The 72,089-nt window shown below is 42.4% G+C and overlaps 1 protein-coding gene across 1 annotated transcript; it reads right to left on the reverse strand.

Moving 5' to 3' along the window:
* Positions 1–6,098: 6,098 nt before the first annotated feature.
* LOC139580655 (heparan sulfate glucosamine 3-O-sulfotransferase 3A1) lies at positions 6,099–57,038 on the reverse strand. Its single transcript, XM_071409538.1, has 2 exons — positions 55,942–57,038; positions 6,099–8,143 (listed from the first exon to the last, which is right to left on the reverse strand). Exons 1-2 carry the CDS (start codon positions 56,586–56,588, stop codon positions 7,522–7,524), a joined length of 1,269 nt encoding a protein of 422 aa, XP_071265639.1. The 5' UTR covers positions 56,589–57,038; the 3' UTR covers positions 6,099–7,521.
* Positions 57,039–72,089: the final 15,051 nt, after the last annotated feature.

A 72,089-nucleotide genomic window follows, 5' to 3' on the forward strand; every position in this document is an offset into this window, starting at 1 on the left:
AATGTCGCCAACAAAACAACAAAACAATGACACAACCGTGAAGCTTAACATAGGCTATGATGCCTCTAACAAAGTTAACTTCCCACAAAGACAGGTGGGAAAAAGGGCTACTTAAGTATGGTTCTCAATCAGAGACAACGATAGACAGCTGTCCCTGATTGAGAACCCTACCCGGCCAAAACATAGAAATACAAATAATAGAACTAAAGAACGTAGAATACTCACCCCAAATCACACCCTGACCAAACCAAATAGAGACATAAAAAGGCTCTCTAAGGTCAGGGCGTGACACTATAGGCATATTTATTAAATCTTATTGAAATACATTTCATGTTCAATCATTTGAGATCTATTTTGCTACTTGTAGGCTACTCTCTGTAATTTGTCTCAATACATTTCATGATGTGTAGCCAAACATGTGCGCAATGATGCGCCAAATCCGTGATTTAGTGCATTTTTATTGGGTAAGCATTAAAATATGTCCCCTCAATATTTGCAGCTGTAGGTGGTAATATCTCTCTAGGAGATGACCCGTCGTCAGTATTGCGAAATAACTATAATATTAAGGTCAGATTTGAATGGAGAAAGCTGATCCGAGAGCAGCGCTCCCTTTCTTTCGATCCTATCAGTATCGATACACGCTCCAACGACACAGTTAGCGACCATTCTCTGTGCGTGGTGCTTTGGGAAACGCATGTTAAATCTTCGGCCGTTGTAGAAAAAATGCATCGTCAAAACACGCCTAAGTTCTATCGCTATCGGGAAACTGGGCCCTGGTCCTTCAGACAGAGGCTTAGTCCCAAATGGCGCCATATTCCCTTTAGAGTGCACTACTTTTGACCAGGGCCCATAACAAGTAGTGACCTATCAAGGGAATATGGTGCTATATGGGACACATACAGAAACACCAAAGAGAACAGAACAGAGAAAACAGAACAGAACCCTGTAGGTACTGTAGGACCCTCAGTCCCTTGCTGTTTTTATTAATGCTGGGTCTGGAGCATGTCTCACACAGATATTTGCTCAGACTATTAAAGGGATTTAGGGGCTCTTTCCTGACATCCAGAGAAAACAGAGGGCTGATCTCCTCCATGTCCTCTGTGGGGCAGGACCAAGCTGTGTGGCGGTGACTGTTGTACTGTGTGTGTGTGTCTGCGTGTGCGTACATATCTCTGTGTGTGTGCCTCTCCCATTCAGACCACCACGACAGTCTCTCCTCCATCCTTCAAAGGGCTGTTCTCTGATCCGCCTGTCTCATCAGTTTATGTGTGGCGGCGTGGCGTGGCATATCTGATGCCCCCGGCACGTATTTCAATGGAGCGCCACACGCAGGACCCCATTTTTCTGGGGAGCCTGGACTGTTTCTGCTCTGTTGTAGGGAAAAACAGACTCTGTGCGTGCGGATAGTGGAGCGTTTGGGTGATCAGAGAGGCTGAGAGGGGCGGGTGGCTTACTCCGGGTTCTGGGGGCTCTGGGGATAGAGGGAGGGTTAATTGTGCACAGGTGACTCTGTGCAGGTACTTCAACATACCAGCTGCTGCCCTGGCACGCACAGACACAGACAGATGGTGGGGAGAAGAGAGATGGTGTATGTGTTTGGAGTGTGGGGTGTGTGTGTTAGAGAAAGAGAAAAAGAGAAAGACAGAGGGATAGTGAGAAGGTCAGAGTGAGAAGGAGAGAAGGATAGTAAAACAGAAATGCCTTTCTTTTTCGACAGCATCTCTCTTTCTGTCTGTTTTTTAATAAACCACATGCGGTCAAACGGTGGTCTTTATTTCTCTCTGTTCGTGCTGCTATTGATGTTGAGCTGAATATTCTCTGACTGGGGTGGTCTGTCTCTGTCAGTCTGTACAGAACATGTTTGCATCCAAAATGGCACTCTATTCCCTACACAGTGCACTGCTTTTGACCAGGGCACATAGATCTTTGGTCAAGTGTAGTGCGCTACGTAATAGTCTGCTATTTTCTCCACAGAAGATGTTACGCTTTCATTTCCTCTTTCGTTACCCTCTCGCTTCTTCAGAGAGAGACAGGAACATGGAATATGTGTCCCAAATGGCACCCTATTCTCTATATAGTGCACTACGTTGACATATGGATCTGGTCAAAAGTAGTGCACTATGAAGGCAATAGGGTGCTATTTGGGATGCAATTCAGTTTATTTCCCTGAAACTTCTCTGAAGAGGCTCGCTGATCCAGTAAGAGAGGAATAATAAACAACATCCAGAACGTTAATGATCTAAATCAGGGTTCACCGAATTTGGCCTGCGGATGGTTTTATTTGGCCCCCCAATTAGGAACATTTTCATTGGTGGACATGACAAATGGTAAAAACACCAGGAAATCATATCCAAGTGATTTTAATTTTGGAAATCTGTCCCAAGCATTCCCAGTTATAATAGAGAGACACGTGATAGCATGCAAATGTAAGCAAGGTTTGAAATGATGATGTTTTAGTCAAACAGCTTCTTGCAGTCAATTTGCAGTCTACAAATGATTTGTAATTATGTTCCGGCCCCCCGATCATCTGCTCGAAAAATAACTTGTGCCTTTAGGTCTTTTAGACTTTCAGGTCTTTTTCAATGACGATCAACACGGTTTAACGTCACAACTTAAGTCATACACTTTGATGTCGAGAGAATTGCTCACATCTGCTAAGTGTCAGTGTCAGACAGTGACATGCTTTCATTATATATTCATCTAAATCAGAAGTGACTTGAAGGTGTAGCTATTAAGGGGTTATTAACAACTGTAACATCTAGTGGCACAGGAGAAGAGGTAGAAGTAACGCTATGATGCTGAGATTCCTTATGTATATGAAAACAAATGCATTTGGAGAAAAAATTGAAGCGAAATGGTAGCAGAGAGAGAAAGAGAGAGAGAGAGTGAGAGAGGGAGAAAGCAGGAGAAAATGAGAAAGAGAGAGAGAAAGAGAAAGAGGGAAAGAGAGAGGGAGAGAAAGAGAGAGTGAGGGAAAGAGAGACAGAGGGAAAGACAGAGGGAGAGAAATAGAGAGAGTGAGGGAAAGAGAGACAGAGGGAAAGACAGAGGGAGAGAAAGAGAGAGAGTGAGGGAAAGAGAGACAGAGGGAAAGACAGAGAAAGAGAGAATGGCCTAGTTTCAATCTGCATCGCAGAAGATCAGCGCTATAGTGTAATTTAAGTTTAAAGATAATGCTCCCGCGTTCGCGGAGACTGCATTCACGGTAAACACTGAATAAGTCGGCTCAATCGGGAATTACCTTTATATTTCAAAGGATCTTCTGCGATAACGACTGAATCAACCCCAAGGTCTAAATTCTAGAGGAACTCAAATAAGTGAGGGTACCAAGCGATATAGAGTGGCTAGTGTCTCAAAACCTTCCTTCCCTGGAGCGTCATCTGTGGTTGCCAGTGCACCCTCTTAACCCATACACATTAGCGACCAGTTCACACTCAGCGTTTCAGAGCCAGGGGACATGAGGAGTGCAGTCACCACACCCTTAAGGCTATGCTCTACAAGCCCTTTGGACTAGGTCCTCAATCCTCACCCCGCAAGGGACGCCGCAGTCCAAAAATAAGGCTTTTAGATAGAAAGCATTTTTTAGCATCCTTGAAGCCTCTTTTGACATTCTGTCCTGGAGGCTTGGTAGAGATAAGCAGAGACAACAAGAGAAAGGGTAATGGGGGAGATGGGAGAGGGGCTATTAGCTACTGTGTTTGTACGTACTGTATGGTGGGAGAGACAGGGAGAGATCAACAGCACTCCAAAGTTCATATTACTTTTATTACATTTTGATTGAACCTTTATTTAACAAGGCAAGTCATTTAAGAACAAATTAGTATTTACAATGACGGACTACCAAGAGGCAAAAGGCCTCCTGTGGGGACAGGGGCTGGGATTAAAAATGAAAATGTCGGACAAAACTCACATCACGACAAGAAAGACACCACAACACTACATGAAGAGAGACCTAAGACAACAACACAACATGGCAGCAGCACAACATGGTAGCAGCACAAACATGGTACAAACATTTTTGGGCACAGACAACAACACAAAGGGCTAGAAGGTAGAGACAACAACACCTCATGCAAAGCAGCCACAAGCGTCAGTAAGAGTGTCCATGCTTGATCCTTTGAATGTAGAGATGGAGATAAAACTGTCCAGTTTGAGTGTTTGTTGCAGCTCGTTCCAGTCACTAGCTACAGCGAACTGAAAAGAGGAACGACCCAGGGATGTGTGTGCTTTGGGGACTTTTAACAGAATGTGACTGGCAGAACAGAACATGACCTTTGTTTTGGAGGTGTTCAGATCAAGGTTAACGGCAGAGAAAGCTTGTTGGACACTAAGAAAGCTTTGTTGTAGAGCGTTTAACACAAAATCCAGGGAGGGGCCAGCTGAGTATAAGACTGTATCATCTGCATATAAATGAATGAGAGAGCCATCTGAGCTATGTTGTTGATGTAAATTGAGAATAGTGTGGAACCTATGATCGAGCCTTGGGGTAATCCCTTGGTGATAGGCAGTGGCTAAAACAGCAGATTGTCTGACTTTATATACTGCACTCTTTGAGAGAGGTAGTTAGCAAACCAGGCCAAAGACCCCTCAGAGACACCAATACTCCTTAGCCGGCCCACAAGAATGGAATGGTCTACCATATCAAAAGCTTTGGCCAAATCAATAAAAATAGCAGCACAACATTGCTTAGAATCAAGGGCAATGGTGACATAATTTAGGACATTTAGGTTGCAGTGACACATCCATAACCTGAGCGGAAACCAGATTGCATACCAGAGAGAATACTATAGACATCAAGAAAACCAGTCAGTTAATTATTATTTCACAGTTGATTATAACACATAAACAGGACAAGATATGAATTGGCCTACATCAGTTAGGATCAGCTTGATCTCCCACTTTAAATAAAGGAGGCATCATTCTATGGTCGGGAGTCATAGGGCAAATAGTATAAATCACAAGAAAATAATAAAACGACTTGGGGCTAGCCATTGTTCAAAGAGTCACTCGTCCCAACAAGATAACTTAAGAGAGTAGCTCTCTATGTGTTCAGTAGCCTATAAAAGTGAGATAAAATAAATAAATAGTAGGCCTATAGTAGTTAGTTAAAGCGCTTCTGAATAAGCTCACATAATAAGTTAACTAGCCTACACAAGTTAATTAGCCAACACAAAATTCATATCAGTCAAAAGTCTGCGGTGTGTGTGTGTGTGTGTGTGTGTGCGTGTGGCTGGAGGCCAGCATAAGCTATAGAGAGAGGGGGGAGTGTGGCTGGGGTATCTGTAGCAGACAGGGGGAGACAGGTCAGGGCAGACAGGGAATAGCCCGCCGGGTGGGATCCAAGCAGCAGTGCAGCAGGCAACGGGAGTAGGTGTCACACCCACTTGGGAGAAGCTTTTTTCGGAAGGCTGAGTAGGAGAGTAGGTGTTCAACCTTACCAGACAGGTGCGTGGTAGAGCAGATAAAAACGTCTGAAGCGAAAATCTTGGTGCAAAACCGTGGTAAAGTTGGCTTGAGTTTCGATATTCGCCAGACATTCGGGCCTTCTAACATCACTAGCTCGCAAATGATTCCCTGAGATGTGGATATTCTACACACAACATGGTAGGGGGGTTCCCAGTCATCACAATTACCTCAACTACCTCATAACTCACCACATACACCACTCATTCTTTTTTCGCCTCACACAAGTCAACAAAGTCAGGTGTTTCTAACATCTGTTAAGCCTCATTTATGCCCTCTGTATGTATGTACACAATGCAGGAACTCAATTGGGTTCACAAAATGGCAATCCTGCATGCCTACTTGTGTCAAGTTTATAATTGAATGGCTAATCACATACTGTATTTTGCTATAAATCTATGCAGGATGGTCATTTTGCGTAGCTAGTTGTAGTTCTTGTGTTGCGTACTGTGTAAATGAGGCTTTACTCCACATCACTTTGAAGCTGCAGTACATTACTCTAACACTGCAACCTCATAGGAATACATCTGCACGTACTTTAGTCCAGTGAACACCTGTTCTAAAGCATAAGAACAGGCAGAATGGTGATGATAAAAAGGCAGGATCAGGATTTCACAAATGTCACTCACCAGATGTTTATATAACTGTTATCTTTTATTAAAAGTGTGCTTAATAAATCCAACATGAATTCAAATGAAATAGACAGAATCATAACTGTATGTATGTATGATAAAGACGGATGGCAGATTGCATAAAACCTAAGGATATGTTTCCCTATGAACTCCTATAGAAAACATTGACCGTGATTAAGTGTCCCTTTGAGGCACATCTGCTTTGAGAGAAGAGAGGATCGTTTGGAAGCTTACAATACAACCAGGCAGATATAAATCAGAAACACAACTTCACCATTGTGCTATAGCTCTTTTTAACACAGAGAGAGAGACCGCCATCCACGGATGCCTCCGAGGCAAGGAAGGCAGACTGACATCAACTGTATTCAGTTCACAAGGAGGCATGTCGAAGAGGAAATTTGAGGAATCATTTGGATAGGCCCACTGGAGATCTCGTTATAACATTAGTTGAGGAGTTGCTGTTGATGATACAACAGCTGACTGATTATCCATCCAAATGGCACCCTAATCCTTATGGGCCCTGGTCAAAAGTAGTGCACTATATAGGGAATAGGGTGCCATTGGACACATCCAGTAAGTGCTATCTTTGCTCTGTCTCTCGCGCTACACTGTAATTCAATTAACTCCATTAAATGAAGTTGGGGAAACTACCCTCGGAAAAACAAACCCTCACATGATTGGAATTGCAAGCTCAGCGGGAAAGGGTGTAGGAACCGCATCAATGTAATGTAAAGAATATACAAATTAAAATGAATAACTTGATAAAGCAAAAAATATATTGTACAGTATAAAACAAATGTAACTCTACAGGCATATACAACATAATATGAAATAATATTATCAGTGATGAAAGTTATTCAAAATATGTATATTATATACTGCATGTGTACATCATCTTAAATAAATAACATGTATTTATTTTTTCAATATTTTATCGAAAAAATGCAAAGCAGCTAGGTTTGCTTTAAAGTATGGCATAGAACCACTCAGACAAGACTTTATATCCAACATCTCTCTGTGCCATTTCAAATAACATTTCAGAAACACCACTGCATATTTGTCTTTTGCAGCACTGGAAGGTTCCAAACAGAAAACACTTCACTCTGATAGTGGTGGGAAAACCTTGTAGAGATGTAGAGACAGTACCCACAGTATCTTTCTGTATTGGAACCACCACATGCATTTTCTTCAACCAGCATCTTGTAGGCTGCTGATATTGGTTTTGAGGCAGTTCAGATGGAGGAATACGTAACACAGTGAAACATATTGCATATCTGGCTTGCCAGTAAGAGCAGATTAGGCTACTTTCTTCTCTCTCATAGACAAATATTGCTTCTAGGCTTAGTATTGTGGATGTCGCACAGTCATTTGGTAGTGTCAATAGTCCTCAGTGTTCTCCACTGAACATCCAGTACTTGAGGCCCAGTCAATCGTTCCAACCAAATATCTGTCCAGTCATCTGGTAGAACTTCATGTTGAAAGGCCTGTAGAAGTCCCGTAGCCTCTGCACCACCTCTGGGTGGATGTTGGGGTGGGTCCGCCCTTTGGTTTTGCCCAGGCAGTGGGGCTTGCTGCTGCCCTCAGCCTTCTTGAGGCAGGGGAAGCCCTTGGTCTGGTTGAAGTAGAAGTGTTTGTCAGTGATGATCCTCTTGAGCCCCAGGAAGTCCTGCACCCGGCCCAGCTCTCCGGCCGGGTCGCTGATCAGACGCTCCCCGCTCACAAACAGGATCTGACCCATGGGGAAGTACTGCAGCCAGTTGTCCAGGTGCTTGGCATAGATGCCGATCTGGATGGCGCTCCAGGACGTGTCGATGAGCCCCGTAGTCCTGTTTTTGAAGGTCAGGCTCTCAAAGGTGGGAATGTCGGGCTTCTTGGACAGCGTCTGCGTGTAGTCAGAGATGGCTCTGGTGACGGGGTCCCGCACCACCACGATAAGCTTGGTGTCCCGGGACATGGCGGAGATCCGGGCTGGGGCCTCTCTGGTCACAAAGTAGCTGGGGGTCTTCTCCATGGTGATCTGGCCCTCCAGGGTCTTGGGCATCAGCTCCCTGAGGAGAAAAGAGGAGAAGAAATGGATAGGATAAAAAGCAAATTCATGACTACATATAAACTTTGACAATGATAACACAGCTCAAAACACACCAAACGTGAGACTGAGAAAATACAAAACACATGTAACACTTTATTCCTTAGCAGGCGGCTATAGTATGTTGGCAAGCTTTACTACTAGCCAGAGAAGCAGGGGTGGAATGTACAGCATCACATCAGCACCTACACTCAACCACTTCTCTGAGAGTATTGACAGTTGTGTAGAGCGAGGGAACGGACGTCTCTCCAAGTGTTTCCTAATGCAGCCAAAGGGCTACGGAAACCCAGAGATCTTCTTCCTAGGGTCCATTTGGAGGGTATCCCTCACTCTCACACACAACACGGAAAAGCGCTAAGAGGATCTCTGTCAATCTCCATCCATCTGACATACTAAGGATGAATATTTTCCTGAAAATCTAACAACTTTCAATACCTGGAATAATTGATATTTATCCCGAGAGTCACAGGAAACACCGCAAAAATCGTAATTGCCCATTTAAAGTGTTTAATACCAATATATGGTCACTATGCCAGGGTTCTCCCCAAATAAGATTGTCGTTGCACCACATTGCCAGCTTCATGGCACCACTATGTAAAGATTTCAGAGAAAATAAAAATATTTAGTAATGATAGAGTAACTATCTTTGATCGCAAATGTCATTGCTGTGAATTGCTAAACAGGCCGTTCATAAATTCCAAGCTTTATCATCTTCCTTAATTAATTCAACGCATGCCTAGTTAAAGAAATAGAAAATTCAGCAGTAGGCTATCTCGACAGAGCGCACCCCGAGTAGAGCGTTGTCAAATCATACAAACTTTGTAACGTCAGTCAAACGAAAGTCAAATGACCAAAGTTGCTGGATAACGTCCTTCAACAAATTACAGAATATCTCCTATATTTGGCAAAATCGAGTTGATGATCTATACAGATAGCAGATCAGCTCATGAAAAACGAGGATATGAAGAGAGGAAATAGTTTAAGGTATCTTAAACTAGACCAACTGTGTTTAAAAATATATCCATATCTACTGTACTATCATCCCGTTTGTTGACCACACATTCTCTACCGAAGCTCTCATATGGGCAGCAAATTGGCCTAAGAGACATCGCAGAGAATCGGGGGACACGTTATACCGGTATTTTGACATGCATAGGCGAGAGACGTACTTTGATAATGCATTGCAAACTATGGATTACAGAATAAAGTTAGGAATTTTCAAGCGAGACAGGAGTCAGGATTTTGGAATTCAGGTGGGAATGGGACTGGATAGAAAAATAGCATAGGCTCTAGGAAAGGAAAGTTGAATTGTCCCTCATGCCTCTCTGAGTTGTTAACACTTAACAGATTGAATGTCTGTGACAAAGATGCCTATGTAGTGAATTGTGCGTAGGCCTATCAAATGTGTGACTGTCTGAAGAGTCACAATGACTGCTCAAAGAGGCACACATGTTTATAGTCTATACTCTAGGTTTCCTTGCAGGGTTTATTAATTGCATTTGGGTCGTGTGTGCAGTCGTTCAGTGTCAATTACACGTGTGCTTTGAATTAATGGTGACTTTGTGTGAAGTAAATATGCTAGGCTAAATGCTTCTATGCAAACAACCTGTTAGGATAATGTGATAACATTTTTGGCTAATCTGCTGCTGTGCATGTTATGTATTTTGTGGAATTGCATTAGTGCGACATTGGAGGAAAACATTTGAAGGGCCTAATTTCCCGGTTCCTGTCATTTCATTTGACAGTCCCGGGATCCGGTTACCCATGTTAATACCAATAACGTACTGTATCGCTAGTAACAAAAACAACAACATATGTTAACAACATTAACAACATTTCCTCAGCAGGAAAAAAACATCCTTCTTTTGTGACAAGCAGCAGTGGAACAAAATGCTTATAAAGCTTACCTGAATCCGAATTTGGAACGACATCTAATAGAGTATTTTAGAACCACGATTTGATTCATTGCTGCCTGGATATATTCACGCGTTGTTATTCATTAGATATTGAGAAATTACAAGTGTTAGAATTGGAACGCAGAACATTGTGATAATTGTTATGTTTTTGTTTCAATATCACATTTATTGTACACTTCATTTGGAAAAGAGAAACCTTATGTTTCAGGGCACCTTATCAACCGTCGCAGATGAGTGAACAGAACATAGCAGAGACATAGTAATCATAGCAAGAGCAGTCGTAAAGGCACATTTTCCTAAATGTGTTGGACTATAGGGGTGTGTTCAAATGGCACCCTATTCCATCATTTGGAACACATTTAGGAAATTAAATCCCGGTGATAAAAGAATATCCATAAATTCCACCTCAAATATTTATAGCAAAAAAGTTCAACTGGGCAGGCAGCTCAGCCATAATATTTGGTTTAACGTTTTCTTTGGCAAAAATGTCATCTGTGCGGGCGCGTTTTTCACTGAGAACTCACACACACACAAACACACTGAGGCGAGAAACAGGCTAATCTTTTCGGTCATGACACCCCACCTTTCCTGCCTCTCCCCCCTCTCCCCAATGCCCCGAGTTCCTTCAGGACAGTGACCTGAACCAAAGCAGATAAAAGCAGCCCATGAATCATTAACGTCTCCTTCTCCCCGACATTTACAGCCTCTGCAGAATACAGCTTTAAAATTCACCAAAGTACAGAATGCACACTTCAATTATTTATCCTAGCTCTCTCTATCTCTCTGCTGGTGCAATTCTGCTTAAAGCCCAGTGTATGTGTGTGTGTGTGTGTGTTTGTGTGTGTGTGCTGACAAAGTCGCCTACCCGCGCTGCTCCCATGGCAGACGCAGTTTACTGGCCGTGACAGAACTACTGAGCTGTATGAGGGGAGGGAGGAGGGCCCAGCCTCTCTCAGGTCCCCTAGCTGGTCAGAATGGGGAGGAGGGCCCAGCCTCTCTCAGGTCCCCTAGCTGGTCAGAATGGGGAGGAGGGCCCAGCCTCTCTCAGGTCCCCTAGCTGGTGGCCACAACACAACTGAATGGCTCAAACGCATTGAAAAGGAAAGAAATTCCACAAATTAACTTTTAACAAGGCACACCTGTTAATAGAAATGCATTCCAGGTGACTACCTCATGAAGCTGGTTGAGAGAATGCCAAGAGTGTGCAAAGCTGTCATCAAGGCAAAGGGTGGCTATTTGAAGAATCTCAAATCTCAAATCTATTTTGATTTGTTTCTACATGATTACATATGTGTTATTTCATAGTTGTTATGTCTTTACTATTATCCTACAATGTAGAAAATAGTAAAAATAAAGAAAAACTCTGGAATGAGTAGTTGTGTCCAAACTTTTGACTGGTACTGTATATGTAAATATCCAGTCTGAAAACAGAGGATTTGGTTTCACACAAAACATTAACACCTTCAATTTGGGCAATGTCTTCTGGGTTCCGCCATGATACCTAATTTTCTGCCAAGATCTATACAGATGTAGGAACTTAATTTGAGCCAGTTTGCTAAAGCTGGAAAAGTATCCTGCAGCAAAAGGAAATGTGAATTATTATGTGGATTATAATTAATGGACATTTTTGTAGGGGTTGATACAGATTCAAAATCTATTCTGACATTTTAAAGCTGCAATATGTCACTTTTTGGATGACCTGACCAAATTCACATAGAAATGTGTATTATAGATATGTCATTCTCATAGAAAACACGTCTAAGAAGAGGTAGATCAGTTCTATGTGCACTATTTCTATGCTTCACATTCTTAAGTTTTGTTTTTGTGTCTTTTACTTTTGGTTTTGTACACCAGCTTCAAACAGCTGAAAATACAATATTTTTTATGGAAAATATATTTCACAGCGGTTTAGATGGTACAATGATTTACATGATACTTGCTTGTTTTGTCACATAAACTGAAATTAGGCAAACTATTAGAATTTTAGCAACCAGAAAATGGTGTAGAGATTTCTGCATAGTGCATTTTTAAAGTGGAAATCAATGGTTTATGGTGCCTCTTCTGCCTTTCTAGGCCCAGCACAGAAGTACAGGGGTACAGATGCATCCAGGGAAAAGAGCCTGAGCATCCTGAGTGACTCTAACCTGGCAGCCTCATTTCACAAGGTCAGGGCTACCATGGTGACAGACAGAGAGACAGGAAGTGGGTTGATAAGACAAGAAGTAAGCCAACACGAGAAGGAAGTGGTTGATGGGGACAGGGGGCTACAAGGCTCTCCTGTGTTCTGACATTCGCACTGCACCCCCAACATTGACTGACACCTGACCCCAGTCCTCTCAGTGTCAATGAGAGGCAGCACACCTACAGCTGTATCAGGGGGGGAGGAGGGGGAAGGGAGGAGGGGCTAAACTGCAGGGAACAAGCTTTCTTTCCATTCACATTATCTCTGGTCCATCTCCTTTACAGGCAGAGCAATCACCCTGGTTTATGGTCTGCTCCCTTCGGAGGTGCAGAGTACAGGAATGAGACTGTGGTTCATTGAGGTTATCCACCAGCTCCTCAACTGAAGCATCAGATATAGGCTGTGTCCATAATGGCACCCTGAGCCCTATTAGCCCTGGTCAACAGTAGTGCACAGTGTAATATAAAGGGAATAAGGGGGCATTTGGAATGCAACCTTTGTGGTGATTACAGTAAGAATAGTATAGGTCCCCTAACAAATATAGTCATGTGAACAGACACCTATTAGCCATAACCATGTTCTTCTTCTTCTACAAAGCAGAACTTTCCAGATGTTTGGCTTCCATGAATATTTCAAAGGAGGATTTATATTGTAAATAAACTCTGCAATTCTAAAGAAATAAAGACATCTCTAAATGTATTCCCAAGGAGTGCAGACTGAGGATTGAGTGGGGAGAGAGTTTGAAGTTGAACCCAGATAGATCCATTCACAGGTCTGGGAGGACTATAAATCAAATCAAAGTCTATTAGTCACATACACATGGTTAGCAGATGTTAATGCAAGTGTAGCGAAATGCTTGTGCTTCTAGTTCCGACAGTGCAGTAATATCTAACAAGTAATCTAACAAATTCACAACGACTACCTTATACACACAAATGTAAAGGGATGAATAAGAATATGTACATATAAATATATGGATGAGTGATGGCCATGCAGCATAGGCAAGATGCAGTAGATCGTATAGAATACAGTATATACATATGAGGTGAGTAATGTAGGATATGTAGACATGATTAAAGTGGCGTTATTTAATATGACTAGTGATACCTTTATTAAATCCATTTATTACATTTATTAAAGTGGCCAGAGATTTGAGTCTGTATGTTGGCAGCAGCCACTCAATGTTAATGATGGCTGTTTAACAGTCTGATGGCCTTGAGATAGAAGCTGTTTTTCAGTCTCTCGGTCCTAGCTTTGATGCACCTGTACTAACCTCGCCTTCTGGATGATAGCGGGGTGAACAGGCAGTGGCTCGGGTGGTTGTTGCCCTTGACTATCTTTTTGGCCTTCCTGTGACATCGGGTGCTGTAGGTGTCTTGGAGGGCAGGTAGTTTGCCCCCGGTGATGCGTTGTGCAGACCGCACAACCTACTGGAGAGCCTTGCGGTTGTGGGCGGAGCAGTTGCCGTACCAGGCGGTGAAACAGCCCGACAGGACGCTCTCGATTGTGCATCTGTAAAAATTAGGTGACAAGCCAAATTTCTTCAGCCTCCTGAGGTTGAAGAGGCGCTGTCTGTGTGGCTGGACCATTCCAGTTTGTCCATGATGTGTACGCCGAGGAACTTAAAACTTTCCACCTTCTCCACTACTGTCCCGTCGATGTGGATGGGGGGATGCTCCCTCTGCTGTTTCCTGAAGTTCACGATCATCTCCTTTGTTTTGTTGACGATGAGTGAGAGGTTAATTTCCTGACACCACACTCCGGGGGCCCTCACCCCCTTCCTGTAGGCCGTCTCATCGTGGTTGGTAATCAAGCCATGCAGTCATGGCCCAGGAGTGTGAAGGTGAACGGAAAGGCACTGGAGCAAGAAACCGCCCTTGCTGTCACTGCCTGGCTGGTTCCCCTCTCTATACTGGGTTTCTCTGCCTCAAACCCTATTACATGGTCTGAGTCACTGGCTTACTGGTGCTCTTCCATGCCGTCCCTAGGAGGGGTGCGCCACTTGAGTGGGTTGAGTCACTGACGTGATCTTCCTGTCCGGGTTGGCGCCCCCCCTTGGGTTCGTGCCGTGGGGAGATCTTCATGGGCAATACTCGGCCTTGTCTCAGGATAGTAAGTTGGTGGTTGAAGATATCCCTCTAGTGGTGTGGGGGCTGTACTTTGGCAAAGTGGGCGGAGTTATATCCTGCCTGTTTGGCCCTGTATTTATGCTGCAATAGTTTGTGTCGGGGGGCTAGCGTCAGTCTGTTATATCTGGAGTATTTCTCCTATCTTATCTGGTGTCCTGTGTGAATTTAAGTATGCTCGCTCTAATTATCTCTCTCTCTCTTTTCTCTCTCTTTTTCTCTTTCTTTCTCTCTTTCTCTCTCTCTCAGAGGACCTGAGACCTAGCACCATGCCTCAGGACTACCTGACCTGATGACTCCTTGCTGTCCCCAGTCCACCTGGTCGAGCTGCTCCAGTTTCAACTGTTCTGCCTGCGGCTATGGAACCATGACCTGTTCACCGGACGTGCTACCTTGTCCCAGACCTGCTGTTTTCAACTCTCTAGAGACAGCAGGAGCGGTAGAGATACTCTGAATGATCGGTTATGAAAAGACAACTGACATTTACTCCTGAGGTGCTGACCTGTTGCACCCTCTACAACCACTGTGATTATTATTATTTGACCCTGCTGGTCATCTATGAACATTTGAACATCTTGGCCATGTTCTGTTATAATCTCCACCCGGCACAGCCAGAAGAGGACTGGCCACCCCTCATAGCCTGGTTCCTCTCTAGGTTTCTTCCTAGGTTTCCGGCCTTTCAAGGGAGTTTTTCCTAGCCACCGTGCTTCTACACCTGCATTGCTTGCTATTTGGAGTTTTAGGCTGGGTTTCTGTTCAGCACTTTGTGACATCAGCTGATGTAAGAAGGGCTTTATAAATACATTTGATTGATGGGTGAACAGGGAGTACAAGAGAGGGCTGAGAACGCACCCTTGTGGGGCCTCAATGTTGAGGATCAGCGGGGTGGAGATGTTGTTTCCTACCTTCACCACCTGGGGGCGGCCTGTCAGAAAGTCCAGGACCCAGTTGCACAGGGTGCGGTCGAGACCCAGGGTCTGAGGACCCGGCTAGGGATGCCGTCTGGCACGGCAGCCTTGCGAGGGTTTACACGTTTAAATGTTTTACTCATGTTGGCCACGGTAAAGGAGAGCCCAGGGAAGAGAGCAGAGAGCGGCTCTGGTTTATGTGGACTATACAAGAGTATTTATTTCCATTCCAACAGGAACCGCATGCAGTTCTTTCTAATGAAACTTTATTGTCAGCTTAGGTGATGTAACGAACGAGGCACCTTCCAAGAGATTTGCCTGAGATTTACTGCGGTTCCACAGCGCTGCTTTGATGTCTTCTTCGTGCTGCTAGAATAGGACTACCCATACACACTGATGCATGACATGCAGGCAGCAGGTTTCAACTCGTGAAACAACGCGACTACAGAGCAGAACTGAATAAAGATATACATTATGTGAGCATAACCTTTTTTTATATTTCAATTTTAATGCTAAAACTAACATAGATATAGCGGAAAGTGGAAAGCAAAATGACGATTTATGGTGTCGTCCCAAAATTTGAAAATGACAAAGGTTGAGGGGTAAATGTATGGGAGTGCAAACAAATAACCAATATTGTTTTTATGAAGGTACAGTATGTGCAACAGAACATGGTATAAACTGTACTCTGAGAGAATACCCTCATATGGTTCTACTAACTAGGCAATGTAGCCTGCCAACACTCATTGGGGGGACTATTCCCTGATATCAGTCAATGAGTCCTTTGTAAGGTTGTCTATAAAAAGAACACTTTGGCACAAGGCGTCTGATGCATCACGGCTTACGTTTCCCCAATCCAAATGTAACAAAACAACAAAACTAGCAAGTGAGCAAATCCCTCTGCTTTATCCCATATGAATCAGAAAGGTCCTGGGGAATGAAAGGGTCTGGGGTTGGACTGGGTCTAATGTCTGGCCCAAATGAATGTGTGTCTGGGGACCTGTGAAGAAGGGGGATCCCTCATTTACTTCTACAGATGTAGGATCTTACTTTGATTATTCTTTTGTTGCTGAGATTTACATAAATTCATTGAAAACCTGCTCTAACACACAGTTATATTAACAGTATTACAGTTTCACATAGCCTCATTTTGACCAGCTAATAGCCTAAGCAACAATATTATGGACTTTATTTAACTAGGCAAGTCAGTTAAGAACAAATTCTTATTTACAATGACGGATGACGCTGGGCCAATTGTGCGCCGCCCTATGGGACTTCCAATCACAGCCTGGATTCAAACCAGGGACTGTAGTGACGCCTCTTGCACTGAGACGCAGTGCCTTAGACTGCTGCGCCACTAGGGAGTCCTAAATGTTCAAAACCTGTAGGATTATTTTGCTGCGACAATACAGGTCAAATTAAGATCCTATATCTGTACATGTCTGTCAATGGAGGTATAATGGCCAAAAGGCTAGTGGAGTGGGCATCCCAGGCCACTTCTTCCCATGTAGAAGCCTTTGATTAATTATTCCCTTCCAGTGTGGAGAGAGGCTGACAGCCAGCCAAGCATGCTGTACATCCACTCATCCACTCCCAGAGTATTTCCCACCCGGCCGCCGTGGATGGTGTTGTGACCAGATAATCATCTGGTAATTGGCTGAATATTTCTGCTGTCTGCAGGGGAGGGAAAAGGAGGGGAAGCGCTTGGCTCTCTGTCCGCAGCTCTGCTCAGCAGCCATTTTCCAGGTCACTGGTCTCGAGCTGAGGTCAGGAGGGGGATAGAGCTGGGGAGGGGGGGGGGCAGTGATTTAGAGAATTGACTGCTGTGTGTGCTGGTATGTCTGCCTGCTCCTGTTCTGCTGGGTCTGCTACTTTACAGCTCTGTCAACCCCTCTGGTAACAATGTAGCACCTCAACCGGCCCTGGGGCTAGCAAACGCCCCAGGCACTGGGACTGGGCTGGGCTGGCATAGGAGATGTGATGTGAGAGGGGAGTTAAAGTAGTAGGCTATGATGTGAGATGGAGAAACAACTGTTTAACTTTATGTACTCCACTGAAACATCAGGGATTCCAACTGTAATCTCTAACAAGTGACAAAATAAAAGGACAGGTGAGCTAGCTATATAATAGAATTACTCCCCGTTTCATTCCATCCCATGGTTATTTTTATATACTGTAGCTGCACTTGGTGGCAGTGGTTGGTGTAGAAAGTAAACTGTGATACTGGGTAACGGTTGTCACCAACAGCTCCGGTGGTGAGAGATCCAGCCGTTTATCATGGTGGTTGGGGTCGGGGGATTACAGGTGTGAGACTAACCCCAAATCCTGCTCCCCGTTTGGGCTTAGTGTCCCTCCTCCTGCCCCTGTCAGCTCCAGAGCTCCATGCCACTGGGATCTGTCTGTTCACCTGCTCTTTATTCCCCTAGCGTATTTATAATCTCCCCTGTCCATTCCCCTCCTCTACTACTAACCCTCCTGTGATCTATATCTCAAAATCCCCCTGACTGTGTTACAAAGTCCACCCCTCCCGCCCGGAGTTCACATTGCCATGCAGTGTAGCTGTCCAAGCCACATAGCTATTACTGATGTCCCCTCTGCCCTTTGGAAAACAACTTGAGGAAATCGTACGTCATTAAAGACTAATTATCTCATTAGATTGCATTAGAGAGATATATTCTGCATGCAGATACATCTGCTTCAAGTTGTGACACCTTGATTGTGGGTGGCTCAGTTCTACCAGATACGGTCCTTATATTGCTCATTTGAGACCAAATGTCTTTTTTCACGCGACTGACAGGCACTTTGAGGAAAACCAAATAATCTACAAACAGGAAGAGCACATGAGTGATTCCATACAAAACCAGGACAAAAAAATACGATGATTTGGGGGGATTTTCACGAAATGTAATCCATAGAATGGTCCTTTGGAGAAAAGATTGTTGACATACAGTGTCGTGTCTTTGGCTATGCCGGATTAAGTGATATGACATGCTATTCTATAAAATCCTTTCTCCGTAATTAATATTACATGATTGAGCAAATCATGTAAATGTAATTAACTAGAAAGTCGGGGCACCACGAAATAATATTTATAGAGCTGTTATCTTCCGAATAAACTCTTAAAGACCTAGTAATATTTTACATCAATAGCAGTCAATATTAATCGTCACCTTATTTCAGTCTCATCTGAAAGTTGTAAATTCTTCACGAACCCTGGCTAACAAGTTGAATCAGCAATACAAAATTGGGTTTAATTATTTATTTACTAAATACCTAACTAATCACACAGAATTTCATATACACAGAATGAATCATACCTTGATTACAAATTACGTCATAAAGGAAAACGTCCCTAGCGGGCGGAACAGATATGACAGCTGGTTACACAAAAGAAAAGGGGGCTGGGTTTGAGTGAAAGAGTGGGAAGACTTGAGGAACCAAGGGAGAAGCCATGCTATCGTAAATACAGTATCTTATGCATTCTAAATTACCGCCCATTTGGAAAATGTAAATAAATATTTACTCTGAGCTGCGCTTCGGTAGGTTGGTGGTAGATGGAAGGCCGTGTTGCCCAACCGAGTCCTTTGTCCTTTGAAGAATGTCTCTGGTGGTAAATTGAATACGTTGTAGTAATGTCGTTGTGTGGTAGACGGGATACTCTGTCTGTTCTTTCCCAGCCCACGTTTGCAGCTGCTGTTGCTAACTCAACGGCTAGGAGGTATCACTTCTGTAGTGAATAAGAGTTCAAAGTTCATACCATTCGCAACCAAAGCTCACGCTGAGGTTGGCTTAGTTCTGTAGTTGACATGTTAGTCCTTTTAACGCAAAAGGCTGCAGACCTCACGTACTTGGAACAGGAGGTTATATTTTCGTCAAGGCTTTATATAGTGGAGCGAGAAGGGTGTGTTTGAAAAGTTTTATAACCCATGTCTCTTCACAGGGGCGGGCCACTGATTGAGCAGAGCCCTAACCTTATGAAAACCCAAATCTCTCATTTGGAAGCTAAAATTACATTTCATCTCTTCACCAATAATTTTATATTCAAACATTTAAATTGAACAACAATTCCATGTGAATCTGATAACTACAATGTGCAGACTTTCCACTGTAGAGTTTATGTCCTCCTATTATTGATGAGAATGTCTCAGATGACAACCGAACTGACATCATATTCATTAAGTACCACCGCATATGTTCAATTGGTCGAATTGGTCGGATCCAAGGCTGCTTGGATATTTAATTTAAAGACCCTTGCTCCCTTCGGTCTTAACGTGGACTTTGATCTGAAGCCATTCTTGTGATTGTTGTGTTTGTTGTGACTTTGCCATTGTGGTTGTTTGTAGGCTTGTGTGGTCTTTAGTGAGTCTATGATCGTATGCTATCCATTTGTATTTATTGTATGTTGCTCTTTCTATGCCATTTTAATATGAGAAATTAACCAATGATATTAGGCCACTCTTGGCCATGATTACAGACACCTGTGTGTCTTGACACTATATATAAACGAGTCATCCCGCAGTGTCTGTGATTGTACCCTGATGAAGACAGCTTGCCTGTCGAAATGTTGGTAAATTAAATATTTTTGCATCTGAGCTCCTAGAGTGTTTTCCCTCTCCTCTCTTTTATTTTCAATTGGTCGGATTACCAGAATATAGTTCATTTCCCCCCACCTTCTGATGTTCCCAGAATCTCTATGTTAACCAAATGTCACATCAGTAGGGTAGAGAGAGGAAAAAGGGGGGAGAGGTATTTATGACTGTCATAAACCTACCCCCAGGCCAACGTCATGACAACAGTATATTTGATATTTGTATCTAAAAGCATAATTGAGAATGAATTAACCTTTTACTGCAGTTGGCTAAATCAGGGTCACACAGAGTGATTATTGGTAGCCTTAAAAATCTACTTTGAAACAAAAGTATACACCTCACACACATGGTTATGGGCTTTAGAAAAAGCCCTGTACTATCTCAGATATAGAGTTGAAATTTATTAAATTTTGAGTTTGCATCCCAATATTACACTTTATTTACACTGAGTATACCAAATATTAGGAACACCTTACTAATATTGAGTTGCAACCCCCCCCCCCCCCCCTTTGCCCTAAGAACAGCCTCAATTCTTCAGGGCATGGACTCTACAAGGTGTCGAAAGCGTTCCACAGGAATGCTGGCCGATGTTGACTCCAATACTTCCCACATTTGTGTCAAGTTGGCTGGATGTCCTTTGGGTGGTGGTCCATTCTTGATACACACGGGAAACTATTGAGCGTGCATTGCAGTTCTTGACACAAAACGGTGCGCCTGCCAGCTGCTACCATACCCCATTCAAAGGCACTTAAATCTTTTGTCTTGCCCATTCATCAAGTTGGCATATTTATGACATTATGGCCTTACCCAGACCTCCTTTAAAACTCCATAATGTTTCATCAGTAGGTGCATTGCCAAAATACCGTAGTATCCCTTTTAAATAATTGACAAATCCCCCCATTTCTTTTTTCAGATACATGTTGATATTTTGCAATATTCATAAATTGTTTAAAACAATGTTATTGAAATCAAAATACTACTAATATTACAGAGCAAGCATTAAAGCTTAATATGACCCAATTTTTTGCTTTGTAGCACTTACAGATTATACATTATGGAGTCTTAAAGGAGGCCTGGGTAAGACCAAAATGTCATAAATATGCCAACTTTGATTATTTCTCAATTATGCTTTTCGATGTAAATGTCAACTATGTGTCAAAAATCCTTCCTCCAAAGGACCATTCTATGGATTCAGTTTAGTCAAAATATTTAGTTGTCCTGGTTTCGTATGGAATCACACATGGGAATTGTGGGGGGGTTGGAGTGATGCATGGGAATTTTAAGAGGTCGGAAGTCATTTTGGAGAGTGACACAATTACTAGATAAGAGACATCTCATCTCTTCCTGGAAAAAAAGGGAGGACAGGACCTCCGTTAGTCTTTCCTCTGAGAAAATTACAACAAGGTTTTGATAAAAAACTATGTGGGGTCATGAAGGGATACCAGCAAGACTAGTGGGATAAAATATCAACATATTGGACAGCAATAACTGCTGAGAAAACTGGTAAAGGGAAACAGATTGGTACAGATGTAGGATCTTAACTTGATCACTCTTTTGTTGCTGAGACTTTTCCTGCACCACAGAAAATGCAGATGAGCTTCATGATTTAGATAAATTCACTGAAAACCCACACTAACACACGGTTATATTAAAAGTATTGCACTAACCAGCGATCAAGCGACATTATGGACTAAATGTTCAAATCCTATTTTGCTGTGATGATATAGGTCAAGGAAGAAACAGTCTGAGCACAGTCAAGACAACGTCCTTCACTTAAAAGCTACAGCTGAACAAGCTGAGTCATAGAACATACTTTCTTTTTTTTTTTTTTTTAAATGTTGTTAATCCCTTTGGGCTGGCTGTCTGACTACCAAATGAGCAAATAAGAAACAATGCTCAAGTGTTTTCGCTCCGTTTGCTCAGTTTGTCACCAAATTTAGAGGCATAACATAAACACACACACACTCCAAGGCTCAAAGTACCTTCTGGTGTCTATTCCCTCAATGATGTAAACTACTGCTGTAATCTAATAAAAAGCCAAGTGAAGCATAGGTTGCAAACCTGACATACTATATTTTTATTTATTTAACTAGGCTAGTCAGTTAAGAACAAATTCTTATTTACAATGACGGCCTAAAGTGGGTTAACTGCCTTGCTCAGTGGAAAAACATTTTTTTTTTACATTGTCAGCTCTGGGATTCAATCCAGCAACCTTTCGGTTACTGGCCCAACACTCTAACCACTAGGCTACCTGCCGCCCCTATTCAAACCACACCAGAGCAGAGAAAAGCACCATTGGAAAATCGCCATTGTCAAATGGATTTCTGATTTTCTGCACCAGTTTAGCTAAACCTTTTGGGGTTGGGTTTAGTCTGGCTACCACCTGAAATAGAAGCAAGGAAAAATAAAACAAAATGTCCCACCCTAACTCATAATATTAGAAAAGTCATAAACTGTGGAGGGATATGGAAGAAAATAGAACCCTATCTGTCCTTGAGCGGGGTGTTAGAATAATACCATGCATTGAAACAAAAACAGCCTACACTTAGTCATTTTTTTCTCAATTCGTGTGCAAATACATTTCCCCGCTAGATGCTCTTTGTGCTGGTAAGAGCTGAGTGCTTTTTTGTCCCCTTTTTCTTCTTCCATATCAACTACCACCATGCGGTTTAGTAAATATTTTATAGTTAGCTTTGCAGTATGTTCTTCTAATTCATCAACAGTGTTTTAAGCAGACCACTTTTCCTGGTGCTGAGTGTAAGTCCCCAGTTCATTGCGTAAGGGTGAAAATAAGGCTTATCTTTGCAGAAACCTGCTAGTGAATTGTTCCTCACTACAACTGTTTTAGGAAGAAGATGAGAGACAGACTGAGGTGGGGAGAAATAGAACCTACATTATAAACTAGAGCCATCCCATTACAAAACGGTTAGACATTGAAAAACAGAAGAGAGGCGAGTCCACATCCCAAATGGCACCTTATTCTCTTTCTAGTGTACTTTTTTTGACCAGGGCTCTTGGTATGGCTTTTGATAGGTCTCTGGTCAAAAGTTATGCACTACATAGCGAATAGGGTGCCATTTAGGATGCAGACAGAATAGAGGATAGAAGAGTCCCCACAAGTTTAGTTACTGTGGAGCGGGTCAAGTGTTTGAAGTTCCTTGGTGTCCACATCACCAACAAACTATCATGGTCCAAACACACCAAGACAGTTGTGAAGAGGGCACGACAATGCCTTTTCCACCTCAGGAAACTGAAAACATTTAGCATGGGTCCCCAGATCCTCAAAAAGTTCTAAAGCTGCACCATCGAGAGCATCCTGACCAGTTGCATCACCGCCTGGTTTGGCAACTGCTCGGCATCTCACCATAGGGCGCAACAGAGGGTAGTGCGTACGGCCCAGTACATCACTGTGGCCAAGCTTCCTGCCATTCAGGACCTACAGTTGAAGTCGGAAGTTTACATGCACTCAGGTTGGAGTCAATAAAATTCGTTTTTCAACCACTCCACAAATCTCTTGTTAACAAACTATAGTTTTGGCAAGTCGGTTAGGACATCTACTTTGTGCATGACAAGTAATTTTTCCAACAATTGTTTACAGAGAGAATATTTCACTTATTATTCATAATTCAGATTATAATTCACTGTATCACAATTCCAGTGGGTCAGAAGTTTACATACACTAAGTTGACTGTGCCTTTAAACAGCTTGGAAAATTCCAGAAAATTATGTCAGGGCTTTAGAAGCTTCTGATAGGCTAATTGACATCATTTGAGTCAATTGGAGGTGTACCTGTTTAGTATTTCAAGGCCTACCTTCAAACTCTGTGCCTCTTTGCTTGACATCGTGGGAAAAGCAAAAGAAATCAGCCAAGACCTCAGGAAAAAAATGGTAGACCTCCACAAGTCTGGTTCATGGAAGCAATTTCCAAATGCCTGAAGGTACCATGTTCATCTGTACAAACAATAGTATGCAAGTATAAACACCATGGGACCACGCAACTGTCATACCGCTCAGGAAGGAGACACGTTTTGTCTCCTACAGATGAACGTACTTTGGTGCGAAAAGTGCAAATCAATCCCAGAACAACAGCAAAGGACCTTGTGAAGATGCTGGAGGAAACAGGTGCAAAATGGCTTAAGGACAACATATTCAAGGTATTGGAGTGGCCATCACAAGCCCTGACCTCAACCCTACAGAACATTTGTGGGCAGAACTGAAAAAGCGTGTGCGAGCAAGGAGGCCTACAAACCTGACTCAGTTACAGCAGCTCTGTCAGGAGGAATGGGCCAAAATTCACCCAACTTATTGTGGGAAACTTGTGGAAGGCTAGCCGAAACGTTTGACCCAAGTTTGCAATTTAAAGGCAATGCTACCAAATACTAATTGAGTGTATGTGAACTTCTGACCCACTGGGAATGTGATGAAAAAAATAAAAGCTGAAATAAATCATTCTCTCTGCTATCATTCTGACATTTCACATTCTTAAAATAAAGTGGTGATCCTAACTGACCGAAGACAGGGAATTTTCACTAGGATTAAATGTCAGGAATTGTACAAAACTGAGTTTAAATGTATTTGGCTAAGGTGTATGTAAACTTCCGACTTCAACTGTATATAATAGGCGGTGCCAGAGGAAGCCCAAAACATTGTCAAAGACTCCAGTCACCCAAGTCATAGCCTGTTTTCTCTGCTACCGCATGGCAACCAGTACCGGAGCGTCAAGTCTAGGACCAAAAGGCTCCTTAACAGCTTCTACCCCCAAGCCATAAGACTGCTGAACAATTATTCAAATGGCCACCGGACTATTTACATTGACACATTTGTTTTGTACACTGCTGCTACTCGCTGTTTATTGTCTATGCATAGTCACTTCACCCCCACCTACATGTACAAATTACCTCACCTAACCTGTACCCCCGCACACTGACTCGGTACCGGTGTCCCCTGTATATAACCTCATTATTGTTATTCTTATTGTGTTACCGTTTATTCTTTTTTTACTTTATTTAGTTTGGTAAATATATTCTTAACTCTTCTTGAACTGCACTGTTGGTTAAGGGCTTGTAAGTAAGCATTTCACAGTAAAGTCTACACTTGTTGTATGCGGCACATGTGACAAATAAAGTTTGATTTGATTTGCTTTAATTTGACTGGAGTTCAGCTGTAGAGACTGTCCAACTCAACCGAGGTCTCACATTGACCATTCTCTCCTCTCTCTCTCTCCTCTCTCATGGGGAAGCTGAACTAGGCTACAGTACATGAACTGAAAGAGCATTCAACTGAGTTCAGTGTGACTGAGGACTGACAAGATCAATCCAGGTTTCATTCCTTTCAACTGTTACCCCACAACACCCTGAAAAACAAGCGGAACAAACAGCGATTGTTTGAATGGATGTGTATAATATCTAGGTGTGTGTGTGTGTAGTGTATGTTTTTAGCAGGTTCTAAGACATGGGACGGACACACCCACACACACACACGCACGCACCCACACACACACAACTTTTTAATAGTGCTCTGACCCACTTGTTCAGAGTTGTGGGGAGTTTAAGATGGTTGAGTGGAGGGAGGCAGCGGTACAGAGCTATGGGGATCAACTTCAGTAACAGCACTACTCTTCTGTCTGTTTCTTTCCGCCAAGTCAGTTTTTAGGGTCTCAACGGCTTGAGAAAGATAAGACACCTAAAATGGAGGCTTAATGGCCAAGCTCATTTTCAAGGTATTGTATTTCCCCAGCGTCAGCTTCTAGGTGCTTCTTGTGCATGCGCTCAATTAAAATATAAGACGTCACTCTATGCACAGTCAGGTCTAAAATGACTGGCACCCTTGATAAAGATGAGTAAAAAATTATGTATAAAATAAATATTACAAATACTGAGCTATATTTTATGGTAAAAAGTAATAATATTATATTTTATACTAATACATTTGCTCAGAGAATATATATATTTTTAACAAGGAATAAAAAATACTCTGAACAGTATCTGGAAAGATTCTGTATGGAGCAATGGTCTAATATCTCCCCAATGACATTTTAGAGAACATCTCAGTGTTGTTATCCTGGCAAGGGGAGGGTGCTGGGTGTATTGGGTGTATTGATAACAGGGGTGACAATAATTTTGACCCTATCTTTTTAATTTATTTTAATGTATTTATTGTTGCGCAAAATACATTTTTCTGAGCAATTGTATTAATATAAAATAATTGTTTAAAAAAATGACGTGCATGCATTCACTATAGTTCAGTATTTGTATTATTTATTTTAGACAGTCTTTTTTAGTCATCTTTATCAAGGATGCCATTCATTTTGGACCTGATAGCATATCCACTTGGATCCTGATTCTTTCTTTAGCCTCTGGAATAGTAGCTGACATTTTTTGTGGAAACCTCACAGAGATTGAGTCCCTCAAATTGAGCCTGTTTCACAGAGGGAGAGTTTTTATTTGACGTGATTTTCAAATAAAGTTGTGTCAAACGCATGGGAGCATAATTAAGTGGGAATTTGTTCAGAGCCAAAATGAAGGCTTAGTAGAAATCTGTTCCTCTATAATTACCCATGACAAAAGGACACCGCTTCTGTCTCTTGGACCATTACCATGGTGATTTCCACCCCACTCAAATATTCAATCTAAACATTCCATTCCAGTCTTTGGTGAATGTATCTAACCGCCACTATAAGCTATCAGTGAAATATATCCTTTTTAAGCCAATTTTTTGCTAGCACAGATCGTCCATCCCAACCTCCATCCGTATGTTGCTGATGTTGACACTTGTGAGAGAGAGAGGAAGAAAAAGAAGCAGTAAAGCGTCGGGGAAGCCCCACAAAAAGCTTGTGATTTATAAATATTAGAGCTAACTGAAAGTCTGATAGGAGATTACGCCTCTGTGAGTCAAGCTCTGCTTTCTCTAAACCTCCCTAAGTGCATTTCTAGAACACAGCTGTAAATACAGCCGTAAAATGATGGGCTGGCAAAAAGACAATCCAATCCTCCTCCTCGTCCGTTTACAATGTGATGCACTCTGGCACTTTTACATCCACAGTAGATCTTAATATTGAGAAAATACAAGTCGTATCCACTGTATGTATGCTGCTGTTTACTTTGCTGCTGCTGGACATTGTGCTGAATGTTGTTGGGGGTAAGACTTTCCAATCATCTCTCATAGCTTCCTGTCTGACTGTGGTGGGGTTCAGTGTTATGTTTCCAGAATGATATGCATCAGTGTGGTTCAGTGTGATGTGTTTCAGTGTGGTTCAGTGTTATGTGTTTAGTGTGTTTCAGTGTGGTTCAGTGTGTTTTCAGCCTTCCAGCCTCTTTGATCATCTATGTTTTAGGAGGTTCACTGAATACATGACTGGGGCGTAAGAGAGTATAAAGGCTTGTTTGGAAGTTGAATCTCAGCCAATTCTGCTCCTTTTAATGGTGCAGTAGAGGGGTTTCTACCCTGGCCACTGCTCTGTGGTTCCTCTCTCCCAACCCCTTCCTCTATGATCTAATAGGTATTCCAGCGTATAGAGGCCCTATTAAATAAGGCCTTGTAAAATCTGAGATGATCGTTTCACTGCAGTTAGCAGCGCCAGGAAACGTGAGTGGACTCTAGAAGATGTCACACACAAAGAGCATTATACGCTAGTTAAGTCTCTGGGATGTTCTTCATCTCAAGTGCTACGGATGTGTTGACCAGGTAAACCAACTCAAGCAGGATTTTATTAGCCTGGGTACCAGACCTGTTTGTGCTGACATTCCACTCCTTGCCACTCCTTAGGGTGGAATGTAGAGCAAACATGTCTGGTACCCAGGCTAGGACATTATTACCAGACAAGTATCATTCTGTATAAAATGCCTCAATCAATGGTAGAAAAAGGGCACACTCTTCATTGATTTGTCCATGTTCATATACAGTTGAAGTCAGAGGTTTACATACACCTTAGCCAAATACATTTAAACTCAGTTTTGTACAATTCCTGACATTTAATCCTAGTGAAAATTCCCTGTCTTCGGTCAGTTAGGATCACCACTTTATTTTAAGAATGTGAAATGTCAGAATGATAGTAGAGAGAAGGATTTATTTCAGCTTTTATTTCTTTCATCACATTCCCAGTGGGTCAGAAGTTCACATACACTCAATTAGTATTTGGTAGCGTTGCCTTTAAATTGCTAACTTGGGTCAAACCTTTCGGCTAACCTTTCACAAGCTTCCCACAATAAGTTGGGTGAATTTTGGCCCATTCCTCCTGACAGAGCTGCTGTAACTGAGTCAGGTTTGTAGGCCTCCTTGCTCGCACACGCTTTTTCAGTTCTGCCCACAAACTTTCTATAGGATTGAGGTCAGGGCTTGTGATGGCCACTCCAATACCTTGACTTTGTTGTCCTTAAGCCATTTTGCCACAACTTTGGAAGTATGCTTGGGGTCATTGTCCATTTGGAAGACCCATTTGCGATCAAGCTTTAACTTCCTGACTGATGTCTTGAGATGTTACTTCAATATATCCACATCATTTTCATCTTCACAAGGTCCATTGCTGTTGTTCTGGGATTGATTTGCACTTTTCACACCAAAGTAGCTCAGCGTGTTTGGTCTCCAGTACGCCGTTTCGGCCCAGGGTATCCTGCGCCGGCTCTGCGTACTGTGTCTCCGGGGCGCTGGGAGGGTGTAGTTCGCCCTATGCCTGCGCTCCGCCCGTGCCGGGCGAATGTGGGCATTAAGCCTAAGGGAGAAATGCGAGTGGTATGCACCAGATCTCCAGTGCTCCCCCACAGCCCGGTTCAACCTGTGCTTGCACTCTGGAGGGTCCGGGCTTAAGTGGTCATCCAGCCTGGAGGAGTGGTGCCAAGGCTGTGCACCAGAGCTCCAGTGCTCCCCCACAGCCCGGTCCATCCGGTGCCTCCTCCACGCACCGTATTGGTAGAGTCCAGTGAGTGTGCATAGACCCAGTGGAAGAGAGTGCAAAAACAAAAAGGGGGTCAATGCATGAATGTGTGTGTGTGTGTGCGTGTGCGCGCGTGTGAGCGTGTGTGTGTGTAGCTCCAGGTTATAAATTAGACAGGGCTTCAGACTGCACTTTATCTGTTAGTCACATATGGTAGAAAGCTCAATACATTAACTTCATCCATCATTTGAATCCTCCTTTTCTCTGCCACAACCGTGGTTTGGGCTACAGGCAAATCTGCTCATAATAATCAAGTAGTTGAACAATAAGTGTTAGCTATAAATAGTCAACACACACACAAACACACACACACCACTACTGTAGTTAGCAATTTATTTTCACAAAAAAATATATACTTTTACCCCTTTTTCTCCCCAATTTTTGTAGTATCCAATTGGTAGTTACAGTCTTGTCTCATCGCTGCAACTCCCGTACGGACTCACGAGAGGTAAAGGTCAAGAGCCATGCATCCTCCGAAACACGACCCAACCAAGCCGCACTGCTTCTTGACACAATGCCCACTTAACCCGGAAGCCAGCCGCACCAATGTGTCGGAGGAAACACTGTACACCTGGCGACCATGTCAACGTGCATGTGCACAGGAGTCGCTAGAGCGCGATGGGACAAGGACCCCCCTGCCGGCCAAACCCTCCCCTAATTCAGACGACGCTGGGCCAATTGTGTGCCGCACCATGGGTCTCCCGGTCGCGGCTGGCTGCAACAGAGCCTGGTCCAGGATCTCTAGTGGCACAGCTAGCATCTGCGATGCAGTGCCTTTGACCACTGCGCCACCTGGGAGGCCCGTAGTTAGCTACTTGACAAGAGGAAAGCCCCAGTGGTCCTGGCACCCAGAGCTCTGATTGCAAATCCTGGGATTCACTAAAATAGCTCGGGTCTTGTAAAAGGAACCATTGTTCTCTTCAAAAGTTAGGAGAGGAGTCCAGAATTAGTCAGGTAGCATCCCAGCCTGGAGAGGTTGAGTAAAGGAGCTGCCAAGACTCTACTTGTAAAGTAGTAGGTTACATTTAACGGTTGATGCGTCCCAAATGGCACCCTATTCTCTATATAGTGCACTTCTTTAAAATAAGCAGGTCAGGGATCATAAACTAGATTCAGCCGAGCCCCGATTTTCTCTTGAGTGGATGGTCAGGGGGCCAGAACATAATTACAAATTATTTGTTGACTGACTAAGGCCATAATTTGACATACATGTATATGTCTTTCATTGAGCACAATATTGCCCTGAAAGGTAGCCTAACTGCACAACGTTGCCTGAGGGAACAAAAAGAAAACTACATTTTTTAATATAAATAAAAACAAAATATGCTCAAAACCTATCAAGTATGCTTCTTTAAAGGTTCCTACAAGTGTATCTATAAATTGTCAAGTTGTCTCTATTTAAACATGCTAAATAATGTATCTCACACTATGAGTTCACGTCGCTCCGCTTCCTGAAAGAACTTCTGCACCTCATTGGACTGTCATCAAGTCATCACATATTGTCCTGTGTCGGAATAAATGTAGATTTTTTTTGCTCAGAAAACTATTTTTTCTTTCAGGTTTTCTGAATGATAACACGATAGTGTAAATCTACTCTGTGTATCATATGTCACAGAGCAGAGAGCATGCATGTTTCAATCCCACAGCAATCCCAATGCAACATCAGATTCTAGATTTGAAGATAATATGATATTGATAAGTGAGCTTTGTAGATGTAGATGCTAATATGTATCTAGCTCAACGGAAAAACTGTTGAGATAACATATTGCACATCAGCCCATAGCCCATCTGTTCGAGTTAGTGTTTATTGAGAGGGGGGGGGGGGGGGGGGGGGGGCTTAGGGATGAGAGTCAAGCATCAGGCACTGCACAGGAGTGAGGGGTGTTAAACTGATTACACTGTCTTCATGATCTCTCTGTTCTCTGTCTGTTCGGGCTCTCTCTTGCTCTCGCTTTCTCCTTCCCTTTCTCCCTCCATCTCTCTATCTCTCTCTCTTCTTCCCCCTTCCTCCTGCTGTTTCCCTCATCCCCTCTCTCTGCCCCCCCCCTTCCCCCTCTCTCACTCCTGCTCCCCCTTCCCACTCTCTGAGCCCTGAGAATACAAAGAGGAACTGGCAGCATCACATCACACTCCTCATCTGTGTGCCAAAACACAGCAGGCACCGCGAGCCCTTACCATCCCTCACCCCTTTTTCTCTATCTCTCTCCCTTCATCCTCCCACTCCTCACCCTCTATAACCCCACTCCTCACCCTCCATCCCCCCACTCCTCACCCTCCATCCCCTCATATTCCATCCCCCCACTCCTCACCCTCCATCCCTCCACCCTCCCCTCCATCCTGCCATCAGTCCCTCTAGAAGATGCTCTGGAGAGGGGTTCAGATTAGCATGTCTAAAACCGGCTTCTTATCGCTTCTCTCGACATAAACTCATTACACACACGACAGGCTTGTATCCTCTCTCTAGGTTTTCACCAAGCCACCGATAGAGAGAGAGAGAGATACAGAGAGAGAGAGAGAGAGAGAGAGAGAGAGAGAGAGAGAGAGAGAGAGAGAGAGAGAGAGACAGGGAGAGAGAGACAGAGAGAGAGAGAGAGAGAGAGAGAGAGAGAGAGAGATGGGGTAATGAGAACGACTTACTAAAATGATTTATTCTGAGATGTAAATGTAGCTAGCATTGTATGGTGGGTTGCCAGTGGTGGGGGAGACGAGAAGGGTTAACAACATGGTCGGATGCACGATTTCCATTCTGAGCCCCCTGCATTATCCATTAAGTAAATAGCCCGAGGAAAATGGAACTTAAAGCACCTCGTTTCTTTCTGTCGAGGTAGTGGGAGCTAACGGCGCCGGCGCTGTGCATAACGAACAGGTGATTATGAAGTAAGAGAGAGGGGACCTTGCTTGCTATCAGCACAAGTTGCACACAATCTAATGCTAACAGTAAGTCATGGCAATAGAGGCAGAGGACAGGGAGGAGATGAGGGAGATGGTGTTGAAAGGAGCGGAGAGAGGTGAGGTGCAGAACAAGTCTACTCTAGAATGTGGGTAAAATGACTCAAATGGCTAAAGCAGGGCCAGGCCGGTGGTGGTTGACTGGGCTCCAGCCCAATAGACAGAGTCAATAGACCCTGGTAAGAACCTGGAAGCCCCAGCGCCCTGTCGGCATGCTAAACTGACCATGCATACGTCCCAAATGGCACCCTATTCCCTATGTAGGGCCATAGGGCTCTAGTCAAAAGTATGCACAATGGGCCCTGGTCAAAGTTAGTGCACTATATAGGAAATAGGGTGCCACTTGGGGCGTAGCCAATGTAACAGGGACAACACCACCGCCTCCCCAGACCAAACCTAGACTGTAGGTAACCTCAACTGTGAGTTGGGTTTGAAACTAAGAGTGTAAAATAATATGGAGTGTAAGTAACAGTGTGTGTAAATCGTCTGAGAAGCTGTTGACAATATGTGCTGATGTTTCAGCCTGTCAACCCCTGTGAGATGGATATGGAAATAGAAGTGAATTATAGGGTAAAGCTTCATTGTTGTGTTCAGGGTTTAGGGACATAATGGGCATCGTGTAGAGCTGAGGTTTTTCTCTCTGCAAACAACAGATAGACAAGATTGTGAGTTTCTCTGCAGACCTACCACATAAAGAAGAACCCCCTGTAAAATAACCACAAAAAACAAACCAAAAAACGTACACTTTAGCTCTCATGCCCTGCACCAGAATCTAAAGGGTTAACCCTCACAGCACAAATGAAATACAAAATGACAAGGTTCTAAACATGACCTACTAGGCTATAGATGAACAGTTATCTGCATGACGGATGTTTCCCTTCATTCCTATAGCAGCAGTCCTGCTCTCTATTTCAGTACGGCGTTATAGAAGCAGCTAACCCTGCAGCTGTCTGCCTGTGTTATCTGTCCAGTAACTAATGTCCTAATTCTCCCCAGGCTGTCTGATTACCAACCCAGCCCACACACACCCTGATCTCTGGTGAGCAGGTGATTGTACGTGCACGTACACACACACACACACACACACACACACACACACACACACACACACACACACACACACACACACACACACACACACACACACACACACACACACACACACACACACACACGAACAAACACTCGCACATGCACACACACACACACACACACACACACACACACACACACACACACACACACACACACACACACACACACACACACACACACACACACACACACACACACACACACACACAGAAACACACGCACACACACACACACACACACACACGCAAACACTGCTCCCTATATGTTGCCAGGGGGATGCTTAATGAGGCATTCAAGAAGGAGGGGACAGCGTCTTGATGATTCATATTATCAATCAGGGTGTTAGTTTTCCATTTTTCACATCGATGTAATCATCCTAAAATACATTAACATTGAGGAGAGTCATAATGTGTGAATATTTTCAGTGTTATTGAGTCAAACTCTGCCAGCCTTGAATGACTGATGCGTCTTCCATACCAAAAAGTATACTCCCATGCCATGAATAAATATGCAGCATTAAAACTGCTATAAGAAAAAAAATGTATGTGGATGGGCTGGGTGGTACAAGATCATTGGAGGAAAATTAGGTTACCAAGTATAGCTCGGAAAACAAGAACAGAATGCATATTCCCATTAACCGTGTTCATATTCATGATAAATGAATTGATCGTATGACAAGTCGCTTTCAGTCCCATTTAGATACACATTAGTGTTCCATCCTTGAAATAGTAAACACTAAACATGCAGAATGCATACACTATTGGAAGAAGTGCTTCTGGATAGTACCTTGCATGGTAGGCTTTATCTGTGGTGTGCACCTCTCTGATTCAGAGGGGTTGGGTTAACTGTGGAAGACACATTTCAGTTGAAGGCATTCAGTTGTACAACTGACTAGCTCTAACTGGACAAATAGCATCCAGGCCGGTGGTAAGTCTTTGGGATTGTGTGCATGTGTACATGAGTGTTTACGTTTGTGTTGCTAACTAGCTGTGCATGTGTTTGTACAGTATGTGCCCTAGCGTGTGTATGCACGCCCACGTGTGCACTGTATGTGTGCCTTTGTGCAAGTGACTCAATGCATCTTTTAAAGGTCACTTCTGCTATAATGTCCATTGAGGTAATCGCCAGGGAGAGATAGAAATGAACAAGGGCCCTACAACATGAGCAGGAGTACCACAAAATGTTTGTGGGCTAGGGAAAGCCTGGTGGGTTGAAGCCCAGCAGACCTCTGTTAAAGTAGAAGCCAGTTGGATAGCAGAAAGAGAAAATAAACACCATAAACAGGGCAGTGAAAGGAACTGGTGCTGTCTAAGTGGAAAATAATATGATGTAATGAATGGTATGTCAGAAACATCCCGGGCCACTGAAGCAGCCCTACAACTACTGCACCTGAAACACTAGTCTGACCATTTGACTAAGATGGTCTCTCTCTCTCTCTCTCTCTCTCTCTCTCTCTCTCTCTCTCTCTCTCTCTCTCTCTCACCAACGGTTAGGGTGGATCCCTACAACCTAATCAATACTGAGCTTCTCTCTCTCTCTCTCTCTCTCTCTCTCTCTCTCTCTCTCTCTCTCTCTCTCTCTCTCTCTCTCTCTCTCTCTCTCTCTCGAATCAACGGTTAGGGTGGATCCCTACAACCTAATCAATACTGAGCTTCTCAAGGCGGACCGTCCGTAATGAGATAATGTAGTTCAAGGTGAATGTTCTGAATCTAAATAAACCATTGATTGGTTAATCAAAGCTCAATTACAACTCAATAAGGTGTGAAACGACACAAACACAATATTAAGGACTGACCAACCATGATATCACAATGATAGTTTAACCATATTTTGAGGCCATACTGTATTTGTTTACATAGTTTACAAACATTGGAGTAAAACAAGCTTATATTTTGGGTTTTGATGGGGTATGACAGTTGAACTAACTGGTTTTAGTTCAAGTTAAAAACATACATTTATTGGTCCAAAAATGGATGTAGCAATTAAGGATTCTAGCTTTAAGGAGGTCCAACGAGAGGCACATTTTTTCACAGAAAAATCACAATTACATTTCCCAAGACCCTCACTGCTGATAAGCAATAAAAATAATCTCTCTCTCCAACCACTGTAATATAAATGTAATAACCAGCTATGAAAAAATATGCTTCATGACTAAAGATAACAATGCGAACTCAACAATTTGATTAAAAATATTCAATTTATTATTGCAAAATAATTGGATTTAGACTATTTTTTACTGTAAGCAATTCTACAGTTACCAAGGAAGTGAGAATAATATATCTGACCTCGGCCAAGTGATTTCCTGGCTTTTATTCAGTTACTCACTACTCACTCACTTTTAATTTCCCTTAGTTTCCAATATGAAACAACATATTGGACTTTCATACAGTGTAACTATATGCTGTTTGGCACATGGGGAGTGTTTGTAAGACTCTTTCACCATTTCTCTCCTCCTTCATTCAAATTCCACAGAAAGGGGTACATTCCATTTACTGTCAGAGAGAAATACTTATCTAAGAGATAAATAGACAGACAAATAATGAGATTCCTTCCCTCCTTACGTTCTTCCCTCTGTAATAGGGAGTTGGTTATTAATGACCCTAGGACAAGGCCTTGCTGAAAAACAACATGAATTTCACATCAACACGTGAAGTGTTCCAAAAACATGTCTTCATGTGATCGCATATGATCTCATGTGAAGTTAATGTAAAGCAACATGTGATATCATGAAACTACACATGTGAAAAAGTGATCACATGCGATGTGAAAAAACAAAAACGTGAAATTTCATGTGAAATCATGCGATTTTCCATATGTGAAATCATGTGGTTTTTCTGTAAAGGAATGCAAGGAACAGTGCGGAATGGTGTGTGTGTGTGTGACGTGAGGAATGACCAAGGGCCTCAACGTATGGGAACAACATGGGAACAGCAGTGGAGAGCCCTGAACTCTCATTTGTGTTAATAAAACTTCTCTAAATTGTTTGTGTAATGAAATTAACATCATCGGGGCAGGGGAGGGGGTCTGGGGGACATCAATTAAACAGATAAGCAAATTAAAATAAATCACTTCTGATGGTGACCCGCCGGCCGGTTGCCGTCCAGTAAACAACAGGGAGGAAACAGGAAGCAGGAAGCCATTTTGCTGAGCGATTAGAGGGGTCATAAATCGTCATGACACCAACCAGCAGCAATAAATACTATAGTTTGTCTATAGTCTGTCCTCTCTTCAGGCCTCAGGACAAAGGGAGGACTGCTATCACTACTTCCTCATCTGAGATGAACAGGGGGGCCGTACTGTGTTGGTCTCGCACGTATCTCTAAAACTTACTAGGCCTTGACTAGGCCATGACCCGTGAGGGCATGACACAATTAATGAGTTTACAGTACACAACATAATTATGAGGTAAAGGTCTATGGATGGATGTAAATGTGTGAGTATACAGATTGATGTCCTTTCCCCACTGTTTTCTTAAGGTTTGTCCAAGTAGAGACCAAGAGGACGCCATTTTGTGACGGTGGCATGTAGTATGTGACGTTTCCCCAAGGTATAGATCAATGATCAGTTGTCCCGCCCCCAATCCTAACCTTAACCATTAGAAGGGACAATTTTAAACTGACCCAAGATCAGTGTCTAGGACAACTTCACCCTACACTGTAGTATGTTTCCTGGGTGGGGAATTCTGAGATGTGTAGGAGGGAGTGGTGGACATGATCACAGCATCTAGTGAATGGGTCGTGTTCCACAGCTAAGGCGAGGCGACGCAACAACCAAAGGTTGCATGCCACGTTATCGACTGTGTCATCGATTGACAGATTGCTATAAGATATGATGTGGCTAGCTCATACTTAAACAACTATCCAGGCGCTGTAAGATCTGTCAGGCATCAGCAATGTCTAAGCTCTGCAACATGGACAATAATGCAGCTCACCTAAGTGGCTGAAGTAATAATGGACGGTGGTGTGTTTGGGGAGGTGGTGGTGGGTGGAATTGTGGTGGGAGCCACCACAGATCAGAATTAGAGTTGATAGGCGGAAATGTGTGAGATGAGAGAATGAATGGGACACAAGAGGGCACGTTTGCAGATTTGACTGCAAACGTGATTTATCTGTCATTCTCAAGGTGTCCAGTGTCAAGAGGATGCATAAAACCCAGCTCATAAAAACACCCTCTCTTTCTGTCTCTTGGGGTCAGCACCTTAGAACCATTGTTTTACCATTCAAAATAATAGAATCATTATCAGCAGGGATATTCAAAGGATTTTCAGGCGGTTTAAAACATTTGATGTCAAGACACAAGGGGACAGGAAACGATGGAGGTCGAACACAAAAGAATAACAAAAATATTTTTTATTTCATGAGTTGGCATGTGTTCTCCATGTGTTGGCATGTATTCTCCATGACAACCAACATATTATGGACCACACCATTAAGCCATGTTAGCACTAGTCAGTGCTTTATTAACTGGCAGCTAGTTTCAAAAGGGACAACTAATCTACACTTAATTTTGCATAATGATCATGCTCACTTGAACTATAGAATGACAATCTGTACAGAGATAACATTCCCCATACTCATTATTTTCCCTAAAGTTTTTTCTCTTCATTTCTCTGCAGTATCACAGCCAATCCAAGTCTTGCGGTCTGATCCCAGCTTCATTCATTAGCATGCAAATCCTCATCTTTAGGAGAAAGCAGAGAAGGAGAGAAGCTATAGCCCAATCACACTGGAGAAAGAACCTCTTTTGTTCTGGAACTTTGGAACATTGAAGATGTTCCTTCTCTCTATCACCGTCCAGGTACAGCTACATGCTCTTGTGACAGCAGCAATCTCCCCATGCCTCAGCCTAATGTACAGTCAGGGCTAGTTACATTAGCAATTACAGTGTTCAGGTTAAGATTAATTGAATTACTGGGTGGCTTCCCCCGTGCTTCACTGTGGGCGTATCAATCACTTCCTCGGAGCCAGATAGACCCTGAATCACCACACACACACACAAACGTGCACACACACCCTCTATCCTCCGATCCTCCCTGCTTCTTTATGCAAAATGGCCGGGCCGAGCTGCTGCACTCCATCTATCAATAAATTGGTACGGGGTGGTACACTCATTTTCTAACACTTTCCATCTCTTTAATCAAGCAGCAGTATGACACGGGTGATAGTCAGTAAAACCGGCCATATTTATTTACTGTATCTTGCAGAGAAATAAATAACACAAATAATTAAGCAGAAACAGAGCTGTTGTGATTGCAATCTTGGTTGTGTGAATGAATGTATGAGATATTAATAGTAAACGGAGCCCTATATACAAACCTCTAATATTCACTGACATACAGAGCCTTCAGAAAGTAATCATGCCCCTTGACTTAGTCCACATTTTGTTGTGTTACCGCCTGAAATCAACATTTATGAAATAGATATTTCTCTATCACCCATCTACACACATTATAGTGGTGAAAACAGAATGTATGCTCGCAAGATCAGAATGGTTCATAAGAGGCTACACACAGTACCCCATAATGACAGTGAAAACATTTTATAGAAATGTTTGCAAATGTATTGAAAATTAAATACAGAATATCTCATTTACATACACAACCCTGAATAAATACATGTTAGAATCACCTTTGGCAATGATTACAGCTGTGTCTTTCTGGTTAAGTCTCAGAGCTTTGCACACCTGGATTGTACAATATTTTCCCATTATTCTTTTCAAATTCTTCAAGCTCTGTCAAATTGGTTGTTCATCATTGTTAAGTAAATGTTGTTATGTAAATGTTTACTCCTGAACTTATTTAAGCTTGCCATAAGAAGGTGGCTGAATACTTATTGACTCAAGACTTTTCAGTTTTTCATTTTAAATTATTTTGTTAAAATATAGAAAAACATAATTCCACTTTGATATTATGGGTTATTGTGTGTAGGCCAGTGACCAAAAATGTCAATGTAATCCATTTTAAATTCAGGCTGTAACACAACAAGATGTGGAAAAAGTCAAGGGGTGTGACTACTTTCTGAAGGCACTGTATCTCATTTTTACCTACAGTATAGTATTAGGGAAAGGGAAAGGGGGATACCTAGGCAGTTGTACAAGTGAATGCATTCAACTGAAATGTGTCTTCTGCATTTAACCCAAACCCTCTGAATCAGAGAGGTGCGGGGGGCTGCCTTAATCGACATCCACGTCATTGGCGCCCGGGAAACAGTAAGTTAACTGCCTTGCTCAGGGGCATTATTACAAAGCACTCAATAGGGCAGGGTCCCTAACTGGCGGCCCACGGGCTGCATTTGGTTTTATTTCTGAGCAAATGTCATTGTTGGACATAAAAGACTGTAAAAACACCAGGAAATCTGCTCCAAGTGATTTTAATTCTGGAAATATATTCCCAAGCATTCCCACGCATAATAGAGAGACATGTGATCGTATACAAATGTAAGCAAGGTTTGAAATGTTATATCTGTTTGGGCTTCTTGCTGTCAATTTGTAGTCTACAAATGATGTTCCGGCCCCCCGACCATCCGCTCAAGAAAAGATCAGCCCGCGGCTGAATCTAGTTGATGAGCCCTACCATAGGGCTCTTAATACGACTGACTGTCTCTTATACTAAGCAGATGTATTTTATTTCAGTCCCGTACAGTAACACAATACCTATTGTGTAAAACACATGTTTGAACAGCTGGGTTCCTGCTTGAGAGAAACTCAGGTACCTCTTTTAGAAACCACAAATGTAATGATTCTATGATGCTTCTGTTCTATGAAATGTCTTTCAGGACAGATTAAACTCCGCTTCGTCTTTCTCTCCTCGTTCTCTTGCTACATTATTAGCCCATGACTGCATCCCAAATAGCACCCCTGGGATGCAGCCCGTATTGGACAATCTGCAGGGTTTCTGGCCAAGCAACGATAGCACTGCCAAACCCTAATCTCCTGCATGTTCTGTTTCTTTCACAAAAGTCCTCTCTACCGTTCTTTACTTGGCTTCTGCGCATTAGACGATTGTAAATGAGACATCAATCAAGAAAACAGGCAGGATCAGAAGGTTCGCAACTGATTTGATGGTCGTCCAGGTTGAGCTGAATTTCAGTCACAATGAAAATAGGTTCATTGTCTCTCCAAGATGACACCAAAAGTAATTAGACTGATACAGCTACGTACAGCAAGGCGAACCGGTTTGAGTGTGTCAAGAACTGATTTTTCACGCTCAACAGTTTCCCGTGTGTATCAAGAAAGGTCCACCACCCAAAGGACATCCAGGCAACTTGACACAATTGTGGGAAGCATTGGAATCAACATGGGCCAGCATGCCTGTTGAATGCCCCAACAAATTGAGTCTGTTCTGAGGGCAAAAGGGAGGAGGGGGATGCAACTCAATATTAGGAAGGTGTTCCTAATGTTTTGTACACTCAGTGTATATACCTACAGTACAGTTTCTGTGACAAGACTTACTCCACAAGAGTCTTCCTTTAAAACCTCTGGGATATTCGGGACGCTAGCGTCCCACCTCAACAACAGCCAGTGAAATTGCAGGGCGCCAAATTCAAAACAACAGAAATCCCATAATTAAAATTCTTCAAACATACAAGTATTTTACACCATTTTAAAGATAAACTTGTTGTAAATCCAGCCACAGTGTCCGATTTCAAAAAGGCTTTACGACGAAAGCACAACAAATGATTATGTTAGGTCAGCACCTAGTCACAGAAAAAGACACCAATTTTTCCAGCCAAAGAGAGGAGTCACAAAAAGCAGAAATAGAGATAAAATTAATCACTACCCTTTTCTGATCTTCATCAGATGACACTCATAAGACTTCATGTTACACAATACATTTATGTTTTGTTCGATAAAGTTCATATTTATATCCAAAAATCTTAGTATATATTGGCGCGTTATGTTCAGTAATGTTTTGCCTCCAAAACATCCGGTGATTTTGCAGAGAGCCACATCAATTTACAGAAATACTCATAATAAACATTGCTAAAAGATACAATTGTTATGCATGGAATTATAGATAAACTTCTCCTTAATGCAACCGCTGTGTCATATTTCAAAAAAACTTTTCGGAAAAAGCAAGTCCAGGCGAATGTTCAGATGAAAAGTCGTATTACAGTTTGTAGAAACATGTCAAACGAAGTATAGAATCAATCTTTAGGATGTTTTAATCATAAATCTTCAATAATGTTTCAACCGGAGAATTCCTTTGTCTGTAGAAATGAAATGGAACGCAGCTAACTCTCACGGGAGTGCGCAAGACTGAGCTCGTGGCACTCTGCCAGACCCCTGACTCAATCAGCTCTCATTCCCCCCTCCTTCACAGTAGAAGCATCAAACAAGGTTCTAAAGACTGTTGGCATCTAGTTGAAGCCTTAGGAAGTGCAATATGACCCCATAGACACTGTATACTGGATAGGCAATGACTTGAAAAACTACAAACCTCAGATTTCCCACTTCCCTGGTTGGATTTTTTCCCAGGTTTTTGCCTACCATATGAGTTCTGTTATACTCACAGACATCATTCAAACAGTTTTAGAAACTCCAGAGTGTTGTCTATCCAAATCTACTAATACTATGCATATTCTAGCTTTTAGGACTGAGTAGCAGGCAGTTTACTCTGGGCACCTTTTTATCCAAGCTACTCAATACTGCCCCCCAGTCCCAAAGAAGTTAAGGTATATCTCTGTTGTGCTCACACAGTAGGTAGAGGTTGTGCGGTGTCTGTCTGTCTGAGGTATAGAGTGTGTTCATCTTTTTTCCATGCTCTGGCAGAGTCTGGTCTGCAGACAGGAGCAGGGGGAGATCTAGACTCTGCCAGAGAGCCTGTTTGGCTCTTCACATGCCCCTCTGGAGCAGGAGGGAAAAAGGAAGGTTGGTTTGGAAACATCCTATCGCAACATGGACGGCTGCAGATAACACACACATGGCAAGTGTGTCAGCATTCAGGCTGCCAATCGAGCAGGGAGGCTGAGAGCAGAGAGGTAGAGAGCAGGAAGGCACCAAGAAGAGAGTGTGTTGTTTTCATGTTTGAACAGATGAATAAGTAAAGTGGAGAGGAAGAGAGCAACAAGACTTCACTGCAGAGGTGGTTTTAAGGAACTGTGGACTTGTAACCTTTTGAGGAGTCATTATTTAACTGACCAAACCGCTGTTAATTTTGACAGGCACTCCAAAAACTGTGCCAAGAAGCTGGACATATTGGATGTGTGGCAAAGTCATTTCAGAGAAATATATTACGGTCAAAACGGAAAACAGAACACTCAAGAGTTGAGGGCTTCCTTCTTTTTATTAGTTCCCAGGCTTTCCAAAGATCTGGGTTCCCCCCCCCCCCCCTCTCTCCTCATCCTATTTTTTTCTCTTTTGTGGAAAACACGGCGGACGGCTCCCTGTCCTGTGATAAAGCTGTTGCCTGTGTGATGGGAGAGAGAGATCCATCATGCTAAGGCAGAGGCTATATTCCATCATGCCGCACCATTGAGGGCTGTAACATGCATGTACTCTGCATCACGCATCATTTAACCGCCCTTCTCTCTGCCCAAATAACACGGTTTTGGCTCACCTCAATCTGCAACAATATTGTGGCTTTCATGCTAAAGCTCTAAAGAAATGATCCATCTGCATACATTTTTTCAGTACTTTAGTGATTTGTTTAGTGGAGAGACCGTAGAGACCGTAGAGACCGTGCCAGTAGCCTAAAACTTGAACGCAACGGTTCTCAGTACCAAATGATAGGTTTAAGATTTCACTTTGTTTGTGGAAGAATAACACTTTACTCCCATCCCCCTTGGGCTGCCAGAAAAAAACTGAAATACCAAGTAGAAGGGGGGGACATAAATGGCAGTCAGTGAAATTACTGACATGGGTCCTTTTCATTCAGACTCATATAAAGTGGATACACTAACTTATAAGAGAAGCACCTTAAGGAGCTGTAGTAAAGCTCTATAATGTTAGAAAACCTTACATGGCAAGTTTCCACAAAGGGAGCTCAAGGAGAATAAACAACATTGACATTCACAAACATTCGCTGAATACCGGTAAATCACTATCGTTCTTTTTAGGAGTTACACCTATTGCCTTACAGTGGAACAGTGTTGCAGACTTATAGGCAAAGGCTAGAGAGGTCAATTGTTGGGATATTGCATATTTGGCCTTAAGACATGATCGAAAATTGCTTCAGTAAATTGCTTCAGCTCTATAACATTTCAAACCATAGGGGAGAGTTGCAGGCCTTGTACGTTTGTAGGCCTAAACCAAATGGTTTTGTAATCTGAATCCTTGAGCGGATACTGCTTAGTACTGTTACTAATACCCCATAAAACAAGAACAGCTGTTTAACGGAAGTGTTCTTAAGATAAGAAAGGGACAAACAGGTTCCTGCCTGACTAGTGTGGACGCAAACCTCCAGAGCAAATAAACAACAAGCAGAATGCTGCAACAAGTGTAACTCCATCCCCAACAATACCATCTGCTGTCTGCTGTAGTGAACTCTGAACTCTTTTGGGTGGTACATTCTGTGTGAAGCCCTCTAGGTGGCCCTCGATGACCTAACCCTAACAATGATCAATTACCTTTCTTTCTACAGGCTCTCAGTAAAGCTCAGCTCACCAGACCTGGGTTCAAATACTATTTGATATCATTTTAAATACTTTATCTGTGCTTGATTGAGCTTGCCTGTCTTAATGAACCAATTGAATAGTCCCAAAACAGCAAAACCACCCATCTGGCACTTCAGGCAGGCTCAAGCAAAATATCAAATATCAGGTCTGCAGCTCACCATGGTCCCTGGTCGGTGAGGCTTTGGCCATTTGTACCAAAGTTACCAACTAGACCCCCACAGAAATGAACGACAGACCGACGGACAGACGCAGGCCAACAGACAACAAACAGGTTATTTTGGGTGCCTTGGTCAGTCAGGTGAAAACATCAGGTGTGAGCGTCTGGGGAATTCAGGAGGTGTCTGAGGATCACCCTGCACCTGCTGCCTGACCCCATCCTCCCACCGGGGGGAAGATTCCCTGCATGCCAGGGGGCAGCTGCTGACAGCCAGTACCGTGGCCCAACCTACCGCACCTCCTCCCTCCCCAAACTATATTGCCCTCCCCAACCTTCCCCACCTCCCCCTCCCCAACCTACCCCGCTTCCCTACTTCCCTGTATGGGGACCTCTTAGGGTCAGCTGCTGGGGTGTGTAAGGGTGATGGTGGGGATCGAGGGCATGTGTGTGTGTGTGTGTGTGTGTGTGTGTGTGTGTGTGTGTGTGTGTGTGTGTGTGTGTGTGTGTGTGTGTGTGTGTGTGTGTGTGTGTGTGTGTGTGTGTGTGTGTGTGTGTGTGTGTGTGTGTGTGTGTGTGTGTGTGTGTGTGTCAAGGGTGAAATTAAATCTATTCATCAAAAAACGATTTAGTAAACTGAAATATAATAATTAACAAACACGTTATTTTAAACAACAACTATACTAAAATTATTATCTTTCACTCCAAAACTAAATTAAATAAATACAATACAAACCATTATGAATTATGTTAAGTTTTCGTTTTTTGAGGGGCAGAAATCTAATGAGGTTTCAAGCTTTTATTTCTGATGGAGTTTTCAAGCTTCTGACTCTGGCGGGTCACATTGAGATGTACTTTATAATTTAACCTTTTACTGCACTGGGCTAAATCAGGGTCACACAGAGTGATTCTTGGTAGTCTTAAATAAATGTACTTTGAAACACAAGTATACACCTCACACACATGGTTGTGGACTTCAAAAAAAGAAGAGAGATGAAATGTATTACATAAATTACAAAACTATGAAATAACACATATAGAATCCTGTAGTAACCAAAAAAGTGTTAAACAAATCTAAATACATTTTATATTTGAGATTCTTCAAAGTAGCCACCCTTTGCCTTGAAGACAGCTTGCACACTCTTGGCATTCTCTCAACCAGCTTCACGAGGTAGTCACCTGGAATGCATTTCAATTAACAGGTGTGCCTTGTTAAAAGTTAATTTGTTGGAATTTCCTTCTTAATGTGTTTGAGCCAATCAGTTGTTTTGTGACAAGGTAGGGGTGTTATACAGAAGATATCCCTACTTGGTAAAAGACCAAGTCCATTTATGGCAAGAATAGCTCAAATAAGCAAAGACAAACGACAATTCATCATTATTTTAAGACATGAATGTCAGTCAATCCAGAAATTTTTTTGAACTTTGAAGTCTCTCTTTGTGAGACGCAGAGTAGGTAAACGGATGATCTTCACATGTGTGGTTCCCACCGTGAACCATGGAGGAGGAGGTGTGATGGTGTGGGGGGGCTTTGCTGGTGACACTGTCAGTGATTTATTTAGAATTCAAGGCACATTTAACCAGCATGGCTACCACAGCATTCTGCAGTGATACACCATCCTATCTGGTTTGGGCTTAGTGGGACTATAATTTGTTTTCAACAGGACAATGACCCAAAACACACCTCCAGGCTGTGTAAGGGCTATTTGACCAAGAAGGATGATGGAGTGCTGCATCAGATGACCTGGCCAGCGAGATGACATTGCCCCGAGCAGCACCGCAGATATTGGGCGCGTTTGAATGGTAAAGACTTTAGACTAACTCTCATGTACCTAACCTCATAACACACACTCACAAACTGAAATCCTAATTATAATGTTATGTGTGTACACAATGTACAACCAATTAGTGAGAGAGAGACTCAAATATATAATTTACATAAGTATTCACACCCATGAGTCAATTCTTTGTAAGATAATTTGTGGCTGCTATTACAGCTGTGAGTCTTTCTGGGTAAGCCTCTAGGAGTATTCCACACCTGGAATGTGCAACATTTGCCCATTACTATTTTCAAAATTCTTCAAGCTCTGTAAAATTGGTTTTTGATAATTGCTAGACAACCATTTTCAGGTCTTGCTATATATTTTCAAGTAGATTTAAGTCCAAACTGTAACTCGGCCACTCAGGAACATCCACTATTTTCTTGGTAAGCAACTCCAGTGTAGATTTGGCCTTGTTTTAGGTTATTGTCTGACTGAAAGGTGAATTAATCTCCCAGTGTCTGTTGGAAAGCAGACTGAACCAGGTTTTCTTCGAGGATTTTACCTTAGCTTAGCTCAATTCTATTTCTTTTTTATACTGAAAAACAGCAGTCCGATTACAAGCATACGCCTAACTACGCAGCCACCACTACGCAGCCACCACTACGCAGCCACCACTACGCAGCCACCACTATGCTTGAAAATACAGAGAGTGGTACTCAGTATTGTGTTGTATTGGATTTGCCCCAAACATAACACTTTGTATTCAAGACAAAAAGTGAATTGCTTTTCCACATTTATTTGCAATATTACTTTAGTGCATTTTTGCAAACAGGATGCATGTTTTGGAATATTTTTTATTGGCCTCATGGTGAAATCCCTGAGTGGTTTTCTTCCTCTCCAGCAATTGAGTTAGGAAGGACATCTGTATTTTGTAGTGATGATGCATTGATACACCATTCAAAATGTAATGTAAATATCTTGACGATGCTCAAAGGGATATTCGATGTCTGTTTGTTTTTTTACCTACAGTATCTACCAATATGTGACCTTCTTTACGAGGCATTGGAAAACCTCCCTGGTCTTTGTGGCTGAATCTGTGTTTGAAATTCCCTGCTCAACTTACAAATAATTGTACATGTGTGGTACAGAGATGAGGTAGTCATTTAAAAATCATGTTAAAACACTGTAACTTATTATGTGACTTGTTAAGCAAGTGTATATTCCTGAACTTATTTAGGCTTGCCATAACAAAGGGTTTGAATACTTATTGACTCAAGACATTTCAGCTTTTAATTTTTCATGAATTATTAAAAAAGCCAGAAACATAATTCTACTTTGACATTATCGGGTATTGTGTGTAGGCCAGTAACCAAATATCTCAGTTGAATCCATTTTAAATTCAGGCTGTAACACAACAAAATGTGGAAAAAGTCAAGGGGTGTGACTACTTTCTGAAGGCACTGTAGGTGCCAGTCTGACCATTTGTGTCCCCTGAATGCAACACACTTAGAAAGGCCGTGACCAACGATGCTCACAGACTTGACAAAAGTGATCTGCTCGAACGCACCCGTTGAGATGAGCATGATGCAAGACTTTGCTCTCACACAGTCACCCAGATTATCTGCACAGGTGCGCTTCACGCTGCTACAACATGGTAACTACGGGACCGAAACAGTGGAAATGTTGAGCCTGGCGCTTCAGCGCTCCTGGTTGACCCAGAAATTGACCCACCATCTACGTCATCTCACCGAGTCTACCTTTAAACCTAACCTAACCTATAACCTGACCCATCACCTTATGCATTACTGACCCACAGTGACAACAAGTGACATTCCAAAAACACAACAACTATACAACTAATAAATGGCTTCTAGCCTCCCACACATTAGGCTACTTTCTGTCCCTAACACTAAAACTAAATAATATCAAAACAAAATAGAAATGTTTTTATAAAAGTGAAACTGAATAAAACTAGTAAAGTAGATGTGAAAACTAACTGAAACTAAACATCATTTCAAATGAAAATCTTAGTCTAATAGAAATCAAAACACAAAACTATAATAACCTTGGTGTGTGTGTGTTTGTGTATGTGTGTGGTGATGGTGGGTTACATTCCTCCAGTGGAAGGTGAGGGGCCCCTTGTGTTACAAGTACAATTATACTCCATGATAATCACTTTCACAACCATGAGGCAGTCAGGGTCTCATGCTCATGAGCTCTCACTCTCTCTCTCTCTTTCTCTTTCTTGCTCTCTCAGGGGATCGGGTTACCACCCTGTCCAGCACTGTTCTGGGTGCTTCAATGCAGCTTTGTGTTTTCAGTAGTGCACCTTCAAGGAAAATCTGATAAATCAATTGGGCTCAGAGAAGCGAGTGTATTAAATGTACATCAAACACCTTGGTACCAGAGAGTTAGTGTACTGTACGTATGAGAGAGAAATAAAGAGACAGACCCACTGGGCACAGACGTCAATTCAATCAACGTCTATTCCACGTTGGTTCAATGTAATTTAATTGAAATGATGTGGAAACAACGTTGATTCAACCAGTGTGTGCAGTGGATTCTTTTGCCCATTTTAACTCACTCGCTCCGTTTAAAACTCTGAGAGGAAGAACATGTCATAGCTGGACTCCTGGCCAAGCCAGATCAAAGCAATGTTGACTGCCAGTGGTACACTGGGGGGATGCATGCAGCGTGGACGCATGCACACACACACACACACACACACACACACACACACACACACACACACACACACACACACACACACACACACACACACACACACACACACACACACACACACACACACACACACACACAGGAGTCTCTTTGTTTGGTATGGTTCTGCTTTCACATGACAACCAGCAGCACACACCACAATGAAGGCTAACTAATGAACTTATGAAATATGAATAGTTGCAAAGTCATCTACTGTAAAGGCATTGCTTCTGTGTGCCTGTATAGACTTTGCTATAATGGAAAACTACAGAAATTCCTCACACTACTCAAGGCGTCCACAGTAATATAGCTAACTGCTGGGATGTTTCTCCTCCCTACCAATAAGCTGCCAGCCTTTCCTTTCCACGTGTCCTCCAGACCTCTTCACAGGCCCAATGACGAGTGACATGTCTGAGAGCAACAAACAAGGCAGCACTCTCAACTCTGCCACCCACTTAATTGACACCTAACCCTGCCAAAATATGAACAACTTGGAAGTGAAGCTCACGGAAAATGCTGGGAATTTAAACCACTTTTCACCAACAGTTCTGACGAATGAGTCAATGTATTTTCTTTGTGCAACTTTTCATACATGGAGCAGCATCAGCGAAGCTATTTGGCTGGACGACTAGACTCATGTAGGAAATCATGATAATCACAAAAGAGTTTGAAAAATGAATGTTTATGGTATTCATATATGGTACAAGGTCCAAAATATTATTCCAGATGTTTACATCTGGATCTTGTAATGTATGCCTGGCATTTGGAGTACAGTAAAAACATACTTTGATAGTGTCTTCCCCTACATCTGACGGCCTCTCACCACAGGCCACTACAGAGACAGGGCTAGCCAGAGGAACAGAGAGCAGCACTACAGAGACAGGGCTAGCCAGAGGAACAGAGAGCAGCACTACAGAGACAGGGCTAGCCAGAGGAACAGAGAGCAGCACTACAGAGACAGGGCTAGCCAGAGGAACAGAGAGCAGCACTACAGAGACAGGGCTAGCCAGAGGAACAGAGAGCAGCACTACAGAGACAGGGCTAGCCAGAGGAACAGAGAGCAGCACTACAGAGACAGGGCTAGCCAGAGGAACAGAGAGCAGCACTACAGAGACAGGGCTAGCCAGAGGAACAGAGAGCAGCACTACAGAGACAGGGCTAGCCAGAGGAACAGACAGCAGCACTAAAGAGACAGGGCTAGCCAGAGGAACAGAGAGCAGCACTACAGAGACAGGGCTAGCCAGAGGAACAGAGAGCAGCACTACAGAAAATCCCCAAAGAACCATTCTCTATGGGTCCCGACTGGGTCAATGCTTTTATTATCAGAACACTTTTAGTACCATTACTTAATTTCCTGTAAAATACAGCCAGTTCAATAAACAGGTAAAGGCCCTAATTTTACACAAATTTCTATTTTTTGGAGCTGAGCTTTTTCATTCATAATTCACTCCCTTGTGTCTTGTTTTTGGTACAACATACTTTTCATGCAAACAACTGAATCCAAAATAATAACATCTATTTTCTTGTAAGACTTGGCTTAACAAGACAATAACATGGGTTTCTGGAAATATACTATGTATAGGATAGATTATGTGTTGGCAGGCAGGGACCTCAGACTGCTAGTCTGGTGCAGGTCACATGTGTTTTTATGAAGGGCAATTAACTCATTAGATGGTTTGGTCTGGCCTAATCCAGCCAGTCTGGTGATGTCAGACAGCGCACCCCCTCGGACCCCTGCAGACCACGCTCAACCCCCCCCCCCCCACCCCTCCAAATCCCCTGGCCTTGACAGGTGAAGGCTGGGTTAGAGGGTAGAAGGCTGAGCTAGAGGGTAACCCTAGTAGGTCCCAGACATAACGCTAAACTACCATCAACATGGACCTTTCATTACATCAGAGTGTTGTCTGTGACCTTGTTCACTTGGAGTACATCACATTTCCACAACAATAGCTTGTCGGGTCAAGCATGATTGTCTCGGTACAAGGTAGAGAGATGGGTAGTGAAATATAACACTGAGCCGCTGGTTTCCTGTTTAATGGCTAACAATGTAGACCTAGAACTACTTCCTGTTTAATGGCTAACAATGTAGACCTACTGTACAACTACTTACATTGTACACAGAGAGGCAGATACACACACATGTAAATGCATAAATCATACATTTTACCCAACGTATTACAAGACTAAAAGATAATGGTTTGCTGTACAAAATGCATTAGTACAACTTCGGTGTGAATCAGATTTCACTTTGTCAGGGGAAGGAAGATACACTGGGTATGCTGAATTCACTCCAAAAACTTGGTGAACGTTATTTACAACTGTCCAGTGGCGACCCGTTAATCAGGGCAGGTGGGGCAGAGACAACAGTTTTCAGCTGTGCTAACATAATTGCAAAAGGGTTTTCTAATGATCAATTAGCCTTTTAAAATTATAAACTTGGATTAGCTAACACAGCGTGCCATTGGAACACAGGAGTGATGGTTGCTGATAATGGGCCTCTGTACGCATATGTAGATATTCCATAAAAAATTTACCGTTTCCAGCTACAATAGTAATTTACAAAATTAACAATGTCTACACCGTATTTCTGATCAATTTGATGTTATTTTAATGGACAAAAAAATTGCTTTTCTTTCAAAAACAAGGACATTTTAAGTGACCCCAAACTTTTGAACAGTAGTGTATATATCGAGTTAAATAATAAAGCCGCATACACACATGGTCTCTTTATTATTTTCTTGAGAAAGGCAGCTCCAAAATGCAGGTGTTTCAGCCTAGCTCAGTGCTTTCTGTGGTGGGGTGAGCCAGCCAAACATAGGAGCATTGCGCCGTGATTGGCTCAGTGTTCTGTCACTCATGGGGACAGTACGTCATCCCAAAGTCTATGTCCTTAGTAAGGGTAGACATCCAAAATTTCAGCCCTTTGGGTGCTGCCATAGAGTTATATTACAAGTGCCCTTCCAAGAAGGCTCAAGGTCATTGGCCACAGATAAAATGACGTCAAATATTGTTATATGTACAGTAGCTTTGATTGGACTGATCATATCAACATCTTATTTTCAAAGTCTTTATTTATCCTACGGTTCTGACTTGGTGTACAGGGAAAATACTGTAAGAGCTGCCCATGTTCTGCATTCTGTCGCTGTATATTTCAAAAGTGCTGAACACATATATTGACTACTTCCATCGTCTCTCGCTCATTAAAGTAATAAATAATAATAATATATGACGGAATACCTCTTATCCGCTCATCGTTCCCTTTATGCCATAGTTTGATCATCTCAATTGTCACATTTGTTTAAGCAAGTCAGCCATATCAGCTTTGTTTTTTAAAAAGGCAGTAAACAAGGCTGAATTAATTGTTTCGCTGCCAGACAAGGCTCCGCTGATAGCCAGGTGTAGCGGTGGTAAGGATTCACTCCATGGTGCTGGAAAGAAAGCTCTGCAGTTGGGACAGCTTTATGTAGGCCCTAACAATTTGTGGGCACCGCTTATCGCCGTTATACTGCAATTAATACATTGGTTAGTGTTGTGTTGTGTCTTTTTGAGATTGCCCCACCAAGATTTCCATACTAAAATCGCCACTGCAACTGTTGGATATATTACATAGAAAATAATATTAAAAATATTATGCAAATATTGACAATATATCTTGGTAACTTCTACACAAAGTAATAACTTTCCTTAGGGACTTGGGGGCTACAATATGTCTGTCTATGTTTCCACTGGGAAAGCAGGAAAACACAGACCGCTGGATGTTGTTGATCCCACGTCACATTAGGACTTCGAAGTGTTAAACTATGTCCCCCACACACACATTCCCATAGACACACACAAACACACCGGAAACACACACACGTACGTACGTACGCTCGCTCGTGCGCACGCGCACACACGCTCGCTCACACACACACACACACACACACACACACATTCCCACAGGGACAGACAGACAGGCCATAGTGATTCATGTTCAGTCCACATATCGGCCATTACTCTAAACAAAGACTCTAAGTCCCATGAGACGGATGCCTCTGCTCTCTCTGCCTTTAACTATTCACAGACACACACACACACACACACACACACACACACACACACACACACACACACACACACACACACACACACACACACACACACACACACACACACACACACACACACACACACACACACACACACACACACACACACACACTAATGAAAAGAATCACGTAATTCCAGGAAATTGGATGCAGTGATTAGCTATAGAAAACCATGGCCTTGTTTCCCTCTACCACCGAGACCGCCTTTCTAGAACCAAAACCGTTTTCTAGAATTGTGAAACAATACACAAAAATGACAAGTAGCATGAATGAATAGCGCCGGACCGTTCTCTTGTTTGTTTTCTTAATGCTTAGCCATTTGCACAAATCCATCACATTGTCATGTGTGTTGTATAATCTGCAGATTTTTTTGGGCCATTCCATGCAGCAGTACAAAAGACCAAAAAAGAGAATGAAAAAAAATGTTCAGAGCTTGACAGCTGAAGCCCAGATTTAGAGGGTTTTGACGTCAAGTGAATGAACTCCGAGTGCACTGCAGTTCAGAAACACCATTTCGCTTCCATTAGCGTTTGACACTTCTTGAATAGAGGGAAAAAGAAACTTCACATACTTCAATCAAACTAAGGCCTAGATTCAATCAGATCAAGTGTTTACTGACGACAGCAGACAGCCGCATAGCGGTTCTGGAGGTTGAACTGCGTTGGAGCCGTCAAATTGGTGAGCAGCTGCTCTTGCGATCATTGTCATGAAGCCACACCCACCCTACTCGCATTAGAAGTTCAGAAGGAGAAAGTGTAAGCTATAAAGAAATGACGGTCAACTTGAAATATCATTAAACTAAATAATGAGGGTTTCTATCATCATAATGGAGGTGTAGATTACATCTCACATTCCACTGTTTAACTTGTAAACAAGGCTGCATGGGATTTCTCTTAATGCAACTCCGTGCAACCAATGGTAATGTCCGCTTTAGGTATAATACCAGGAGCCACTTGTGGATTTGACAGCTCTAACATAGTTCCACCTCTACCACCGCCAAAACAACCAACTGAGACACCTCCAAAACAACCAACTGAGACACCTCCAAAACAACCAACTGAGACACCTCCAAAACAACCAACTGAGACACCTCCAAAACAACCAACTGAGACACCTCCAAAACAACCAACTGAGACACCTCCAAAACAACCAACTGAGACACCTCCAAAACAACCAACTGAGACACCTCCAAAACAACCAACTGAGACACCTCCAAAACAACCAACTGAGACACCTCCAAAACAACCAACTGAGACACCTCCAAAACAACCAACTGAGACACCTCCAAAACAACCAACTGAGACACCTCCAAAACAACCAACAGAGACACCTCCAAAACAACCAAATGAGACACCTCCAAAACAACCGCTAGGCGGATGTCGGCTGATTGAATAAAGCCCTATGTCTAAATGAGAGGGCTACTTCCTATCAAAAGCATACACACACAGAGGTTATTAACAGTTCAGCAACAGCATTCCACTTCCATTTGCGTGTTCGACACTTCTTGAGTAAAACAACAAAGTTTCACACACTTCAATCAAGTTCAAGTCTAAATGACTGCGTTAAAGCGTCCACACACAAAGACTATTAATAAAGGGAGTCTCTCTCAGACTTCCTGGAACAGAGTTGACAGGAGTGGACCTCTACACAGCAGATGCACTCCTTCAGGCTGACTAGTCAGTCACGTTGTTGTAACCCTTCTTTATTTCTTCTGCTCCGGCCATTTTAATTCAAGGGCCCATTCCCCATTTTAATGGAAGGCATTAAGTGTAACAGGCCCTGAGGTTGAGTTTGTTCAGCTAGTCCTTGGAGCTCATGGACCAAATTCCATGTAGAAGAATCTTGGCAACTCCTCAGGATAGATGGAACCCTCATGGATATGCACTCCCACAATGGATGAATAGGTAAACAGAAGGGTGTGAAAGAGTGATGGCCAAAAGAGAGAGTGTTCACGCTCACAGAGGCACAAAGAGGGAGGTGTCTGTGTGTGGGGAGAGGGTATGAGAGCTAGGGTATGAGAGGGGGCCGAGGCTGGATGGGGGGTTTGGGGGAGTTAGAAGGAGGGGGCCCGGGTGAGAGGAAAAGTTTCTCCAAGCTTTTAGAGTGAACTGCATAGTGTTAACTCAATCAAAAGGTGAATCAAACCTCCTGAGACACTCAGGTAACCCTTCGTTATAACCCTAATCCTTCTTAAAAACAGAGCTGCAGCGTCGGCAATGCCCCATTACACACAGACCCACTGAGAGGGAGAGACATGCACCCCCGAAGAGAGAACACACACACGCATGGCGTACGCACAACCACACACACACAAACACATGGGCACGCATACAACCACACACATACATGGATGCACGCACAACCACACACACGCACATGGGCGTGTGCACAACCACACACACACACACACGTATGCACACACAACAACGTGAACCTACTGATCACAAATCCATAGGCTTGAACACAGAGAGAGAGAAAAGTGGGATAAAATATGGTAACTCTCAAAGAAGAGAGGGGATTGAGGGGGAGAGAGTGTATGTCTGTATTTATGTGTATTTAGAGTTTGTTCAGAATATTTATTTTAGGCCAGACATTGACCCTACTCCCGCAGCATTTAAAGTGCTTGTCACTTTGGAAGCAAGGCGGTACTATGCATGTTATCTAAATCTGGGCCTTTTCCCTATAATACTTATTTGTATCTCCCCATTCAACTATTGGTGATGTTGAATAGGCCTATGAAGAACAATTCGATTTTTTATATATGTTTTATATTTGATAATTAATAATTACAAGACAGCAATTAAGTGTATTTTTTACATGAAAGGTATTCACTTTATTTCATTTTAAATGCAATGGAAAGTGTCATAAATTACGTTAATACACTAATATATTTCTTTAGGATTTTGGGGAGATACATTTTATAAGGTGATATTGTGATCTGCCATGAAACCTAAAGAGAAGCCAATTTGCCAAGATACATTTTGAGTAAATAAAATATGAACTTATTGATAAGGTTATTGATAAGGTTGGCTACTTAATCATGTAAACTATCGTTACAAATGAATCCCCATCATTGGTCTTTGAAAAAGACAATAGTCTATATAATTGGTTAGGAAAAACATGTCGTTAGTCTAGTTCATAGGTCATAATTACGCAGTGTTAATTGTAGGCTACAGAAATACCTTTTTTTAATCTTAAATGCGTATTTTCCTAATATCAAAAATACCCAAAATATCAAATTAATCTGTAGTGAATTATAAAATATATTTAGGTGTTATGAGAGCTCTCCCACAACTTTGACACTAGTTTAACAGTTGAATAAAGTAGCCTATAGGGCACCAAGTTGTCCATGATTTATATGTAAATATCTTTGTTTATATCCTGTATATTGTAATGAAAAAAAGGACCGTATACTGTAATTAAAGCCCCTTCAAAGACAAAAGGCAACAAAGTAATAGAAAATAAGTGTGCTATAAAACTTGGTCCGTTGAACAAGTGTTGCCAGTGAGCGGCACTGGCGGTGCACAACTGTTAAAACAACACAACAGCACAACTTTTAAAACTTGTCACCAAACAATATTTCACTCTGCACTGATGAATTTGGGATAAGTAGAGGCATAGGCTTATCATAATCCAATAATAATAATACTAACAATAAGCCCACTACTAATAAAAATAACAATAATAATAATTTCACTTATATTTAATGTATTTATTTAAACATTCACCTGTACCACTCCAGTCCATTCTCGTAGTTGCGGTCGAAGAAGTGCGGTTCGGCTCCCACAGCTCGGATGTCTGGATGCACGCGGAGGAACTCGAGCAGCGCGCGCGTCCCTCCTTTCTTTACCCCGATGATCATCGCCTGTGGAAGCTTCTTGCTCCCGTCTCCAAGCGGACTGAGTTTACCTGTACTCCCCGTCTTCACCATAAACCGAGGTGCTAATCTCTTCGAATAAACTATATCACCCAAAGAAGGCTGCATATAATGCGACAGTTCCCGGTTCTTTTCGCTATCACTGTCCACCTGATGTCCCGGTTCGTACAAAACCTGTCCGGTATCAGCATCGTTGAACCGGGAGTACTCAGAGGTGCGTTTAGCGTCGTCGGCGCTCTCGTAGCTCAAGCCCGGCTTGGACCCTGTGGTCCATTTCTGTAACAGTCTTTTCCTCCTCAGCGACCTCAAGTCGTGTAGTTCCGAGGCGAAGAAGCCCACGACTTGGCTGGATGCTTTCACCGGCGTGGGCATGCTGCTGCAGCGGTCCGTGAGGCAGTGGAGGAGGTACAGGGAGGTGAGGAGAGAACACAGCATGACCACGAATTTCTTGAAAATTCCTCGGGACAGGGGGTCCGAATAGACTCGGCTAAAAGCCATAACGGTCCTTGGGTCTCCGGTTCAGAAGCCACAGCCATGCTAGGCAGACATTCTCGGGTCTTGCCATTAAGAAATAGAGGGGACAGCTCGTAGACTACCGGAGCTTGCTCCGCATCCACCAGTGGATTAGACCTTGCACGCGGCTCACTCAAAAATAACCCTCACATGTGTCCCAGCGCTCGAGCTGTTAAAGTCTTTATAATAAATAATATTGTAATTCGACTTCAACGTTAGAAAACAGTTGAATACGCAGTGCAATTCTAAATGTCAATGGCTGGCTATCCCGCATTAAACCAATAATGTATTGCCAAAAGAGCATTGTCAGTACTCTAGCCACGATTAGAATACAACATGTAGGCTGTTTGTTGTTTAAATTAAATGACTATGCATAAATTCAGCACCTTTATTTCATTTTAAACACGTGGCAGTTGTATCAAACTTCTGTATGACTTCAGAGAGGAAGATGGGCATGTCTTCATCTAATTAGAGTGTGTAAACGTTTTGCAAAGGTATGTGAGAGGCATGTCAGGATCCAATGAAATGGCAGTAGGGAGGGAACTTGGTCCCAAACCTGCCTTGCCTGTTGATGGGCTGTCACACACACACACACACACACACACACACACACACACACACACACACACACACACACACACACACACACACACACACACACACACACACACACACACACACACACACACACACACACACACACACACACACACACACACACACACACACACACACACACACACCTGTTTGATTAACTCATTGTTCAAATGTTTCTTAGTATGATTATATTACTGTAGTTTACCCTTATTCTGAAGCTAAAATGCTTTTTCACTGAGTCACCCTCAGAGCCATCACTCTCCTTAGATATTCCCTTTCCCAACAGTCACACATAAAGTCAACCCTCTCTCTGCCTCAGGCCACCTAAGAAGATGGCCTCCATTGTAAACATTCTTTCTCTCTGTTTTATAACACAGAGTGGAACAGCAGAAAGTAAAATAATGATAACGGGCACATTATTTCTTTACAAGTGAACAAGAACAGAACCAAATGTTTCACATCTGCTGTCATCCTTTCTGTGTATTAGCATGAGAATGTCTGGGCAGTGCTTCAATGCTGCACAGCTCACTGGTTGAGAAAGAGTACAGAGACCACAGAGGCCTTTATCACAGGGCCGTATTGCTACTGCCAGATGTCCCCGTGTCGGGGACACAATACAGGGGGCACCCCACATTTAACAAATCACACGCAATGCCTTTCTATCTCCCTAAAAGACTAGAGGCGATAGGAGGGTTCTCTCCAGCCCTCTGTGCTGCCCAGCAGACCCCCAAGGGTCAAATATTTCACATCGATGGAGGAATGCAACGAGAAAGAGAGAAGAAAGATATGGGTCTCTTCCTCATTCATAGCTGCATGTCTTACCCAATACAGTTGTTCCTTCCTTAGCCTTTACCGAACCTCAACCCCGTATCCGGGATCACCCCCCACCCCCCACACACTGATTAGCATAGATAGCATAGCTTCAGAAGTAGATAGTAGCATCTAAATATCATTAAATCACAAGTCCAAGACACCAGATGAAAGATACAGATCTTGTGAATAAAGCCACCATTTCAGATTTTTAAAATGTTTTACAGGGAAGACAAAATATGTAAATCTATTAGCTAAACACGTTAGCAAAATACACCACTATTCTAACTCCATCAGTTTCTTACTCCTTCAGGTGCTATCACCAATTCGGCTCAACTAAGATATTGATATCCACTAACCAAGAAAAAACCTCTTCAGATGACAGTCTGATAACATATTCATGGTATAGGATAGTTTTTGTTAGAAAAAAGTGCATATTTCAGGTAGAAATCACAGTTTACAATTGCACCGACCATCGCAAATCGACTAGAATTACTAGATAGAGCAACGTGTATGACCAATTTACTCATCATAAAACATTTCATAAGAATAGACAAAGCATAGCAATGGAAAGACCCAGATCTTGTGATTCCAGACAATATTTCAGATTTTCTAAGCGTTTTACAGCGAAAACACAATAAATCGATAAGTTAGCATACTACATGTGAAAACGTTACCAGAGCATCGATTCCAGCCAAAGAGCGCTATAACGTAATCACCGCCAAAAGATATTAATTTTTTCACTAACCTTCTCAGAATTCTTCCGATGACACTCCTGTAACATCATTTTACAACATACATATACAGTTTGTTCGAAAAGGTGCATATTTAGCCATACAAAACCGTGGTTACACAATGAAAATACTAGGAAATCAAGCCTCAATATGTCTGACGTCATCTATCAGAGTGATCTAGTTTAATTAAAAGCTAATCATATACTTGACTAAAAAATACAGGGTTGACAGGAATCGAAAGACAAATTAGTTCTTAATGCAACCGCTGATTTACATTTTTAAAATTATCCTTACTTTTCAATACAGGGTTGGCCAAGTGAAGCTATACAAAACAAAATGGCGATGTATGCGTTTAAAATATTTCGACAGAAACACGGTTTATCATATTAAATATTGCTTACTTTGAGCTGATCTTCCATCATATTCTTGGGCAATGTATCCTTTCTATGTTATAAACGTCTTTTGGTCGATAGATGTCCTCTGTCCTTCGAAATGTCCACTAACAACGACCGAGACCGCGAAACGTTCCCAAAGCTAGAAAGTGCACGACAAAGAAATTCCTCAGAATCGCACTAAACGGATATAAATTGCTATAAAACGGTTTAAATTAACTACCTTATGATGTTTCTAAGTCCTATATCGAATTAAATTACAGACGGATACATTTCAAGTTGATAACCGAGCCTGTGAAAATGGCGTCCGGAGGTCCCATCCTGCGTAAGGGCTTGCGTCGAAAGGGGGGCTACTCTCACTCCTTGGTGTTTTATAACCTCTGAGAGCTACCTAGAAGGCCCATTCCACTTCTCATTGGTTACTGACATCCAGGGGAAGGCGGGTGCAGTTCGTGTCGTGCCATAGGATAGACAGAGACCTTAAAAACTGATCTGAAACCAGAGCTTCGCTCTCAGACCTTTCACTGTCTGTCATGGATTTCGCTGTAGAAATTTTTCTGGGTCACCCACAGACATAATTTCAACGTTGTATGAAACTAGAAGGTGTTTTCTATCCAATATAATTAATAATATGCATATTGTACGAGCAAGAATTGAGTACTAGGCAGTTTAATTTGGAGACGACAAAATGCTAATTCGGAACAGCACCCCCTGTAGTCGCAAGAAGTGTTAATCAGGAGTTGAGTCAAGAGTTAGACACACAGATTTTGTAGTGATTCATCAGAACAAGCAATCTAGTAGCTTTTCTAAAGTATTAGCGACTTAGTCTATGTGATCCGGGGTGTGTCTGTGTAACAGCCATTTGGAGAATGTTAGATGTTTGTGCAAGGAGTGCAGGGATACACATTTTCTTCAAACACAAAAAAACAGCATTTAGAGTTTAATTATACACCCAGACTTTGGTGCTTTAGCAAAAATGTGCAAACAGTCTAGAAGGCATGTAAAAACAAAATCCCACTTTCATCTTCGCCATTTATCCAAATGACTGTACTATGGTTCCATCGACGCAGCCTTGTTGGAATCTTGGATGCAGAGTTTAAAGGTAATGCAAAACACAAAGCTTTTTATTACCCTCAGAACAGAATTACACTTTACTTTGCATACTGAATCAATTCTAAGGGCATGGTGAGGCAAAGTTAACACTGTCCACAGAGAAGACAAATACCAAAACATTGAATAATCTGTCCTTGATTGTTGTTATAAAGTTATATTGAAATATTTTTTCTAGCGCTGTAGATTTTGACGATGTTCCACTCAAATGTACTACGTATTAACAATGAAACCTTGGTTGCTCCAACATTTCCTTGTTCGAATTATTGAATTGACCAAGTAGTCTGGGTACATAAGGAGACTAGGCGTGTGTCCAAAATGGCACCCTATAGTGCACTACTTTAGGACGAGGGACCATAGGGCTCATGGTCAAAGGTAGTGCACTTAATGTGCCTTGGTTAACAGTTGTGCACTATATAGTGAATAGGGTGCCATTTCGGATGCAGACTGGGCGTCTCAGTACTGCACTTCATTGTCAGACAGCTTTATGCTCTGAGGTTTAGGAACTATTATTGCTGCAGTTTTCTGGACATGGAAATTCAAGGCTGTAAAACAGGAATACTAATTTCATCAAAATGTTGGGACTCCCGGGTGGGATTCGGACGTGGTCAGAAGAAGTTTCCCACTATTAGAGGTTATGTTGTGAACTTGTGATACAATATTATTGACACACAGCATCATTTAGTCTGAGGCCAACACAGTACACACATTGTTAAATGAATATACTACCATTAAAAACTTTTACAAATGGACAAAGTTGACTTCGGATTTATAAAATGTTCCCTGGGGTGAGTTATGATTAGCATAAAAAAAACTTTCCCCACAAGCTAATTTTTTTCTCTCTGGCTGAAACAGAGCAACTCTTTAAAAAACAGAGCAAGTCCTAAAAACATCACATTTTTATGAGAATTGAAGTGGCATCAGCCACTTAAGAGCTCAATTAAGAGAGTAAGTAAGAGCTAAATAAAAGACAGAGTAAGATGCCACCCAGTGTGCAATGATGTCATACCCTCCTCAGCACCCAGTAAGGAACTACTTTAGATTCTCTGAGTGGTGGTTAAAGCAGACCTGGGTTAAAATTTGAAATCCAGAGCGACTTACAGTAGTGAGTGCATACAGCTTTATACTTTTTTTGTACTGGTCCCCCATGGGAATCGAATACACAACTCCGGCATTGCAAGCGCCATGCTCTACCAACTAAGCCACACGGGACGTCGCAAGCCCTGTCAAGCCCAGCTAAAGTATTCAAAATGATTTCAAATAGTACTGGAACCCAGGTCTGGATTAAAATAATAGGTTTCAGGGAATAAAGAAATACATCATTCCTGATACACAACATATTTATGACGTGATATAATACCAACATATCATTCACTGTGTGTCCTCGTGGGCAGGCCTGAAGCGTTGCATAGCTGAATATTGTAGGATTCATTCAATGCTTTTTCTGTAGAGACAGGGAGAAAACGTATTTGGTTGTATATACACAGCTGTGGGCCAGTCATTGAGGTGGTGTTTTTAATATCATCATCCTGGCCTGAAGAGGAGGAAGGGTTCCTATTAAGTAACCACAGAAACACAAATAAATCCAACTCTTAATCAGATTAATGCTCAAGTGAAGTTGGTTGTTCTGCCGTGGAGTTTTCTAATGTCTAGACAAACATTTGTATCCGTGAACATTTGAACAATACATCAAAAACAATATTATTAATCTGTAAGTGAGTTATCTTGAAAGTTTGTTAATGTTTGCTGTGTGTGTGTGAGGGCGGTAGGCACTAGGCAAGGGAGTATAGAGAGGCTACTTGATCAGGAACATTCATTTTTAGATTGGAAGGATATGATGGAGTTCCGTGTCACTACGGCTGTGTTTATATAATGGGATCCACCCCTTTTAATAAAAAAAATGTCACCTAAAATGACATACCCAAATCTAACTGCCTGTAGCTCAGGCCCCGAAGAAAGGATATGCATATTCTTGATACCATTTGAAAGGAAACACTTTGAAGTTTGTGGAAATGTGAAAGGAATGTATGAGAATATAACACATTAGATCTGGTAAAAGATAATACAAAGAAAAAAACAACCGTTGTTTTGTATTTTTTTGTACCATCATCTTTGAAATGCAAGAGAAAGGCCATAATGTATTATTCCAGCCCAGGTGCAATTTAGATTTTGGCCTCTAGATGGCAGCAGTGTATGTGCAAAGTGTTAGACTGATCCAATGAACCATTGTATTTCTGTTCGAAATGTTGTGTCAAGGCTACCCAAATGTGCCTAATTGGTTTATTAATACCTTTTCAAGTTCAAAATTATGCACTCTCCTCAAACAATAGCATGGCATTCTTTCACTGTAATAGCTACTGTAAATTGGACAGTGCAGTTAGATTAACAAGAATTTAAGCTTTCTGCCAATATTAGATATGTCTATGTCCTGGGAAGTTTTCTTGTTACTTACAACCTCATGCTAATCGCATTAGCCTACGTTAGCTCAACCATACCGTGGGTGGGACACCGATCTGTAGAGATCCTTAAGAGGTTTTAAATAAGCAGTTAATTTCGGATATTTCACTAATTGGTCTTTTGACCAATCAGTTCAGCTCTAAGAAAGATCTGATGTGGAAAGATCTGATGTGATTGGTAAAAAGACCAATAGTGGTAAAACAGATCAGAATTGGGCTGTCTGTGTAAACACAGCCTACTTCCCATGGATACTAAAGGTCCATAGTTCATCAATATTAAGGAGACATTGATAAAGATCTAGAATGTGTAATTTACTTGTGTTTGCATGACCTGTATTACAGTGTCACGAATGCCCTGAGGAATCAAAATAAATATTTTATGAAGCAAAGTACCCAGCAAACTTTGTCAGATGAATAAGGTTAATTAATTATTCCCAGTGTTCTGATTGGATAATATCTGGATAATATCTACCTCACTATTGCTTTTACAAAAACACGCTTTTTTAAATCTAACATTCAAATCTCAGTGTGTCTGGAGTGTGTGCGTGTGTGTCACATTCCTTCCTCTAAGAGGCAGCAGGATGCAGAGAGAGAGAGAGAAAGAGAGAGAGAGAGAGAGAGAGGAGGGTGCGGCTTAGGTAGTCTTTGTAGCACGGAGGGCCTCCATATTTCCAGGAAGCAGGACACGGTTGAAAGACAGGCTGGTTTGAGTCGCAGAAGGTTAACAACACATATGGTATATTATATATCAAAACAGGACAACAATCGTCAAAACCAATCTCCAAATGCACTCTGCAAGTCACGGTCCAAACGTCACTGTGACTTTGACTTTACTGAACTTAAAACCTTCCACGTGGGAGTTCCTAGAATATCACTGAAGCTGAATTACAATATTCTAAACAACTAGCCAATACTTAGAATAACAACATATTACTTAGCCTAATAGCATTGCCCCCAAAACATTCATGATCTAAATGGTATATGCACAAACCAGGGCGACTCGCCTACGTATAAGGAATAGGGTGCCATTTGGGATGCATACTAGGTCACTGCCCTGCTTGGCCCAACTCAGCAGGGCTAAAGATAGAGATGCAGAGATGACTCTTGTATCATTAGATAGATTGCACTCCTACTTAAACAAATACATCAATATAAAATGTCCACTCTAAGACTGCTAAATAGCTAATCAAATGGCTATCCCCTGCTGCTACTGAGTATTATCTATCCCGTTGCCTAGTCAGTTTAACCCTACCTTACCTACAGTATATGTACATAGCTACCTCAATTACCTCGTACCCCTGCACATCAACTCGGTAATGGTACTCCCTTTATGTAGCCATGTTATTTTTACTCGTCATTGATATACGTTCACTGCATATTATTCCTCGTGTCACTATTTCTTTGTATATATGGTTTTAATCATAAGCTCTGCATTGTTGAAAAAGGACCCGTAAGTAAGCTTTTCACTGTTAGTCTACACCTGTTGTTTACGAAGCATGTGACAAATAACATTTGATTTGATTTTGACCCCACTTCTTTATCTGGTAGAGAGAGCCAGAACAGAACATGGCGACACTGGAAGTGATGAGGTGTGGTGGTGGTGGGTGATTTTAGATGGATCCTGACGCCTAAATGGCGCTCATTTGATGGCGCTCTCTGATGATGCGTCACATGCTACAGTACTTCATTATAGTGAAGCTGGACAGCGCTCGTGGTTCATTAAAAAGCAATATGTGGAGGTGTGATTGGCCATTTCCTGCAGATAAGTATCTCCTCATACATTTAAAGAAGACAGCCGGGCTAGACTGAGCCGTGGATTCTCTTCAGCTTCAATGTTGGGGTAACAATCGAGTTGCTGCCATACTGAATGTGAATTTGAATTAAGAATGTTTTTAACGGAGACAGGATTTCTGTGGTATTTCAAGGGCTAGGGACTGACTGAATACTAGCATATTTTCACGCTGTTTTGTCTCATAGGTAATGAATGAAGCCCAAAAATGATACATTTAGGCAGTAATTTGTTGAATCAGGTGTTTGTCTTCCTAAATGAAATCATTGCATAGCGTCACTGTGGCTCAAGAGTACTGTTGAATATCGCTGGTCCGGTGGGTAACATACAGCTACAGTATTCATGCTGGGTGAAGATCGTGATTTATGTAAGGTCATTTATGAAATATCATACAACATGTATGGAAATTGTATTAGTGTTAAGACAGCTGTCTTTCCCAACCAGAACAAAAGTCTAACCCACCATGGACGACATCTTGTGATTAAGCCCCATTACAATAACATATTATATTTTGATAAACATGATCTTTCCTTAGTTGGACATGGTCTTTTCTCTCTTAACTGTTTTCCTATGACCTTCAACAGTGGCCTGAGGTGTTCAGGTGAAGTGTAGCTTTCACTGGTATACCTAAACTGAGGTGATAGACCAGTCAATCCCAACCTTTCTGTTGATGATGGACACCTGAGAGTCCAGACAGGCGCCAAGACAAACAAACTTCTCAATCTGTGTGATTATTGTGCCACAGTACGAATAATTCCCTGTGAAAGCAAAGACAAGAGACTGAGGGAGAAGGGCCGGCTGCTGTCAAGCTGAAGGACTTGAACGTGTCAGATATGATATATGGGTAGAGGAGAGACCGGGGTCTGCTGCTGCTTTTTTTTGCAGGCTCACCTACCATCCCCATCCTCCCCCGCTCTCCTCCTTAATTAACTATGTGAGCAGCATGTTGCCTGTGATAGAGATCTGTTGCTGGACATGGAGGATATTGCCTTACCTCTGGTGAGTGGTCCATTCTTAATCAAATCAATCAAAATCTCGATTTCCAATATAAGAAAAAGGAAAGAAACAGTTATTGCTCTATAAGTGAGAGTATAGGATTAGAAGTCAGTCAGAGGTGTATGGGAAGAGATTACTTCCCTATACTGTTGCTTTCTTGTATGTCTCCCCAACTTCTGTTAGTCAGAACTGTTTAGAAAGTCTATGAAAATACATTATACTCACATATTTTTTCTACCAGACCTTTTTCCTTTTCCTATCACTCTATCTCACACCCTGGAGTCGGCTGTGAAATGTAGTAGCTCCTCGGCCAGTCATTCTTTCAAGGAGGGCAGGTCTCCAGTTTGAGGGAGAACCTGGAACGCTGGAACAGAAACCCCACACTGCGAAAACACCTGAGCTCTCTCTGTCTCTGTGGACACACTGAGGTCATGAGAACAGGGTTGATTGGCAGTGTGTGTGTGTGTGTCTGAGTGTGTCTGGCGTGACGTCTGGTGGGATAGCGTTACAGCTGGTGTCATCAGGCATAAGTCAACTGCTGACTGCTGTAGAGTTCCCTTGTTGCATCCATTCCATATATCACATGGGAATTTGCCTCCAAGTCCTGTCTAATTCAAATTTGTAAAATTGTTTTGGTTAAAATTACCTTAAACGGATAGACACATATCTAATGAAATAACGTGAGGTGTTTCTAAATATTTTCAAACAGCATGGTTGTATAACTGAAAAAACCTATAACTCCATTACTTAATTACATTAGTGAATGATGTGGCCGTTGATATGTTAGAAGCTGATGTGAAAGAAATTATGTTCCAGAGGTAATTTTTCATCATCGTCAATTGGGCAATAAACTCACTATCTCTTACTGGCTGATAAGCTTCCCCTCACCATCTTTCATGTTTAAGTGTGAAGCCCGCAAACCCCTCGCCTCTTGAATCCAACTCACAATATTTACATCCTGGAGGATCCGGCCTGGTCATTCGGAAAATATGTAATGAAGACTATTTGTTAACGTCATCATCTGTGGTCTGGATATAAGCTTAGCCTTCATTTATTTACGTACTGCTAGAGACCCCAGAAGTCTAATTAAATCTCTGCCTTCAGTGAATGACTTGTTAATATCATACGGAGCGTGAAAGATACCTTGTTAGCCACAGTGCATAATCAAAGGGCAGTGACAGATTATTCCAGCTATATGTCTGTGAGGCTGAATGGGGCTGCAAAGGGTAGAATATCTGTAGTCTTGTTGATTGTCTCTGTGGCCAAGATACTGTCCAAGATGTCCCACTACAACCAGGCTTTGAACAATGAACACATTATCACCAGTCAAAGACAAATCCCTAAGCAAATACTTACATTTGTATGCTAGAAGGAAGTGTATAAATTCATTTTTATAGCATCCACTCTACTGTACGTGTACATCTTACAGGTATATAAATCTCCTCTGTAATTGCTGCTTAGACACCAATAGGGGTAATTTCGACAAGTGCAACTGTCTCAACCAGTAATCCTGACTATATAAAAGTGGTTTGAGGTATACTATTGACTAGATACTGAACCTCCAGCAGGCTGGGATAAGAAAGAGGCATAATTTACCCTGCCAGCCTCAACTTGCGTGTCATTACAGGAGATGAAAGCCACTTGACACTGCATTGTCATTTACAGTACATTCCCCAGTACAGTGCTGATGGGTCTCCTAGTGACTCATAGGCCACAAGGGAAAACTGTTTGGTAAATGCATAAACATTTAGACAGGGCTGTCTCCATTGAAATGTGGTGGTTGGCAGATTGATTTCTAATAATGTATTGTTATTGTTTTAAATGTAATTTCACATTCTGGTCATACTGCATTAGTTTTGGTACTGTATGTTTGTTTGCTGAATGTAGGATAAATGCTGTGGATGTGTATTTGATTGTTTTAATTTCATGTTAATCCCTTATTTGCTTTGAATTGATCATAAAGAAACAGTTTCTTGAAGTTCAAGAAAGCAAAAAAAAGTATTAATGGCCGGCATCCAAAGCACTAATAAATGAATCCATAAAAAGCTTTCAATCCAACAGCGAGGCCATTTGAATGGTTTCATTTGAGTGGTAAGACTACTGCTTCTCTTTGTGTCTGTAATCACTTTTCCCGTAGAGAAGTAATCACAATACAAAGTAAATAATGACAGTCATACGTGACACTTAAAAACTCAACATTGTAATTCTGCCCACCTTCTAAACTCCATGGAGTTCTTACCGCCTTCTAAACTCCATGGAATTCTAACCGCCTTCTAAACTCCATGGAATTCTAACCACCTTCTAAACTCCATGGAATTCTAACCACCTTCTAAACTCCATGGAATCCTAACCACCTTCTAAACTCCATGGAATTCTAACCACCTTCTACACTCCATGGAATTCTGCCCACCTTCTAAACTCCATGGAATTCTAACCACCTTCTAAACTCCATGGAATTCTAACCACCTTCTAAACTCCATGGAATTCTAACCACCTTCTAAACTCCATGGAATTCTAACCACCTTCTAATCTCCATGGAATTCTAACCACCTTCTAAACTCCATGGAATTCTAACCACCTTCGGAACTCCATGGAATTCTAACCACCTTCTAATCTCCATGGAATTCTAACCACCTTCTAAACTCCATGGAATTCTAACCACCTTCTAAACTCCATGGAATTCTAACCACCTTCTAATCTCCATGGAATTCTAATCACCTTCTAAACTCCATGGAATTCTAACCACCTTCGAAACTCCATGGAATTCTAACCACCTTCTAATCTCCATGGAATTCTAACCACCTTCTAAACTCCATGGAATTCTAACCACCTTCGAAACTCCATGGAATTCTAACCACCTTCTAATCTCCATGGAATTCTAACCACCTTCTAATCTCCATGGAATTCTAACCACCTTCTACACTCCATGGAATTCTAACCACCTTCTAATCTCCATGGAATTCTAACCACCTTCTAAACTCCATGGAATTCTAACCACCTTCTAAACCTTGGAATTCTGCCCACCTAAACTCCATGGAATTCTGCCCACCTTCCTTCTGTTCAGAAAGACCTTGCAGAGAGTCAGGTGGACCTCGTAGAGGGTCGGGGTGTGACTGCTAAACCTATTAACGGATGGTATTCCCTGTGCCTGCAGAGCATGAAGTGAGGACACCAGGACATGGAAACACACACACACTGTACACACACACAGACACAGACACACGCACTGCATTACTCAGGCCCTAGTCCACTAGACAGATGTGCCTCCCCTGACTGTAGAAACAGCCTCCACATCTGGACTAGCAGTTAGGTGTGTAGAGGTTTCCCAGGACCCCTCTATGCCCCAACCCTATCGCCCCCTCCACCTCCACCTCCACACGCATGCACGCATGCGCGCACGCGCACACACACACACACATATACCCCCATGCATGCACATACACAAGCACATACACACAGCACCACACTCATGTGTGCCTGCCCTGCTTTTTCCATTGTCTGCCCTGCGACGTGGCAAACGTTATACATTCCACACTCACACCTCAACATAAAGCTCCTCACTGAAACAGATATCCATTCTCTCTCTGATGAGCTGCCAGGAGTAGAGGCAAATGGGAATACAACATGGAATCATAACCCACCACCTCACATCAGTGCTACCTCCCACGAGACAACAGGGTGATAAAATGTGAGTCTGGCCAAGGTGGTATAACTCTAACTCCCTTCTACATGTAATGAGAATGAGGAATGCAGATGTCCTCTTACATGATACAGGGTTCCTCTCTCTTGGAGAGTGCTAATTACTGGAATTATTTAGTTTGAGTCCCATATGGCACCCTATTCCGTAAATACTGTAGTGCACTAATTTTGTATCAAGACAGTTGCTTCTCTTAGTTGGCATCTCTCTTTGGAGATAACCACCTTCCTACATCAGTTCATGTGCAGGAGTAACCATACTCCCTGCAATCTACAGATGTGGCCCACAAATTATTTTTTCTGCCGTTGTTAATTGCGACCCAGGAGGAAGAGAGGCTACATCCCAAATGGCACCCTATCACATATATAGTGCACTACATTTGACCAGGACCCCATAGGGCTCTGGTCAAAAGTAGTGCACTATAAAGGGAATAGGGTGCCATTTGGGATGCACCCTCTATTTTACATAGATACCGAAAAGCTATCATTTAATGAGAAAAAAATGTCACATTCCCTGAGCTGAACCCTATTGGTTCTGTCTGTGACTGTGTTAGTTGAACATTTCTTCCCCCCACCACCCACCATCAACCCAGCATCCACCACCCACCACCCACCATCAACCCAGCACCCTGTCAATGCCACCTCGTTTTGATGTTCAGATAGGTCCTTGCACCTCGGCCGCCGCAATTTGACACAACTAATGTAGACCAGGTCTTTAATGACACCCAGGAATATATTACCCAGCCAGGACATAATAATAATGGAGAAGCATCAATCAAAGAGGGCCTGTGCATACATTGTGTAATACACCTTATCTCTGCCTGACACAGGCAGTCTGTGACTGCGTCAGCCTGCCATGGAAAGGGAGAAGGAGAAGGAGTTTGGCTGAATTCCAAAGGGTACCCTATTCCCTATGTAGTGCACTACTTTTGACCAGAGCCATAGGAGCCCAATGGGTCCTGGTCAAAAGTAGTGCACTAAATAGAGAGTAGGGTGCCATTTGGGACAGTGGCTCTGTGTGCTGTGGAGGCTCTGCTGCCTGCCATTGCAGCCCCAGTTAGCAGTGTATAAATATGCTGTTTAAGAGTCAATGACATTTTAATAAGGTAAAGCTGACAGCTAGCTCAGGCTAGGGCTCTCACAAACACCCAGTTGTTTCAGAAAAACCTTGGCTTCGAAAAATAGGCTAGGAATAATACATGTTTGTAGAATGGTGGATTTAAGAACAATGATATTGTTTCTCCTTGAATATCTATGCCCCCTCCAGTGTTCACACACTCAAACATACACATACCCTCCAAACTGTCAGCCATAGACTGTTTACCCCTCACCCCCCCCCCCCCACCCCCTCCTAAATATTTTCCAAACAGGCGTTAACTGGGTTCAGCTGCGAAACTGTTCTGGCTCTCATCTCCACTTTCCATATTATTTAGAGAGAGGCCTTCTTGTTGCATGTTTCTTTTCTTGTTCTGCTGACTGTTCTCACCAGCCACCAGCCACCTCTCAAAGTCCTCATTGTGCTCTTGAATGGCAGGGTGATGTCATTGGCTCCGGAACACCTGGGAAATCCTTGAGCTTATGATGTCAGAGTCTGTTTGGACAAGGCTTTTCATAGACTGTCTCCCAAATGGCACCCCATTCCCTATATACTCCACTACTTTTAACCAGAGGTCTATTCCCTATATACTGCACTACTTTTAACCAGAGGTCTATTCCCTATATACTGCACTACTTTTAACCAGAGGTCTATTCCCTATATACTGCACTACTTTTAACCAGAGGTCTATTCCCTATATACTGCACTATTTTTGACGAGAGCCCAATGGACCATATGTACTATACAGGGAATAGGGTGCCATTTGGGACACACTTAGGCTGCTTGGCGGGGAGCCTGCGTCAGACAGACTGGTAGAGGACCTGTTTGTTAGCTGTGATTAATGGTGGCACCAGCTGGGCATAGCCTACTGTATGGGTACTAGTGTTAGGCTGCATCCCAAATGGCACCCTATTCCCTACATAGTGCACTACTTTTGACCAAAGCTCATAGGGCTTTGGTCAAAAGTAGTGCACTACATAGGGTGCCATTTGGGACGCATTCTTAGGTTAGAGAGCCAGAGTCAGCTATGTTTAAAAGTACTGAAGTTGTTATCCACCCAATGGTTGAGTTAATGGAGCCCTATGTCACTACAGTAGCTGCCACTTTATGGTGTTGTAGACGTTCATCATCTGTGTTCCGTGTTGGTTAACTCAATCAGTAACACACCAGTTATTATGACTCTACAATACAATTCAAGTGATCATTAGATTCCACTGTGTACCCCTGTAAATCATCCACCCATGTCTGTGTTTCCATTCCAATATGTCAATCAAATGGCTACTGTCACTGGGTTGGTGGCAGCCAGACAAGGATTAAGTCCTATTTTTTTTATTTAACTAGGCAAGTCAGTTAAGATCAAATTCTTATTTTCAATGGCGGCCTAGGAACAGTGGGTTGTTCAGGAGCAGAACAATAGATCTTTACCTTGTCAGCTCTGGGATTTGATCCTTTCGGTTACAAGTTCAACGCTCTAACCACTAGGCTACCTGCCGCCGCTATGGCTCGGGTGGTGCTGGAAAAACATCAGATCCATACACACACAGACCCAACCCAGACCATTCAACTTGCAATGCCAGACAGAACAGCAATACCTCACCAACAACACTGACAGTCAGTTATCTCTATTTGAGCCCTCCAGAGCCAATGAATCAACCAGGATTTGAATGATTATTAGTAGTATGTTTGTCTGGGTCCCCTGTACCTTCGGAAAGAATGTAGTCCCCACGTCACAGACTGAGCATCAGAGGAAAGATAAATAATTTCTAATAGACTAATCTCTTTTTTACTCATGGGATGAGTCCCAAATGGT

The sequence above is a fragment of the Salvelinus alpinus genome, chromosome 7, assembly GCF_045679555.1.
Source record: "Salvelinus alpinus chromosome 7, SLU_Salpinus.1, whole genome shotgun sequence".
NCBI lineage: Eukaryota > Metazoa > Chordata > Actinopteri > Salmoniformes > Salmonidae > Salvelinus > Salvelinus alpinus.

Excerpts from the sequence above, each read along its gene's own strand:
- LOC139580655 (XM_071409538.1), bottom strand. The coding sequence starts at position 56,588 with ATGGCTTTTAGCCGAGTCTATTCGGACCCCCTGTCCCGAGGAATTTTC. Across the intron at positions 8,144-55,941 it reads AATGGACTGGAGTGGTACAG|GGAGCTGATGCCCAAGACCC; the intron begins GTGAATGTTTAA and ends TTTTCTCCTCAG.